The 71,767-nt window shown below is 41.3% G+C and overlaps 4 protein-coding genes and 3 long non-coding RNA genes across 8 annotated transcripts; 3 read left to right on the top strand and 4 right to left on the bottom strand.

Moving 5' to 3' along the window:
• Positions 1-13,486: 13,486 nt before the first annotated feature.
• LOC124460926 (transcription initiation factor TFIID subunit 15-like) lies at positions 13,487-14,727 on the bottom strand. The gene is made up of 2 exons (XM_047012519.1): positions 14,705-14,727; positions 13,487-14,624 (listed from the first exon to the last, which is right to left on the bottom strand). The coding sequence occupies exons 1-2, from the start codon at positions 14,725-14,727 to the stop codon at positions 13,487-13,489; spliced, it is 1,161 nt and encodes a 386-aa protein (XP_046868475.1).
• Positions 14,728-29,522: 14,795 nt separating this feature from the next.
• Positions 29,523-48,775, top strand: LOC124460925. Its single transcript, XM_047012518.1, has 2 exons — positions 29,523-29,574; positions 47,875-48,775. The coding sequence occupies exon 2, from the start codon at positions 47,909-47,911 to the stop codon at positions 48,773-48,775; it is 867 nt and encodes a 288-aa protein (XP_046868474.1). The 5' UTR covers positions 29,523-29,574; positions 47,875-47,908.
• Positions 48,776-57,731: 8,956 nt separating this feature from the next.
• On the bottom strand, positions 57,732-58,342 carry LOC124460929. The gene is made up of 3 exons (XR_006954856.1): positions 58,321-58,342; positions 57,984-58,174; positions 57,732-57,914 (listed from the first exon to the last, which is right to left on the bottom strand). It is a non-coding gene; the product is annotated as an uncharacterized LOC124460929 (long non-coding RNA).
• Positions 58,343-59,782: 1,440 nt separating this feature from the next.
• Positions 59,783-61,482, bottom strand: LOC124460924 (transcription initiation factor TFIID subunit 15-like). The gene is made up of 2 exons (XM_047012517.1): positions 61,306-61,482; positions 59,783-61,224 (listed from the first exon to the last, which is right to left on the bottom strand). The coding sequence occupies exons 1-2, from the start codon at positions 61,326-61,328 to the stop codon at positions 60,039-60,041; spliced, it is 1,209 nt and encodes a 402-aa protein (XP_046868473.1). The 5' UTR covers positions 61,329-61,482; the 3' UTR covers positions 59,783-60,038.
• A 3,202-nt stretch (positions 61,483-64,684) lies between these two features.
• LOC124460930 lies at positions 64,685-65,909 on the bottom strand. Its single transcript, XR_006954857.1, has 4 exons — positions 65,891-65,909; positions 65,699-65,709; positions 64,806-64,848; positions 64,685-64,741 (listed from the first exon to the last, which is right to left on the bottom strand). It is a non-coding gene; the product is annotated as an uncharacterized LOC124460930 (long non-coding RNA).
• Positions 65,910-67,597: 1,688 nt separating this feature from the next.
• On the top strand, positions 67,598-68,662 carry LOC111518617. Of its 2 annotated transcripts, none has more exons than XM_047012520.1 (2): positions 67,598-68,416; positions 68,499-68,662. In XM_047012520.1, the coding sequence occupies exons 1-2, from the start codon at positions 67,685-67,687 to the stop codon at positions 68,505-68,507; spliced, it is 741 nt and encodes a 246-aa protein (XP_046868476.1). In that variant the 5' UTR covers positions 67,598-67,684; the 3' UTR covers positions 68,508-68,662. The 2 variants fall into 2 exon arrangements, with proteins under 2 accessions (XP_046868476.1, XP_023031724.2); XM_023175956.2 differs by having other exon boundaries at positions 67,599-68,416; positions 68,472-68,662.
• Positions 68,663-70,626: 1,964 nt separating this feature from the next.
• Positions 70,627-70,899, top strand: LOC124460928. The gene is made up of 2 exons (XR_006954855.1): positions 70,627-70,675; positions 70,735-70,899. It is a non-coding gene; the product is annotated as an uncharacterized LOC124460928 (long non-coding RNA).
• Positions 70,900-71,767: the final 868 nt, after the last annotated feature.

The raw sequence follows: 71,767 nt of genomic DNA, 5'->3' as shown, positions 1-71,767 counted from the left end.
TCTAGGATTCAAAAAAAAAATTATTTTTCTTTTATAATTTTTTTTATTTTTTATCCTACTATTGTACACCCGAGCGGCCCATATTACCGCTGATCGCCTGAATCTTCTAAAGGAAGCCGAGCCGGAGCGGTATAACTCCCAACGCCCACCAGTGGGAAATAGCTTGTCGTCAGGCCGAGGGAAACGGACGGCGAGGAACTAATGGTGTTTGGGCGTAGTAGATTGCTGCTACATTCGCCTCCAATCCATGGCGAATTGCCACTGCGAGCGGCTGCTAGCCAGCAAGAGGACTCTCCGAAGAGATCTCGGGACGCCATGAGCCCAGACGGAGAAGCAGTTAATGCCAACGACTGTGCCCACCGAAAAGGTCAAAATTGCAGACTGTCTGCAAAGAACTCACGGAAATGGGCGTACTGTTGGAGGAGATCTCTGAGAGGATCAAGCCCGAGAAGGAAGGAGGCAAGCGGGGAATCACCAACGCCATTCGTGAAAAGGTGGAGAGGCTGAAAGAGCTGCAGGTGGAAGTCAGCTACCGGCTCAGCGGGCACCCGACCGAGTCCATTTCATTGAAGGCATGTTCCAATTGCTCGAAGGCACCTGAGCGTGTCAGTCGTGGGCAGCAGACCGACGAAATGTCCCCCATGACCATGCTTTCCCGGCCCACGCAGACTTCACCATTGGCAAAGCGAGAAGGCAAGACACCAGGCCCGTCTGAACCAGCTGGTAATCAACTCCGGCACCCGAGTGCTCACGCATCTAGGCTACGTTTTAAAAAACGGCACCTGGTGGAACCCCAGCAGCAGCAGCAGCAGGAGTACTCCTCAAGGAGTAAACCGCACTTCACAACAGCGGATCATGGGACATCCGAGGACAACCAAGGCTGGAAAACAGTCAGCCCACCAAAGCCTCGACGTGGTGGCTCCTCGATGCAGGCTAAACCCAGAATCAGGCATAAACCGGATTCAATTCTGATCGAGGCCAGCGGCAGTCTTAGCTACAGCCAAGTTCTCACGATGGTGACCAGGAGCACGGACGACAAACTGCTTCAAGTCCGCGAGCTAGTCTCCAGAGTTCGACGCACTGCAAACGACGCGCTGCTTCTGGAGCTTCGGAAAGACCCAACAACGGACATTAAGTCACTCGGAGAGAATATTACCAAGGTACTAGGCGACAAGGTAGGAGTAAGGGCTCTCCAACAGCAAAGGGCCATAGCGATCTATAACTTAGATGCAGCGGCGGCGCGGGAGGAGTTACTTACTGCGATAGCCTCAAAGGCTAAGGTCGACGAAAATGCGGTCTCAGTTAAGAGTCTACGGCCTGGCCTGCGCAACTACCAGACGGCAATAGTAAGGGCTCCCGAGGCGGTAATTAAGAGGCTCACAGATCTGGGTTTTGTGACGATAGTCTGGGGAAAATGCCCCATTAAAGAACTCGAAGAACGAATCCTTCAAAGGATGCCAACTGCTTCCTATGTGCTGGACAACGCCTGAGTCCAAGAAACCACCTAACGGGCAGCAGCCTATGCAGAGCGAGGGGCGACTCGAGGACTCCAGAGCTGCCCCAATGACCTCGTCAGTACTGAAGATCCTGCAGCTTAACCTAAACCACTGCATCGCGGCCCAGGACCTACTGCACCAGACGATCAGAGAGCAGTCAATCGACATAGCTCTTCTAAGCGAGCCCTACTCTACAGGAGAGTCATCTAAGTGGGTGACTGACGCCGACAGGAGATCCGCAATATGGTCTTGTGGGACTTCATGCTGGACACAAGGTCCTTTCATCACTTCAGCAAAGCCAAGGTTAACGATCTGGTAGTGTATAGCTGCTACTTGGAATTGGAACAGGAATACCTTCAACAGAGCGGGAACTGGCTTCATAATAGACCTGACATTCGCAAGCGAGACTATCGCCAGGTCGTCATCATGGGGCATCGGCGATTTCTACACGGCGAGCGATCACGAGGCTATACTGCTTACCTTGGCAGGCTGTCCTAGAGTGTCACAACGAGTTTACCCTCAGCGAATATCCTTCCGCTCTGACACTCTAATTGTATCAACTTTTCAAACGAAGCTGGCGGGGCTGCAAGTTTGCTCGAATGCTGAAGACTCCGCAATCCACGTCCACGTCATGTCCACTTTGAGAGCAGCCTGCGAATGTAGCATGACGCAGCGTACGTCGTACGGCAGACACCACAAGCCAGTGTGCTGGTGGAACGACAAAATAGATGAGGCCAGGCAGAACTGCCTTAGAGCGAGAAGGCTATATCAGCGGTCCAGAGAAACCGCATAGTTCGAGCCATTAAAAAGCCAGTACCAACTCCGAAGGAGACTTCTAAAGAAGGAAGTCCGCTCAAGTAAGAGAGAAGCATTCCTAGCGCTAAGTGACACGGCCGAGCAGGACCCTTGGGGCAAGGCGTATTAAACCATTGTCAAAAGACTGCGCTCGGACCCATTGGATACCCCCCGCGACCCACTGATCCTAGAGCGGATTGTAACGACTCTTTTCCCCAACTGCGACGACGCTTTGGTCGACCATCCACTTCGCCACAGCGTGGACAGAATAAAGGAGTGTACACGTGAGGAAGTAATCTCCATAGTCCGCAGGATAAAACCGAACAAAGCCAGATGCTATCCCGAACAGGGCTCTCGGTTTGGCGGTCTCACTTGTCCCTGAAGTGTTTACGGAGATGTACAATCAGTGCCTGCGTGAACGCAAATTTCCGAGCATCTGGAAACGGCAAAATTTACTGCTTCTACCTAAGCCGGGCAAACCACGAGGCGAGGCTTCCTCGTATCGGCCCATCTGCCTGATAGACACAGCTGGAAAGGTCCTTGAATATATCATAGAGGCTCGGTTACAGCAAGAAATCGAACGACAGGAGACCTATCCCAAATGCAGTTCGGATTCAGGAGAGCACTGTCCACGACTGACGCGATCGGCAGTGTAGTCAATATCGCGGCGGATGCCATTGCTGGATCCCGGTGGAAAGGCGGATCCAAGAAATACTGCCTAGTGGCTACACTAGATGTGCGAAATACCTTCATCACGGCGAGATGGGGCAGGATCCTGGAGGGACTAGAGTCTTTCGGCGTAGCGGGCTTGGTGCAGCTAGTAAGGAGCTACTTTGAAGGACGTACCCTACAGTACGCCACTTCTGAAGGTACTAAAGAGCAGGAGGTTTCATCGGGAGTCCCGCAAGGTTCCGTCCTGGGCCCGCTTTTGTGGAACGTCATGTATGACGGTATCCTGAGGCTGCAGCTACCGTCGCACTCTCAAATAGTTGGGTTTGCGGACGACTTACCACTGGTGGTGGTAGCGAAGGAGCTGAAGGATGCGGAGACGTGATGCTCAGAAGCAGTCGCCAGTGTGGACCGATGACTAAGCTCTGCTGGACTAAGCCTGGCGGCCCACAAGTCCGAGGCAGTCCTAATCAGTAGCAGGAAGCTAGTAGAACGGGCTGAGATAATGGTCGGTGACACACGGATTCTGTCGCAGAGGGCCATCAAGAACCTGGGAGTTATGTTGGAAACCCGTCTCTGCTTTCGGGAACACCTGGAATACGTGAATCAAAGGGCCCTAGTATCTGTAAGGTCCCTTTCAAGGATAATGATGAACACGCGAGGCCCCAAGGAGGGACGCAGAAGACTGCTGACGAGTGTTACAATGTCGATAGCCCTTTATCTGGGCCGACGCAATGGGCACAAGGAGCTACCGCCGCGACCTTGAGGCGACCTATAGACTCAGCGCAATCAGGGTGTGCAGCGCCTTTAGGACGGTGTTGGACGAGGCGGCGCTGGTCCTAGCAGGCATGGTTCTAATCGACGAGCTAGCCAGAGAGTCCAAGGCCATGTATTACGGCAAAATGACGAATGCCCCAGCGGCGCGTTAACTAAGATGGGCAACCGGCAACATCAGCGGCTTCAAAGTATAGGCCGGTGGCAGAGGCGCTGGGACCGATCGCCTAAAGGTAGATGGACGCATCGGCATAAGCCGATAACCTGAAGCTCGACTCCTGGCTGAACAGAAAGCACGGCGCACAGTGGGCGATTTGGCTGATCTAGCGTAACGAAATACCAATTTTCAACATTTAAAATTATGCGAAATTTGATTTCCCTCCTATAGTAATATGTTCATTTAGCAAATCGATAGCATTTATATAGATAATATGTATATCGTTAATCAGACCTGAGCTCACAAAGACAAAATATCGAAACACAGCTTTTCGTTGCACTTTACCCACGTGTTTACACAGATCTTAGATTGTTGAAAAAAACGTTGTTTCATTCATTTTTAATCCAGTTTTTTTGTATTTCACAAATTGAAGGTATGTATTTTAAGAATCTAAATGTTTTGTGACCTGTGAATATATGTTGTGTTGTTTAATTGTACTTTTAACCATCTGTCTTTTCAATACCCTGGTTGTTAACCAATTTCATCTTCTGTAGAATAAAAAATTATGAGGCCGGTATTGGCCGGTAAAAATTTTATTTTTGTGATATTATATTGTTCGTCCACTATGTGAATTGTCCAACATTAGCTGCCCTGAGCTGCCCATTCTAACAATGTAGCTTTTTTTAGAAACCATGTCGGTCTGCAAGCGGCAACTTTTTATAGTATGGCATGAGGAAAAATGCGCTTTAAATAAGTATTCCGCACTTGTCGACTACATTTTTTCAGGACTACCATTCAATTATGGATAAACTTAAAATTTTCCACAAAAAATTGTCTGAAAAGTGGAAGAAAAGCAACAGAGATAAGAATCGATTGGAGAATAACAACGCAGCCTGGCTCAACGATGATTTGGTTCTTCTAAATCCTGAAGAAAAATTGGCTCCAGGGCGAAGACCAAAAGATATTGAAAATTGCCACCCAAACCGTCAGTGCACAAAATTATCACATCTTGTGGAAAACAATTCTTGCAATGACCTGAGAGCAACACGTATAAGCCTATATAAATGTGGTAAACGGAGTGCATCGGACATTGTTTCAATGGTAGAAGCAGATCCCGACGCATCTAAAAAATAAAAAAAAGTTTGGGTGCAGAACAACAATTACCCATTAAATATTCTCCAGAAGAAGCATTGGCGCTTTATATTGATGGCGATTACACCAAAAACTCATACAGGCTATTGCAAGCAGGCACAAAAGCGCGAAAAGCTAATATTTTTCCAACATATTGTAACGTAGACAGCCTGGGTGGCAACTCGTGTAGTAGGAAAACGCAAACTGTCCCCCTTAAGAAGCGGTCCCATTCTCTACGGCTGGGCACACTAATAACGGCGCCACCGGGAGGGCTAGTTTTTTTTGAGCTAGCGCGGCCAACTTAACGAAGAGAAGAAGATAGGGAGAAAGAGGGGGGAAGGGCTTGAAAGTTTTCGCTGCCGCCAAGACAAGGAAAATAAAGAGATTGAATAAACGAAAGAAACTATCTCTGTTTTCTTTGCGATTCTGCTGAGTTATCTTAGGCCTGACGATCGAACGCCCAACCGTAAACCAACCGCTCGGCCACGGGTGGCGTTATTTTGTTCCACAAAGGCAAGACACGTTACAATATGATGTTTTGCGATCGGCGAAAAAAATGTGCTATCCGGATTGCATCAGAACGGAAGAAAGTTGGGCTGAAGTTCCTTTACAAGAAATGCTGGACCACACCATTGCGAGAATTGTTGGTGCGCATCCCGAAGTTTTTAGCCAACTCTCGGATAATGGCGATAAATATAAGTCTTTGAGCCTCATTTCTAAATGGGGTTGCGATGGGAGTTCGGGACACGCGACATATCGGCAGAGCTTCAGTAACTTGGAGCTTAAGATGGCAGATGAGCACATATTTTTCATATGCATAGTGCCGCTACAATTACAATTGGAAACCAGCGTACTTTGGCAAAATCCTCGCCCGGCATCGACTCGGTATTGTAGACCATTAAAAATAATGTTTGCTAAAGAGTCTACAGAATTGGTTAGAGCGGAAATTGAAAAAATGAATTCACAGATATTGAAAATTGTGCCTACGCGCTTAAGTAGCTTTCAAGTTTACCACAAATTGCAACTTACCATGATCGATGGCAAAGTTTTTAGCGTGATTGCCGAAACATCATCGCAAACATGTGGTATTTGTAAAGCAACGCCCAAGGCTATGAACGATTTAAATGCAATTAACAACTTCGCAAGAAATGAGGACTTGCTGAAGTTTTGATTATCGACTTTGCATTGTTGGATTCGCTGCTTTGAATGTATGCTACATATCGGCTATCGTCTACCAATTAAAAAGTAGCAAGTTCATGTTCGGACAAGAGCATAGTCGATAAACGAAATGTCTTTATTGGTAGATATTCCAATGCAAGGGTCTGGCAACACGAATATTGGAAATACAGCTCGAAGGTTTTTTGAAAAGTCAGAACTATCCGCTCAAATTACTGGAGTAAACCATGACCTGATAAAAAGACTTGGTGTTATTTTGCGTTCCATGTCTTCAGGTTGTGCAATAAATGCCGATAGCTTTAGAAAATATACGGTGGAAACTGCGAAGATATTTGTGCAAGAATATTCTTGGTTTTACATGCCCAGCTCATTGCACAAAATATTAATTCACGGAGCCGAAATTATCGAATGTGTACCACTTCCGATTGGCATGATGTCGGAAGAAGCTTTGGAAGCAAATAACAATAACATGGAAGCAAATACGAATTTTTCGGCTCAAGCATACACGAAAAAACTCCCGTGTAAATACAATGGAGGATTTAATGAATTAATTATTAGTTGCTTCAGACCCACTTATAACAAGTTTGTGCAAAAACAAACGAAATAAATCTAGTAAGGAAATAGTGTTTGATAAGGAAGTTCGAAGTCTGCTATTAAATTACGATTCAGATTCAGAAAATTCCGATTCGGAATCGGATAACTAATATTATTAATAATAATAATAGTTAAAATAATAGTTAATAATAGTTAATAATACATTATAATAGTTAAAAGAATAGTTAATAATAGTTAAAAATGCAGACAATAAAAATGTTAAAAACATGTAAATAAAAAAAAAAAAAAGCATAACAAAAATTTTTAAGTTGCAAAAAGTTTTTAAATATTGTGCCTTGAAGGGTCCAAATAATATAAACATTACTCTTATTGCAAAATTGTTTTTATTTTTGAGTAATTAATTTCGTTACGCTAGATCAGCCAAATCGTCCACTGTGCGGCGAGGTGAATTTCTACCTGACTCAGCTCTTGAGTGGCCATGGCTGCTTTAGAAGCTACTTGAAGCGGTTTGGGCACGATTCTGGGGACGAATGTACATGGTGTGGTAGCGGGATAGTTGAAGACATGTCGCATTTCTCTGCCCGCGCTACGATGCAGCAAGACAGAGCTTGTGTGAGGAAGTCGGACAGAGAGTCACTGCGGACAATTTGGTCCTGCTCATGCTGGATGACCATAAAAACTGGGAGGCGGCCAGCAAGTTCGCAGCCATCATAATGAAGGAGCTCAGGAGACTAGAGAGAGAGAGAGGACCTGGCTAAGCAGCATGCGATGCAATGCCTAATAGGCGGTACCGCATCTGCTGATCCTGGTCACTCGTCATCTGTCCTCCGACCATCTGCAGTCTATAGCGTGAAAAGCTTTATGTATATATGTACTTTCTTATTTTTTGTAGTAAAAAATAAATGAATTAAAAACCAGAGGGCCGGGGCTAACTTCGACCGCGTCAAAGTTTGTATACCCTTGCAACTTTTTTGGTAACTTTTTCCTTACCTATAGTCATCAAAGGGGAAAAACGTTTAAGCTAAAAGGGCTAATGTTTCCGAAAGAACGTCCAAGATATTGATCAAAGTCACTGTTTTCCACCGATCGTTATTATGGAAGCTATATGATACAGTTACCCGATCCTTATCAAATTTGGCACAGCCATTAACAGATATATTAAACTGACAAATGTTTAATTTGAAAGCAATCGCGTCAAAAGTAACGAAGTTATTGACAAAAGTCAAAAGTTTCGAGATATCGTTCCTATTGGAGCTATATGATATAGTTACCCGATCTTGATCAAATTGGGCATAGTCGTTTATATGTGTAATTAACTCAACAATATTAAATTTCATGATCATAGCTCAGAAAATAACTAAGTTATTAAGAAAAGTCACTGTTCGTGACTTAGCCATTTGTATGGGAGCTATATGATATAGTGATCCGATCCGGGTGAATCCGAGATATACAACGCCTGCAGTATATACAAGCCTACATGCAAAATTTCAGCTCTTTAGCTCTTACGGTCTAGGAGGACCGGACGGACGGACGGACGGACGGACATGGCGATTTGAACTCGTCTCGTCGTGCTGATCAAGAATTTATATACTTTAAAGATGCTTCCTTCAATGCGTTGCACACTTTTGACCAAAATTAATATACCCTTTTTGCAAGGGTATAAAAAAAAAAAAACACACACACATGAAGTTGTATTTCTTTCTTCACCTCGCCCTTATTTCTCCCTCTCTCTATTTGCATCTTTGCATATGAAAATCATTTGGTAAATGTTTTGATAATGACTACAAAGCAAAAATATGTTGCCTTGTTAAGCCTGCGAGTGAGTTTCGAGTTCGAGTTCATTTATTTGGTTCACTTAACTAATCCTTTTTTGCAATAGTATTCAGTTTTTAATCAGCTTTACGCTTATCGTCAGTTTCTCTTCTCTGCCTTCCCCTCATTACTTGCCCTCAAAAATCAGCAAAAATCATGTCAGTTTAATAAGAATTGTAGAAACTGTAAAAGGATATTAAGGACCTTATAAGCGGAATCGTTATAACCGGATTCTACTGTATACATATATGTATGTCTATATCTGAAGTCTGATAGGCTTACAGCTAGTTAACTTTTGTCTTAGACACAGTATTTACTTAATACCAAAATCATTATTTTCACTTATATTCATTCAATGCTTTTCAAGTGGTCTCTCTGTTTGGACTCTTTTTAACCACCCAACATAAGATAGAGTAAGTCTCTATCACTTGAATGGGAGGCTTCTATCTCCTACAGATAATCTTAAGGCATATTTCTTTAAATTTCAATTTTAATGAAGATTGCAGCAAATGCAAAAGTTATTTTTGGCAAATTTAAAATTTAACCTACCTTCCATTGGTTTGTTACGATCCATCATGATCGTGTGGCGTTCCTTTCGTTATTGCACTCACATGACCCACATTGGACTATGTGTGTGTGTGATGGTGGTGAGGGGTGACCCAGGCTAGTCAGCGGCTTCTCCTCGTGCTTTTGCTTACGATTGATATCATTGCATTTGGATCATAAATCACCCATTATCATCATCAAACAGAAATCACGGCCCGAAATACCCTTCAATTGATATTGTGACTAGAGTTTTATCGGCCCTGATTAATATTAGCAAAGAAGTCTCTTCCTCCCTCTCACTCCCTCTCTGGCTCTTTCTCGCTCTCTAATCACATGATAAGCATTTTCCATAATTCTCAATTGTTACGTGTGTGTGTGTGTGTGGGTGAAGACCTAGTGTCCATCTAGGTAGAGGTAGCCATAGAACATTACAAATAGGCGATAGGAAAATCAATTTAATAATACCCCCGAACCCCAAAGACGGCATAAGACAACGCGTCAACCCATTTTATTTACAATTAGCTGTCTGTCCCATACCACCCCATCCCACACCTCACCCTTCTTCCATACCACCCTTTCTGTGTGTGTGTGAGTGTGTTTCGAGGAGCTTAAGTGATTTGGGGCGCCTCCTTAGCTGATAGCAAATACCAACCAACCGACCAGCCAACTCATAGAGACATTATCTATTCTATGTCCATGAGCAGAAGCTCACGTATTTGGGTGACGAGCAGAGAAAAGCTAGCAGGAGCAGGCGGAGGAGAGTGACAGAGAGAGAGAGTATTGGTGGACTAGTGTAGAATAGAGCAGAAAGCCATATCTTTTTTTGATCATTTAATTCATCGGTAGCCGTAATATTGGGGCCCCGAGTGAATTGGAAATATCTATCTGTATCTGTATATACCACGAACCCAAATTCTATTTCTATAGTCTGTTTCACTATTTGTTAAATTCAATTTTAATCGCATAAGCTGCTATGTCGTTGCCTATCGGAGAGAGACTATCTACCTATCTATCTATCTCTCTATAGATAGATGAGGAGCACGATGACGATGAGGCCACAGAACCCACAAGAGCTAAGAGTGAAATTAGCGATGTGATCAATGGCAATGTGCATGAGGACGAACGCCAACAGCAACAGCAGCAGGAGAAATCCAATGATGAGCACAAGGATGACATTTCCAAGGAGCATACGGAAGGTGGACATAACGAGCAGGATCATGAGCAATTACCCGATGATTCGGCTCTCAATCACAACAATAATGAGAATGAGTTGACCACCCCGAAATACCGCAGCACACGCAAAGAGGAGGAAGATGATCTGGATATGGATGACGATGACTTGGAGGACAATGACAATGAGAACGACGGCAGTCATTTGGATGAATTTCGTTCCCCCTCGACGGCCATGGATGGCAATTTGGTGGCCGCCTCGCACAAGGATCAACAAGGATGCCCTTTCCCATGGTACCCAATACGATGTTCTCGCAATCCTTCATGTACATGAGCCATTACATGCCAGCATTTGGCCAGGCGGCAGCAGCAGCAGGACACACAGCAGCCCATCATCATGCCGCTGCGGCGGCGGCAGCTGCAGCAGCTGCGGCTGGTATGCAACCGAATGCTCTTACCGGGGCCGGGCTCAATCTCTCGAGCATCTCGAATGAGGAGCGACGCAAAAGGAATCGCACCTTCATCGATCCGGTCACCGAAGTGCCCAAATTGGAGCAATGGTTTGCCATGAACACGCATCCGTCGCACAATTTGATACTCAAATACACCGAGGACTTGAACACCATGCCCTACAGTTAAGACTAAGCTAACATATTTCGTGTTCTTTCGTTTTTGTTTGGCATCATTTTAGGCAAAAATTCCCCCGCCTGGAGAGCAAGAATGTGCAGTTCTAGTTCAAGAATCGCCGTGCTAAATGCAAACGTCTCAAGATGTCACTCTATGACAGCAGTCAGTGTGCCCAAATGGGCGGCTTGGGTTCCTTTGTGCCCAAATACGAGGAGAGGGACTAAAAACTGAGATTCAATCAGTTCGTCCCCCGGTTCTCCCAATACTAATCAAAACTAGAAGCATTTCTTATGTACATAGAAAGATGCGAAGCAAACAAAATGGAAAAAAAACTCCTTTTTATTAAAACTTTAAGTATTATTAGCAACCACAAATACACACACACACACAGTCCCAGTAAGTGGAATAATTAGCAAAAAAAAAACTAATAAAAAAAAGGAATAATTAGAGAAAACTAGATAAACTACTTATACTTCTAGCCACATACTAATTTAGTATGTGTTAGATTTAGCATATTGTAACGTGTTTTGCCTTTGTGGAACAAAATAACGCCTCCCGTGGCCGAGCGGTTGGTTTACGGTTGGGCGTTCGATCGTCAGACCTAAGATAACTCAGCAGAATCGCAAAGAAAACAGGGATAGTTTCTTTTGTTTATTCAATCTCTTTATTTTGTTTTTTTCGTTAAGTTGGCCTCGCTAGCTCAAGAAAACTAGCCCTCCCTGTGGCGCCGTTATTAGCTCAATAATTGTCATGGCACTTGTCAATGAAAAAATAACGATAGATATATTAATTTAAGCCTTTAAATTTATAAAATAATCAACAAAACGGAATTTCTAAAAGGTTCCATTAAAATATACCTCAACTTTGGTATCAGAAACAAGTTATTTAGTCCAAGTCTTCAGACCCCAGTTCCTTTGCTACACCCATGAATGCATCGCATTCCCATCTCCCCCCCGCTTTGGTTTGTTCTCATTGTTGGACAGGAAGATATTGAACTGAACCGCATTCAGAGTTTATGGCACCCGCAGTTTAAAACCTTTTTCATTCAATTCAGTTAAGTTGATTTTCGCTTTACTTTCGCATTTTGTTGCTGCTTTTTGTTGTCTTGCCGGTGCCTGTGCCTCCCTTTTTACCTGGATTGTTGACCTGGATTTCTTCTGTTACACTTTGGTATAGACGAAAGACCTTCGTCCTGGTTTTGGACTCGGTCATGGAGCGCAGTCGTTCTGGCTAATGGTGTTTATTGCATTTTACTCTCCTGCTGGCACTTAAAGCGGCATCCCCAGCAGATGGCACCGATGAAGGGAGTGGTGGGTTGAAGGCATTGAAGTGTGACACTGTTGCACACACACACACACACACAAAAAGCTGAGATGCGGACAGGAGGGCTGCGGCTAACTGCAGGTACAGCTAAGCAAATATCCTGCAGGCGAGAACAAGAGCCGACTTTCAAGACCAAGTCCATCCAGCAGCAGCTGCCAACTTCGGCCGTGTGGAAGAAACTGCAAAGTAACTTCACAACAGCTACAAACTCTCATTCCCTTTCCCTTTTCCCTTTTCAGCCACAACTGCAAGTCCGGGTGCGGGTGTGCCAGGCAAATGCACAACTCGCTAGCTAGGGCAAGATTTGGCTCCTACTGCAAACTTTGATTAAATCACACAACAAACTGAGCAAGTTTACCAAGAAGCGAAAAGGAGTGTGGGGTATAAGAAGGGTTCGTGCTGCCATCGGTTTGTGTGGGACAGATTCAAGTGGTTGGCCACAGGGCCACTGACTGCAGTTAACTTCAATGCGAAAAAGGTGAGGGAGAAAGGTAAAGGCAAGTAAATAAATTCATTAAACGATTAGAATTCAGAGTCGTTTCTTTTTCTGTGCTGGAGCTTAAATATTCAGTTATCTGAATTACGGATTAAGTAGATTAATGTGGCAGTGGCCCGTGCCAGGTGCCAGTCAACATTGTTTTAACCACAACTAACTTAGTTTCTGCAAACTAATGAAGTCGAAGAAAAAAATAATTAGCAACAGCAACAACTAGTATTAACTGCCATTTAAATACATACCAGAGTGATATTGATTCTTAGAATTAATAAGTGCAGAAGAACTTAGAACACTTATGAATCTCTACTAAATGTTTGGCATCCTTCATTTAAACCAAAATCTCTGCTGTGCGAGGCATTGACCACATTATAAAGCACTTTCACTTCACTAATTAATGCACAACCTGCAACTATCCTTGAAACTTGGCCATGTCGGCCACATTAGTCTGCAATTTATGAAATGTTTCTATGATTTGGAAGTTTAACTAATTACACAAGGTACAAGTTACTCGACTTGAGAGGTAATACTCTATACATTTATTCTGTTTGGAAAGTTATTAATGTGTGAATATATGAAATCATTTATTGTAAATGGATTCACTTCACAAAGAATTTGGATATTCTTTCCATTCATGATGCATACGGATTTGTCTTGCCTGTGAGAACGCCAAACCGTTGCCAATCTGCATTGATACTTGATAACTATGACTTGCATATAACACTTGTAAATTTTGAATACACTCAGTGTATTGGACCCTCCCTAATCACTGCCAAGCTTCAATTCCCATTTGTCCGATCGGGGTGGGGTGACGGGTTTTGGCGTATCAACAGCCTTGGGAGCATGACAACGATTACATCTCTGACGATACCAGAAATTCTTATTGAAACAGTAGCAGCATTCCCAGTCGGTCTTATGAATGCGCCAACGGCGAGCCACCCTCATGAAAGATGGTGAACCACTGAAAAGGGGTTCGGCTGCATACTCCGATTTGCTGGCCTTGCAACGATTGCAATTGGAGCGCCAAACAAAATTGCTGTTGCGGCACGTCATGCAATACCAATTGTCACGAGCCGGTCTCCATTTACGGGGTCGACGTTGACGATTCTGCTGCTGCCGATCCTGTTGGTGTTCCCGATTGTTAGATGGAGCGAACTCTCGAGGATATCTATATCGGATGCCACGACCCTTGCGCGTTGATAGATATGCCGGTAAAACCGTTATAGTTTTTTCCATAAATTTGCTGGCATTCAGGCATCTAACGGCCATTTCCGCCATGAACGGACGTATATATGTAATGGTCGCCTCACCCTTTGATCGTCCATTTTGCTTATTTTTGTACACAAAAATCCTTGGTTTACTCGCATGGTCGACAGCGATCATTCCCACGGAACTAAAGAACATGAGAATATCATTTTTCGTCACACTCAGACGCATGCCCAGCACAAAGATCGTCTCTTGTTCCAGTTCGAATCGCTTTGGATTCATACGTGTCGGTTCCTCTGTCAAACTGCTGGCCAATAACATACTGAAGCTCATGGATATGCCAGTCTGTTGTCGATGATATTGTTGTCGCTGTTCACCAATATCCATCGATGGCTGAACCACATTTCTGTTCATTTCGGCTAACCCGAAACGACTTGACCTCGAGCTCAATATCATGGTTGAAGATGCCGCCATGGTTGTGGCCGTAGCCATTGTGGTCACACTGCGACTTCTACCCACGTCAAGATGTCCACCAACGCCGCCTTCTTCAGTTTCGTTCTGGTCTAGCCCTTGACCTTGAACTCTGCCGAATCCACAGTAGCTGCTTCTGCCCAATAACAATGGACCAAGCGCATCTCCGCTGCCATCCTCAAACCTATATATGTCGCCAAAAGAACCGAAAGCACTAGCCGAACTGTTTAAATAATTTGGATGTAGATAAATTTGGTTTTGATGAATTCCGAAAAAATTTTGCGTGTAAATGGGTTAGCATACATTATATTAACCGGGAAGTCCATGATGTGTAAAAGCCGTAGAACATAAAAAAAAAAAAATTGTATGCCTTTTTTGAATCTGTGTTTTTTTGTACAACTAGTGAAACCTGCACGAACTGAATCCTATTGAATACTAAAAACGAATTGACTAACTACCCTGAACGCAGGTACTACATTGAAAAATCTGAGTGACATTTAAAATCTTTGATATTGTGATACACTAGAAAAATATGAAATTTAAAAATAAAGTAAAAGGGTATTTGCCTTTAAATATTTACAACAAAATGTATTATTATATCAATTTGAAAAGTTCTTTTGGTAAGCAATATATATTGTTCACTTTCATCCATTTTGCATGAGTTATGTAAACTTTCCATTAGATAAATTGACTATATTTTCTCTGTACTTAAAAACTAAAAAACAACAAAAACAAAAATCCTCTCTTATTTGCCATTTTGCGCTTTAGTGCCTACTTATGCAAGTTCGCTTTAGCGCAAATTGGAAAAGTTGAGTGCAAAATTGATTCATAATTTTTGTGCATTTTCCCTGTAATCAGCAAAGTTTTCAGTATAAAATGAGCTGAATATAAATAATCGATAAGGTTAATAATTTCATAAGTAGAGATAAGACTGCTTGCAAAAAGCATCAGAAAATTTAACAAAAGGAATCACTTTTCACAACAAAACAGAAATTGTATGGAGTAATCACAAGAGTTGGTTATATATATCGAATTTAAGTCATATCTAAATAATTTACAATAAAAGTGAATGTATGGAAGTAATTTTAACTCAGCTTCTTTCTTTAGTCCCTAAAATAATGAAATTTTTGAAAAAGAACTGTCAGCATATTTCTCTTTTTATTTATCAGTTGTGGCAGACAGAACCGCAATCCGTTGCCATTTTCAATAGAGGGAAATTGTGGCAGGTTGTTTACTATACAACAAAAAAAAGGAAAAAAAAGGAGTGCATATGTAGTAACTGCCACGAAATCGATACGATATCACATGGTAGCCAATTGCAAGGTATACTGTCTCTCTCATCACCTACTTCAACTTGATTCCTTTATTCGATGGATGTGCTCTACTGGAGGATGTGCTCAAATACATATTGTAGTTGTGGAAAGGGGCGGAGGGATTGCTCTGTGTGTGTGTGCCACAATGCGATACAATTTAGATTTAGATGCTTTGTCTGATTTATTTGTATTGAACGTGTGGGCGTGTTGCCGACGTCTAAGTCGTGATTGTCAACGTGTCTGAATCTGAGTCCTAATGCTGTCTGCCAAAAGGTGCTTCAAAATTCGATAATCTCTTTGGCAGCAGCAGCGTCTTTAAGTTGTCGTTGCCTTTAATAGGCATTAGTTTCCATCAAATAAACTCAAATTATATATACATATATGCAGTTAAACCAAATGATATACAAAGGAAAAAATTGCACTCACTTTTGCAATTATCAAGTGGACCATCATCTAAATTTCCAATATAAAAATTAATTAGAAGCTGTGGTGCATATTTTTTCATATCAGGTTGGGTCACAACTTCCTCGATTTCCCCAAATTGAACAAGAAATACCAATTGTCGATTACGTGGAAAACCACATATAATCCTATCCGCCTTAAGATTGCGAGTAAATCCATTTTTTTCGACTATTGGACCAAATACGTCAAAATTCTTTTCTACAAAACATAATTATATTGGATTATTTTGTGTACAACAAATTTATTTCAAGATTAAGAAACATTTACCCCAAGCACTGCGAGCCGTTGAAGAAATCTGAAAAAACAATTTAAAGAATTTGAAGTCTTTTAATTGGACAATTTAGTTACATACATTTTTTTCTTGTGGTGTAGAGTTTGGAGTTGATTCAGACGTTTATGGTGGTTGGGGAACTAAATCTGCTAAAATAAATAAAGGAATAAATACATTTATTTAAGACACCTCAAGGTAAGCTTTACTTACCGGCAGCTTTTCTATTCTGAAGTGTCCCAGCTGGACGTCTTTGCTGTAAGAAGTTAATGTATGAATTTTAAATGGGGCTAAATACTTACATACATATTAACACCCTTGCAAAAAGGTTATATTAATTTTGGTCAGAAGTGTGCAACGCATAGAAGGAAGCATCTCCGACCATATAAAGTATATATATTCTTGATCAGCTCGACGAGACGAGTTCATATAGCCATGTCCGTCCGTCCGTCTGTCCGTCTGTCCGTCCGTCTGGATCAACGTAAACTCCTCTTAGACCGTTAGAGCTACAGAGTTGAAATTTTGCATGTAGGCTTGTATATACAGGGGTTGTATATCTCGGATTCAGCCGGATCGGACCACTATATCATATAGCTCCCATACAAACCGCAAAGTCACGAACAGAGCTATTGTCGTGTCAAATTTAATATTAGTGAGTTTATAATACATATAAACGACTATGCCAAATTTGATCAAGATCGGGAGACTATATCATATAGCTCCATAGGAACGATCTTTCGAAAACAGTGACTTTTTTCAAAAACTTCGTTACTTTTGACGCGATTGCTTTCAAATTAAATATTTGTTAGTTTAGTATATCTATTAATGACTTTGCCAAATTTGATAAATATCGGGTTACTATATCATATAGCTCCCATAGGAACGATCGGTGGAAAACAGTGACTTTGATCAATATCTTCGTTATTTCCAATGCTAATATTGTTGGCCGTTCTTTCGCAAGCATTAGCCTTTTAGATAAAACGTTTTTTCACTTTGATGGCTATTGGTAAGGAAAAAGATACCAAAAAAGTTGCAAGGGTATACAAACTTTGACGCGGTCGAAGTTAGCCCCGGCCTCTGGTTTAGATTACCTTGGGTTGAGCTGTAATAAAAACAAAAGAAGAAATCGCAAAACATGTGTTAAATTGCTGAGCGACGCCACGCTGTCTGCCACGCCAGACAAATACATTCACATACATACATACATATGTATACATACATATACTGTATACACATATGTATTCACTTAAATGTTAAAAAAGTTTATTAAATAAAGGACATACCACCTGTTTTATCCATTTCAATTAGGAAATATATACAAATTAGTTATTAGATACTGTAAATTTATAAAAACAAAAATTAAACTTGTAAAAAAAAAAACTTGTTTAATTCCTTAAAATGTGCAAAGTGCAAGTCTAAAGTGTAAGTGCTGCCCATCAGTGGCAGCTTATTAATTATGGGCAACGCTGAAAATTTGTGGTACGGCAACCTCCGGTAAATAAAAAAGCGTCATTAGCGCTATTAGAGCGGAGAAGAAGATTATAAAATTGTTCTTATAGTTTGCTTAAATATCAGATTTTGGGTTTAGGTCACATATATACATTTATTTGTTTTTTCTTTAATATTAAGCGATAATTCGGGAATAACAACTTTAATGAGCTGAAACGATCCAACATAAAAATAATACGATTCTTGGGGTTATTCTTCAAGTCTCCAAGTAAATAGTGAAAGGTGAGTGGAAATTGCCAACTACTAAAAAGGTAAGCACATACATACATACATATATTCAAAATGAATGAATGAATGAATTGAATTATAGAAGGAATTTTTTAAGGTTGGGGAAAAAAGTGTTTGGAAAATGACAATATTAGCAATATGACTAAAAACATTTGAAAAGTTACTAACTATATTTCAAGAAGCAAATATCTGAATTACAGCCAATAAAAATGAGAGAAAGGAGATATTTTTACTCCCCTTAAACAAATTATAAAAATGATCCTGATCAGGAATATATATAATATCCAAAACATCTGAGCAATTTTATAATATTCTTTACGAAAGTGAAACTCAACAAATAAATAAATGGCTGATAAAGCAAACTCATTCATTAGTTTGTATATAAATCAGTAATACTCAGAATATATGCCGATTAATTATATTTTCTATTAAAATACACATACATGTGTATCCCTTCAGTACCGGTCACTCCCATTAAAAATGCGGCGACATTTAACAGTGCATGTCCTAGCTTTCAAGACCGGAACGACAACCTAGCGACAGTTGTCGCTCCAGTCGCCAAGACAAATGTCCAAATGTCTTGCCGAACGCCGGGACAAACAAGCATTGTGTCGCCGCTTTGTCGCTTTTGTCCCGGCGACTAGAGGGACAATTGTCGCTCAATGGAACTTGCCGCAACGAGTGCTTGCAACTTGAGGACAAAGATTTTATAGGGCTCGTTAAAAGCCGCAAAGTTCATGCTGAGTGCAAAATTGGGAAAAAAAGAAACCCTCAGCTCAATTCACAGCGGGAGCTTGCAGGACTTTCTCGATAAAGATATGAGACAGAATATGTAAATTTTTTGGAAAGTTGGTTAACTTATCAAATTAATTAAGTTGACAAATATTTGGCTAACACACGAGTCTGTCCTGTCTCTAGGTCCTATCTCTGTCACATCATGGACTAATTAACCACAAGCATTTTTAAGTGTTCAAAACGTTTAAGCCACTTGGCGTACGTGTCGTATGCTTAATAAGGTAATGCGTTAAATTATTATGCAAACGACATTCCTTCTCATATCTTGGTATGCAAATATCTGTGCTGCAAACAAAAACAACACAACACACATACACACACGCACTCGAAATCCGGGACGGGGACAGAGGAACCCAAAGAGTTGCAAAAATGATCTGTGCAAGAGAGAGGTTTCCTTCCTTCACTCACTTCAAAGTGACAGAAATGCATTTTAAAGACCATAATTTGCATCATTTGATGTGTTCAAATTGCAAACAATAATTGGCTAGTTGCCCCAAATGCAAGTACATTTGGTTAGTTTGGTTCATTGACTCTCAATTATAATAGATACACATAAATAGAGAAAGAATTGAAAATGTTATTTAAAAGTTACTATTGGCAAAGAAATACATATAGTTTTTATATGAAAAGTGCCCCTTTTAGGTTCTTAGACTAGAAACCCTTATAATATTGAGTTCACCTATTCATTAAAGTCATAAGCTTAAAACGAACTTCATAATATATAGACAAATTTCAAGCTTCGATTAAATATTTCGTAACAAAATTTTTACCTTATTAACATTGGCTTGAAGATGAAGCTTATTTCTACAGAAATTCAAGTACTTATAGCTAGCAGCATTCAATATTAAATACAATAACATTTTGTGTCCAAAACAAATAAGTGAAATCAATTTTCAAAGTACAAACAATTCGACCCAAAAATTTCAATCTAATTATGCATGGTCACTATGCGGGTCACTTTTGCCGAAAATTCAAACAAACAAAAGCCTTATATGCAAAAATGAAAACATAAAGAATACAGAGTAAACAACAAAAAGGTTCAGTTGAAACACACGTGCCTATCCGGAGTGTGTGTGTGCGTGTGTGTGGAAGGGAATTGACAATTGTGAGCCAAAGAGACAAAGAGTGAAAGTGGATTGAGGTGGCAATCAAATAATGTTAGGCCTTTCGACCTTTTCCACCAAACAAAACCGAAAAGCAACTGCCGGCAGTATTAAAATATTTAAAATACACCAATGAATCCTCCATTGAGAAGAGTGTGTGTGTGTGCTTGTTTGTGTGTAGATGTATGCGTACATAAAGAACAGCTGTGTCCAAGAGAACGGAAAGGATACTAGGGCAATGAAAGGTACCCTTAACTTGGCTTTACCGTGTTTAATTGAGTTTGAAATAGCTGCCAGATTTTTAGTTCTCCCCTCCCGCCATTCTCCCGCCTAGTTTGTGTGAGGCCAAACAAAATTGGCTTAGTTTTAAGTGTATGCCACCCCGCTGAGGGTGTGTGTCGCAAGCCTCGCTTCGGGTGGTTGAGCAAATGAATTTCTTTCTGATTCTCAGTTAACATTTTATGGCATCATAAATGTTGAAGAAATCGCTTCAATGCGCAAGAATATATAAAAGCCTTTATCATTGAATTTTATGCCACAATTCTTTAAATAACTTTTTTTTTTTGCTTTAGTAAATTCATTTATTTCAATTGTTGAAGCATCCGCCCCCATGAGCTGCCACAGATGCCGCCGTTGCCGTTGCCGTTGCCGCCAACAAAGACCGTAATCTCTACTCACTATACGACGTAATAAGCAGTTTTTTATGCAGGGCCACTGTGTGTGTGTGTGTTTGTATGTGACTGTGTGTGTGTGTGAGACGGAGTTTTTTATTGTTTCCGGCTGCATTCCAGCGGCGCTTTCGACAGCAACGGTGGGACCAATGTCAAAAATATTGAACCTTATTTTCCATTATACAAATTATTTCTATGTTTTTTAAATTTTCATTAAACCCTAAGTATTAGCCAGTCAAAAATTACGACTGTAGTTACAAAATGAAAACAAAATAGTTGTAAGCTTTGCCAATCTGTTTTTGGCTTCATTTAGTTGTAATTTGCAACTAGTTTTATCGTTGAAGATATGATATGGAACTAAAAATAAACATGAACCGGCTTATACCCAAGATTTCACTATGCAAAGTGGCTAAACTGTTATGCCTAATTATATTAGACATTCACCACTGTACATATTGTAGTGATGAATACATGTGCACGTGTATTTGTTAGCTGCCTAATTTTTCTACGTTGCTAACGATAACACAAGTGTATGCTAAAGATCGGGGTCGTGCACTTCTAGCGTTGCTCTTGCTTAGCTCGTCGGATGCCTACTCTAGGCATACGCACGGATCATACAGAAAAAATATAAGTGCACTATCAGAAACTAAAAGGATGTAAAAAGCAAAATATTTGACCAGATCGGGATACTATTAATTGTGCGGACGACTTCTCTGCAGATTAGCTAAAGGTGTTGTTCGCTAACCCTTTCTGTACCCACCCTACCTTGGCAAACTATTGGGTTTAATTGATTGCCCCTTAACAGACTCCTAAATGATCTTAGACGATTTGTAACGGCAGCATAGTCATGGATTCAGGCGACGGACTCCTCAATGAATTAGTTTACACAAACATGACGAAATTTCAAGATATGGGTTTATTCCAAAGAAAAGGGTTTTCATGACATAATATTCTAAAAAATTACAAAATAAAGATATGTAAAAAGATATAGCAAAATAAATTTAAATACGATAATTAGAGCAAATATAGATTCAAAAATTCATAGTAATTCAAAAGAGATTTGGGTTATGTGGCCGCGTGTGCCAGTTGGCAATGAAACAAATATTTATATATGTATATACATGTGTGTGTTAACTCACGATTTATCCAACGGTGCGATCTCTGGGCCCATCGATGCTGCAGGGATTTGCTGTATAATTTAGTTATTAGAAAAATGAAATGCCACAAAGCGAATCTCAACGCATTACATACCCATTAGGTTTCCTACTAAGGAAAACGTATTTTACTTAACCAAATAGGGACTTAATCTTAATAATATTTAAAGTTTCGTTAAGTTACTTAAACTAATAATTCATTTAAATTTTCTTTTAGATAAGCAAAATTTAATAAAAGAGGAAAAAAAAAGTATGAAAAGGTGTTGCCGTGGTGCAACAAAAAAAAGTAGTATCCAAACCAAAGGGCTGCTACGCCATACATTGCGTACAGATGAAACAAGAAAAGGTAGCAGAACTACTACTAAGTATGCATATGCACCAAAAAAAGAAATCGAAAAGTAGTAGAATTGCGTCATTTCATCACCAGACTATTTAAGCCTGGCCCATGGCGATGATTATTGATGAAATGGAAGGGTTCACAAAATAAATCCGAGGCTCGCTGGTGTCTTGGTTATTGAGAGATGTCTCTTTTTTTCTGATCCAACGAAGAAAATATTGGACTGCGGTACACTTAACCAAATTGTCCCAAAGAAAATGGAAATCCAAGGCTGCTTGAAAGCCAAAAGTGTTTCACAAATATATATGTATATATATATATTTATGTGAATATTAATATCCACGTCTTTTCGCAATCAAAGTATCAAATTAAATGAAAAAGCCTGTACCAAAAATTCTGTTTCTAAGCAAACGCAATGCATGCGAACAAATTCTAACGGATCTTTTCCATGCTCTCTTCTTTGCTTACGCTTTGCGTTCGCTGTGCGAAATGAGAGTAAGAACCGTACCAAGTGAAGACATGTGCGTAGTACGCAAGGGGGTTATTCATTTATTCTTGCAAACAAACAAAAAAAATATTCTTCTTTTCGAAATGGAATTAAAATTATTATTATTAAAGAGGGCTACTACAATATTTAACTCTACATTCGTCTACATTCGTTTCATTTTATAACCCAAAACAACTGCAACAACAACAACAGCAACCAAATACGTTTAATAATAAAACAAAACAAAAGTTTTTGAACTTTTTGCCGCCTTTTTTGTCTATTTATTTATTTATTTATTTATTTACGTCAACTAACACAGCAGTCGACGAAAAAGCTTAAGCTAAAGACAGGAGGTGTTTTATTTGCATAAGGTGCCAGCTATGCCCCGATTCACAGCCAATGTGGTCAGGGATGAGTTGCAACCAATCCAAGTCCAGAATATTTTCATTGGTTTCGCTGTAGATGATTAAAAAGTATAGCGCGAAGAGAAGTGACAGAAAGATGAGGAGAAATTAGGTAAGACAGGTTGTTAAAAGATTGGCAAAGAACACGAAAAGGTTCATGAAGAGAGTAGTTAGTCAGACATCTACTAAGGTGAAAAGGAAAAAAGTTTCTGGTCCGACGTGAGGGAACACAAAAATATAGCGTATCTAGTAAATTAGTAGAAATGACTTCGCCGTTGACTAGTTTATGGAGAAAGAGAATGCCAAAAACGAGTCTACGGTTGTAAAGTGAAGGAAGATTAATAAGAAGAAGTCTGCTAGAATAAGAAGGTAGGCGAAGACTCGGGTCCCAATTAACACCGCGAAACGCAAACTTAAGGAATTGCTTCTGTACCGATTCAATACTACGCTGGTGAACATCATGTTGCGGATTCCATACTGGCGAGCAATATTCTAGAGTAGGGCGAACTAACGAAGTGTATAAAACCTTTGTTACATGGGGATTATCAAATTCTTTGGCCCAACGTTTAATGAAGCCAAGAAGGCTGCATGCTCTATTGACAATAGAAGAAATATGAACATTAAATGAAAGTTTTGGGTCAAACATCACGCCTAAGTCTTTGAACGATGGTACACAATCTAACAGAACAGACTTAACAGAGTAATGAGCTAGGAACGGAGACAAACGACTGGAAGTCATAAAAGAACACTTAGAGGCATTAAGGTGTAATTTATTAACGTGGCACCAATCACAGAACGCATCGAGATCTGATTGCAAGTACTGTTGGAAAGAAGGATCATTATAGGAATAACAAATCTTGACGTCATCCGCAAACATGAGCACGCGTGAATGAGCCAAGGCCAAAGGCAAATCATTTATAAACAGTGTAAATAACAGGGGGCCCAGATGACTGCCTTGGGGTACACCTGACGTAACTCGAACAGTTTTAGATATCGAGGAACGAAAAGACACCTTTTGGGTTCTACCAATAAGATACGACTTTAACCAAGCCAACAGTTTTGGGGAAAAACCCATTATGTTAAGTTTCGCGAGAAGCATAGAATGATCAACCGTATCGAAAGCCTTACTAAAGTCAGTATAAATAACATCAGTTTGACACTTTTTACGGAAGCCATGGTGTACAAGGGTAGTCAATTCTAAAAGGTTAGTAAGCGACGAACGACCTTTCATGAATCCATGCTGCCAAGGAGAAATAGTGGATCTGGATAGGTGTTGAAGGGAAGACGTAATAATTTTCTCAAACAGCTTTGGTATTGCCGAAAGTTTGGCAATGCCACGGTAGTTAGAAACATCCGATTTGCTACTCTTTTTAAAAAGCGGAATAATAAAAGACTCCTTCCAAATATCGGGAAAGATACAATTTAAATGTGGGATTGAAAAGGGATAGGGCGTGGGTTCCGAAACAGTAGTAGAATAAGTCGACTGAAAGAATTTAGCAAACAGATCTGCAATATCTGAATCATTATTAGCAGTCTGGTCATTAAGTCTGAAGGTGGAGGGTAGTATATTAGGGCGTCTTTTGGAATTAACAAAGTTATAAAATCTTTTGGGGTTCTTATAAAATTCAACCTTACAGCGAACGATATAATTATTGTAGCATTGAGTGTTTAAAAGACAAAATTGAGATTTGGCTATACAGTAATTTGCATAGTCAAGTCGCGAACCAGTTTTTTTAAATCTTTTAAAATATATCGATTTAATGTTACGGAGATTAGAGAGCCTACGTGTGAACCAGACTGGCGCGATGGAGACGGTAGAGACATTCACATAAGGAACGCATTTATCAATTAGAGAATTAAGAGCAGAGTAGAAAAACTTCACTGCACGATCTATATCGCAGCACTCAAATAGAAATGACCAATCAAAAGAGAAAATTAGGCTATTAAGAAGATTAAAATTTGTTTTACGAAAACATCTACGACGAGAATTTGCGATGTTATTAAATGAATTAGTAACGGAATTGTAAGAAATAGTAAGTTCAATGGTATGGTGATAGGGATCTTCAGGTTTCACTAGGGGCTGTGTTCGGGATACAGCACTAACAGTGGGATCAGAGACAAAAACAAGATCAAGGATTCTTTTAGAAGAGTTAAGGAAAGAATTCAACTGATATAGCTGACATTCAAGTAGGCTATCAAGAAAAACATGTTGAGATGAAGGAATTAAGAAAGATAGATTATCATCAACAAGCCAAGAAATATTAGGCAAGTTGAAATCACCTAAAACTATATGGAAATCGCGATCTTTAAGACGATTGAAAATAGTTTGCAAAGCATCAGCATGATGCATATAGGTCGTTATATCAGAAGCTGGAGGAATATATGAACAAGAAATATATAAGCTAAAGTTGGAACATGTAATTTCGACACAAATAAACTCAACACCTAAGGGCAGATCAATCGGCACAACACTTCAACACAGATTCGAGTTGACAGCAATAAGTACTCCACCGCCACGACGACCAACACGATCAAGCCTATAAGAAATAAAGTTATTAGAAAGAATTTCATTATCCAAAACAGAGGAGTTAAGCCAAGTTTCAGAGAAAGCTAATATGTCAGCCGAAAAGGTTTGGCTATCACAGAACAGGTTCGAGAGCTTGGTAAGAAGTCCTCTTACATTTTGATAATGAATGCAAAGACTAGACGTTATTAGTTTTTTGAAGCAGAAGATAAATTAGGAAGGTGGACAGGCAACGGACGGGAGCGCTTATTGGGCGCAAAATCGTGTACAACTAGGCCCTCCGGCGAGAAATTAGTGTCAACCATAGCTGAGAAATACTCATTAGGTACTGTAATTTTAAAAGAGGAGATTTCGCGAGGCCTAGAAAACTTAAACTTTTGAATTTGAACTTTAGCAGGGCATATATTACTAATGTAAGACGACTCAGAAGTATCAGGAGCAAGCCTAGAGATAAATAATTGTTTACGATGAGGCACTACAGTTAGTGGAGGCGGAGGAGCATTGGGATCCGCAAGTTATTAAGAGCTAGCATGATCCTGTGATTGATCAGAGTTCCCGTGAGGGATAGAATGAGGTACACCAGGGCTTGTAATGGGTACTTCAAGCTGAAAAGAAGAGCATAAAGAGGGACAAGAAGATGGTGTAGGCGAAAGTAAAATGGGAGACGATGTAATAGAGAGTGCTTTAGCTTTTGAATGGCATCGTTATCACAGAGACAGAATGAGAGAAAGAATATTGAGTAAAAGAGACCAAATTCGCTAGTCTCTTGACTTATTTTTACGAGTGTCTGCCAAATGGGCGGCAAGTCAGTTACGCCCACCATATCCGCACCCAACAGGCTGGCGCCTCCCTTAAACCAAAAAAAAAAAAAAGAATTTACTTACAAAGTACTTATTTGCCTATTTTAAAAGCCATTTCGTATAAATAGCAACAACAATCCAAAAGTGAAAGAGGGCCCGAAAAAGAACTGACATTGCCGTTGGCTTAAAGCAAAGGCAAAATGTAATAAAATTAGTCCTCAAATAAAAATGAATGCAGCTGTATAAACAAATACCTGATAAAGATTGTGAAAGAACTCTTTTTTGATATGCCAAACTAATTTCTTGTTGCCTAACCCAAAACAATTGCTGCAGACCCTAGACCCAAATCGCTACAAGACTCTCACTCTCTCTCTCCCTTTTAACTCGAAATTAGCATAAAATGTTTTCACATTGAGACAATCAAGGAAATTCTCTTCCCCCTACCCTCAAGTTGGACATTTTGTATGAAATTTTATTATTATGTTTTGCATAATTTGCTATTTGAAGTTCCTCTAGCCAAAACTGTGCTTTAAGGACTTTTGTGAAAACTGCCAACACATTCAATATTAAGATAGCACCCCAGAGACTGAAGGGATTGGCACTTTTTATTGTGCTCTCTATTAAAATGAATACACACACACAAACAGATTCAACTCGAATGCGACAATTAATTCTGGTGAATTATGACCACACAAAAGCTGAAAATGGCGCTAGTGTGATGACCAAAAAACACGAGCAGCTGTCAGTGCAGCAGCAGCGGAAACGAAAGGACAGGACATATCTAGGACCTACCATCTTTTGGTGGTTTGTGGCGAAACATTGTTCGGTTCTAATGCAGCGAAATAGTGAAATGGAGGGACAGCTCCCTGGCGTATCATTTGCAATATGACAGTTTCATGCAGAATAACAACACACATATATACACACACATTTACAGCCTCGCCGGCTAGTCATCATGTGATGGAAATCTAAGCCTCATATCCTAACTCTCCACTAACACCATTGCTGGGCCATATAGTCATATAATTTATGGCCAAACACTTCAACAATTCACAGGGCTCCCTCAAAACTATTGTTTCAATGTGTGTGGAAAAGTGCATACAACAAAATGCAAAAGTCGCGAGTTTCCTTAACTAGAAATGGTAAAATTAAAGGGCACCGACGAAACTATATTCTAACTATTTTCACAATACATATATTGTTTTTTTTATGATTCGTTTAAATAACAAAATAAGTTGCCATCAGGCCATTTTATAGTTATTCTAAACTTTTTATTGCTTTACCAAAAGGTTTAGGCCTAAAAAGTTGGTTAAAAGCATGACTCATTTTCTCGCCTGAAGTGTTGACTATCGTCCAAGAGATAAAGCGCCAAATGATCATGGTGGTTTTCCATTCTGGAACAATACCGATTTAAATTTCTGCAGAATGTCAATAATAAATGTAAGCTAGAAGATTGTCTACAAGGCTTAGCTCAGATCAGTTGTAGGTATATCACTGGGCTTGGTTTAAAGTTGAACTGGGTTATGCTAAAAATTAGGGACATATTAATGCATTAGTGAATAAATTATAAAAAGTTAAGAGTATAAGTAACCACACGATTTAATTTCCATCTGATGACTAAAATTAAAGCAAACTTCTTGAAGTCATTACAATAAATTATAAAGGTCTTGAGAATCAAGTTAGGCGTTTTAGTGTTGCTTATGATATTTACCTAAAACTATTTTCAAACGAAATTCAATATTACTTAAAGCAAAAGAACAGGACATCAGATTTTGGCAGTGACCAATAAATTTGTAAATTATTACCTGCTTATTTGATTAAAATTAGAAACTTATATCGTTCCTTTATTTTTGTAACACTAGAACTAAATGCACAGATATGTAGCTTAAATATATAACAAACAAAGCGGCATTCATTAAATCCGCCACCTCTCTATGGGCTATATATAATAAAGTCATTAAAACTGTATAGACCAGAAGAGAGTTATGAAAAATAAGAAAACTATATAAAGATGAAGATTCTTCCACCCCCAAAATTAATAAACTCTCTTTTGCAAGAGTATAAAAACAGAAGAGTACAATGAACTGTCGCAGAATACTTCGTCTATGTGTGTATATGTTTGTATGCGTAAATATATGCTTGGGTGTGTGTGTGTATGTGAGTGAAGTTGAGTAGATATTAGAAAAAGAAATGTCTGCGAATTGTCCTGGCTGAAAAAAGCACAAAAAGGCGGAAAAACGAAAAGGCGTTGATGTTGATGTTATTGTTTTTTTTCCTTACATATTTCGACCACAGATGTTATACAAACAAAAGGAGGGGGTAAAGGGATATGGAATAAGCAGGGACCGAAAATAATTATTATTTCCCAAAAAATTTTCCAAAAAATCATCTATGTAATAATTGTTACAAAAACCCTCAATCTTAATTCTTATTTTTGATTTTTAAAATAAAACTCAAGAATAACTTTTATTTTTGATTTTTATTTTTTCCCTCAACGTATAACTGTTATTTTTGAAAAAAGAAAAATAAAAATCATTTGTGATTTATATAAAAAAAAAATTATAAAAATCAAAAATAAAAATCATTCTCAAAAATAAAAATCATTGCTGGCTCAATTTGAATTATTAATAGGATTATTATTGTTTATGCCCAACCGGGCAACACAAGGGTTAAAGGAGGCGGAAGCTTTCACCTCGCGCCGCTCTCCCGACGATGGCCATCGCTCTCCCCACAAATGAACTCCCCACACTTCGCTCCAAGCGGGGCTTGGTGCCCTGCTCTAAAGTAAGCTAGTTTTAGTTGAATTATATACCTGAATATACATACAAGTGAAGTGAAATTTCCCCACACTTCGCTCCAAGCGGGGCTTTGTGCCCTGCTCTTAAGTAAGCTAGTTTTAGTTGAATTATATACCTGAATATACATACAAGTGAAGTGAAATTTCTCTGCGTGTCAACACTTTACTGGGAGAAAAGAGGAAAAAGGGAAAATTCATCTAGCTGCCCCAAACCAGAAGAAAGTTCGACCCCCCTACATAAACAATTGGTCCTTCGAGCCGGATACTAAGATCCTCTCGAACCATTAGCATCGGTGGAATTTCATCCATATTTCAAGCTAAGTAATTTTTTCCAAATTATAGGTATATGAGTACATGTACATGCCTCGAGCATCCGTACCCATACTAACATACATATAATTGTTGCCCTTGATCCAAGTAAAATTACTTTCGCGCAAATTTTTCCTCCTCAAAGGAGAGAAAATTTTGGTCCCCAAATTTTCATACATATATACAAATGTGTCCAGTACATAAGGCGCCATATTGGTTCGCCCACTTCAAGTTTTTTTTCCTCGCACTTTGGCATATATAGGCCAAGTATATAAGGCGCCATATTTTATTTGCCTATTTTTAATATATATTTTTTCGCAATTTCAAAAAAATATTAACACATATGTGTGTATGTATGCAGTGAATCAAACCTACGAAATTAAAAGTGATCTCCTACATATAAAATATATATATGCAAGCAGAGTGTGTGAATGTGACAAAAAATTACAAATTTATCAAGTGCTACATTAAATCCAAAAATAAAGGTTTTGTGCAAATACAGTCCGCTCCTGGGAAAAGTGTGCGCGCAGTGAAAGGTGGTTCCAACGAAGAGAAGAAAATTTTCAATACAACTAATAAAGATTTAAAAAAAAAAAACGAAAGTGAACCACCCTCTCACGTATAAAAGCCACACTTAGACATTTCTGGTGTCCCGCGACACCCTATAAAGTTGGGGGATATCGGTTAGACACAGCAAAAGAATGTATAAAAAAAAAAAATTAATTTATATAAAGAAATCCGATCCATTCACACCTCTGCATATCTCCATTCCATATTTTCATATTTAAAAAAAAAAAAAAAAAAAAAAATTTAAATACATATATATATACTCCAACATTTTACATATCCATACACATACATATATATACATATTTTTCCATACATAAAATTTTACATATATATATTCATATCCATATACATATACATATTTTTTTCCATACATAAAATTTTACATATTGATACTCATATACATATCCATACTGTAAGATTCCAATTATTTAAAGTCTGTTAAATACTCATGCATATATCGATTGTTAGTAATAAGTATCGATTGTTAGTAATAAGTATCGATTGTTAGAAATAAGTATCGATTGTTAGTAATAAGTATCGATTGTTAGCGATAAGTCCTCGATAGGTTGAGAGACGGCGTCTCTCTTCTCTTCCGGCGATGCAACGAACAAGTTGCATCTGCGCAAAACCCAAAGATTAAATCCGACCAATACAAACTAATCTTTATCATTTTTACTTAATAAATAGGTGTTTACAACTCAGAAGTGGGATGACCACCCGAAAGAATACATATTTCGGGACACGGCACGCCACACGTTCCACATCTAGGACGGCCGCCTCCACGCCCACCGCTGTTAGTGCACCCACTGCTGTGACTACCGCTGCAGTACCGAGAACCGCTGCGCCAACTGCTGATATACTCGCCCCTGCCGGGCCCGCCGCTGCTGGGCCAACTGCTGATATACTCGCCTCTGCCGGGCCCGCTGCTGCTGGGCCAACTGCCGCCATACGAGCCCCTGCCGGGCTAACTGATGCCACATTCGCCCCTGCCGGGCCAACTGCCGCCACACTCGCCCCTGCCGGGCCAACTGCTGATATACTCGCCCCTGCCGGGCCCGCCGCTGCTGGGCCAACTGCTGATATACTCGCCTCTGCCGGGCCCGCCGATGCTGGGCCAACTGCCGCCATACGAGCCCCTGCCGGGCTAACTGATGCCACATTCGCCCCTGCCGGGCCCGCCGCTGCTGGGCCAACTGCTGATATACTCGCCCCTGCCGGGCCCGCCGCTGCTGGGCCAACTGCTGATATACTCGCCTCTGCCGGGCCCGCCGCTGCTGGGCCAACTGCCGCCATACGAGCCCCTGCCGGGCTAACTGCTGATATACTCGCCCCTGCCGGGCCCGCCGCTGCTGGGCCAACTGCTGATATACTCGCCTCTGCCGGGCCCGCTGCTGCTGGGCCAACTGCCGCCATACGAGCCCCTGCCGGGCTAACTGATGCCACATTCGCCCCTGCCGGGCCAACTGCCGCCACACTCGCCCCTGCTGGGCCAACTGCTGATATACTCGCCCCTGCCGGGCCCGCCGCTGCTGGGCCAACTGCTGATATACTCGCCTCTGCCGGGCCCGCTGCTGCTGGGCCAACTGCCGCCACACTCGCTCCTGCTGTGCCAACTGCCGCCATACTCGCCCCTGCCGGCCCCGCTGCGGCTATATTCGCCCCTGCTGTAACCGCTGCCGCCGCACCCGCCCCTGCTGTACCCTCCGCTGCGGTGTCCTCCGCTTACAGGCCACCTCTGCAGACTGCCGCCTCTGCACCCGCTGCCACTGCTGTACCCGCTGCCACTGCTGTACCTGCCGCCGCTGTCACTTCTGCACCCGCTGCCACTGCTGTAACCACCGCCGCTGCACCCGCTGCCACTGCTGTACCCACCGCCGCTGCAGCCGCTGCCACTGCTGTACCCGCCGCCGCTGCCACTGCTGTACCCGCCGCCGCTGCTGTCGCATCCATTACGGTACCTGCCGCCGCTGCCACTGCTGCACCCGCTGCCACTGCTGTACCCACCGCCGCTTCACCCGCTGCCACTGCTGTACCCACCGCCGCTGCACCCGCTGCCACTGCTGTACCCACCGACGCTGCCACCGCTGTACCCGCCGCCGCTGCTGTCGCATCCATTACGGTACCTGCCGCCGCTGCCACTGCTGCACCCGCTGCCACTGCTGTACCCACCGCCGCTGCACCCGGTGCCACTGCTGTACCCACCGCCGCTGCACCCGCTGCCACTGCTGTACCCACCGCCGCTGCCACCGCTGTACCCGCCGCCGCTGCTGTCGCATCCATTACGGTACCTGCCGCCGCTGCCACTGCTGCACCCGCTGCCACTGCTGTACCCACCGCCGCTGCACCCGGTGCCACTGCTGTAACCACCGCCGCTGCACCCGCTGCCACTGCTGTACCCACCGCCGCTGCCACTGCTGTACCCACCGCCGCTGCCACTTCTGTACCCGCTGCCACCACCGCTGCCACTGCTGTACCCGCCGACTATATGTCTGCCATGCGGGCTGCGGCCTCTCTCGCCGCCCCCGCCACTGGTCCCGACGCGGACCCATGGGAAGAGATGCCCGCTTTAGTGCCCTCCGTATCGACTGCCGCGGCCGCCATCACATCGGCCACTTCCGCCTCCCCCAGCCTGGATGAGCAACTGGTGACGCTACAGAAACAACATGAGTTGCTACAGCTACAGCATCAAATCCGCAAACTGCAGCAGGGGATTGACGAATCCCAAGCACCGAGGCAGCAAGTCTGTGGCTCGATTTTCAGCGGATACCGCATACGATGTGAAGAAATGGCTGAACGATCTGGAAGACGCATTTGAAATTCTGCAGTTGAACGACCGCCTACGGTTGGTCGCATGCTGTCGTATGCTGGAAGGTACGGCGGCGGTGCTGCTGCGCACGGTATCGGTGCACAGCTACGAAGAATTGAAGGCAATCCTCTTGCGAGAATTTGGACGCTCGTGTAGCATCGAGGAAGTGTACCACGCTTTGCGTGGCCGGCACATCAAGGCAGGCGAGGGATGTTTAAGATTCGCAATCGAGATGCAGGAGATTGCCATGAAGGCTTCGATTCCGGAGAACGAGCTGGTCGACCTGATCATTGATGGACTGCGGGACAACTCTACTCGAGTCGGCATGCTGTACTCAGCTCGGACAATGGCTGAACTGAAGCCCCTACTGGAACGCTACGAGCGCCTCCGTATGCTGGCCGCTGCCTCCAGACAAAGCAATAGTGTGAAGGCGCAGCCAACAACAACTGCCGTGGCGCCTGGAAACAAATCGTCAGGCACCGTCACGAGTGAGACCAGATGTTTCAACTGCTCAGGATGGGGGCATTACAAGAGTCAATGCCCCAAACCAATGAGACCTCCGAATTCATGTTTCAAGTGTGGCATAGTGGGCCACAGCTACAAAAACTGCCCGTCTCGAATTGGGAATGCCACCAATATCACTGCCGCCGCCGCTGAGGAAGCGGGAGATCGACTAGACCATTTACAACTGGTGAGTGTTGCTTTTGTTTGTGATGAAGTGCAAGATAGGAAATTTATAGATATGTTTTCCCTCCTGGATTCGGGCAGTCCAAAGAGTTTTATCCGTCAATCTGAAGTCCCTTCCAACTGCCGTCTTAGCCCCCGTACATTGAACTGCCGTGGTTTAGGAAATAGCTAACTTCTGTCCTTAGGCCAAGTCCAGTGTAGTGTTCGCCTCCGCAACACACAGACAATACATACGTTTGAAGTCCTGACGAACCAAGCAACCGAACTGCCGATGATTATAGGTAGAGATCTTCTGTATAAAATTAATATTAGACTCTGTAAACTGAAGGAACGAGAATATGAAAAAGAATCGTTGATACTCATGAATAAACCGACTGAATGTATAAATCCAAAACTTACTGCTGTTCTGAAGTCCTTTGACATATTTATGGAAAAGAGAGTGATACTGCCGTGTGATAGGAAGGAGATTGTACCTGCCGAATTGTTGTCTGATTCTCCCCTTCCGAAAACTTCTGCTGTACCTTCGGAAACATTGAACGATGCACTTATGGCGATAAATTCCATTGAGCTCCCTGCTGTCAGTGAATTAGACTTTGATATCTATAGCTCTAGCCCGCGTTACGGGAAGAGCAAACCGCAGCCCTTAAGTCTATTATTTCCACTTCGTATGTACAAGTTGATCCAGATTTAATCAAGTCCATGAACTATGAGATGAAAATAGAATTGACTAGCCAAACTCCGATTTTCTGCCGCCCCCGCCGTCTGTCGCACCACGAACGCATCGAGGTGCGTGAGATTTGTGACGATCTCTTGAAAGCTGGCATTATTCGCCACAGTAGTTCCCCTTACGCTGCCGCGATTGTCCCTGTACGCAAAAAGGACAACACCCTAAGAAAGTGTGTAGATTACCGCCCGTTGAACAAAATTACAGTTCGAGATCATTTTCCGATTCCTCTGTTAGATGATTGCATTGAACATCTGGGTGGCAAATCATTCTTCACTATCTTGGACTTGAAGAACGGTTTCCACCATGTGAAAATGCACCCAGACTCAATCAAATATACTGCCTTTGTAACCCCTGATGGCCAGTTTGAATATGTACGCATGCCCTTCGGACTTTGTAATGGCCCTTCCGTGTTCGCTAGATTCGTTTATTTTGTCCTTAAGGAATTTATAAACCGAGGTCAACTGGTGATATATATGGACGACATTCTAGTCGCGTCGCATGACTTTGAAACCCACCTTGAGATTCTGAAGGAAATATTGTATGTGTTAAGAGTGAACGGGCTATGCCTGAAGCTGACGAAATGCCGTTTTGGGCCGTATAGGGAACTAGAGTACTTGGGCTACTTAGCCAATTCCGCCGGTATCACGCCTAAACCAGCTCATATTCAGGCGATACGGGATTTGCCCATTCCAAGGGATAGCAAGGAATTAGAGCGTTGCCTAGGCCTATTCTCATACTTCCGCCGATTTGTATCAGGTTTCGCTAAGATTGCGTGTCCGCTGTCCCGATTGTTAAGAAAAGATACCCCTTATGTCTTCTCCGATGAATGCCTTGAAGCCTTCCGAACACTGAAGTTGAAATTGATCGAATCCCCCGTGATATCTATTTACAACCCGAAGTCTGAAACAGAGTTACACTGCGATGCTAGTTCAATTGGTTTCGGAGCTGTGCTCCTCCAGAAACAAACAGACGGTAAATTACACCCAGTGTCCTACTTCTCTAAGATGGCCTCCGCCGCTGAATCGAAACTGCACAGTTATGAGCTAGAGACGTTAGCTATAGTGTATTCCTTAAAACGTTTTGAGACGTACCTTAAGTTCATCCCGTTCAAAATCGTGACCGATTGTAATTCCCTTGCGCTGACACTGAGAAATGGTGGACATTCCGCCAAGATTGCTCGCTGGGCCCTGCTGTTGGAAAACTATAACTACACGATTGTATACCGCTCGGGGGTTGGTATGCCCCATGCTGATGCTCTAAGTAGAATAGAAACTGCCGCATACGTTGACGATATAAACCTTGACTTCCAACTGCAGTTAACCCAGAACCGGGACCCTGAGATTGTCAAACTCCGAGATGAGTTAGAGAAATATGAGATAGCGGATTTCGAACTGCGAGATGGAGTAGTGTACCGCCTGTCCTCGACGAGTGTACCCCAACTTTATGTCCCTTCCGAAATGATAAATCATGTCATACGAGTAGTGCACGAGAAGCTTGGCCATATGGCCACGGAGAAATGTTGTGCACAGATCAAGAAGCATTACTGGTTCCCGTGTATGAAGTCTTATGTTAACAATTACATTAAAAATTGCCTCAAGTGTATCTACTACTCCGCGTCCGCTTCGGACCACCGTGTCACGCTACATAGCATTCCGAAAGTGCCCCTTCCGTTTGATACCGTCCACATTGACCATTTGGGCCCCCTTCCGTCCATACGTTCTAAGAAAAAGTATCTTCTGGTTGTCATTGACGCTTTCACCAAATTTGTGAAGCTGTACCCTGCCGCCACGACTAATTCACGTGAAGTATGCCAGACATTAGAATCTCAGTATTTCGCAAATTACAGTAGACCCCGCCGAATCATCAGTGATCGAGGTACCTGCTTTACTTCCTCCGAGTTTGAAGAATTTCTGAAGGCCAATAATATAATTCATGTGCTGAATGCCACTGCCTCACCCCGGGCCAACGGCCAAGTCGAGCGGGTTAACCGTGTGTTGGGCCCCATGTTGGGTAAACTGACGGAACCTGTGGACCACGCAGATTGGGTCCAACAACTGCCGAACATAGAGTTTGCATTGAATAACTCCGTCCACTCCACAACCAAATTTGCCGCTTCCGTACTTCTATTCGGTGTTGAACAACGAGGTGTGGTAGTAGATGAACTAACCGAACGGTTGGGTGAGAGAACGGAGGAGGTCGATGCCTCAGAGGTAGACGTCCGGAGATTAGCCTTCCGTAACATTGTTAAGTCCCAAGAATATAATTCGGAATATTATTCGAAGCATCACCTCCATGCCGTTAGTTTTGAGGAGGGGGATTTCGTAGTTATTAAGAATATGGATACTTCGGCAGGCACGAACAAAAAGCTTATCAGGCGGTATCGTGGTCCGTATGTGGTTCATAAAAAACTTCCGAATGACCGATATGTTATCCGGGATGTAGAGGGCTCCCAAATCACCCAACTACCATTTGATGGTGTCCTAGAAGCCTCCAAATTAAAGCTATGGGTTGCCCCTGATCAAGATTGCACTTCTGATAGCCAAACAAAGGCGACACCAGCCACTTAAGATTCCTATTTACCCCCTCCGTTGTTACCAATTGGAATCGAGGTCGATTCCTCGTCCGGACGGCCGAGTTGTAAGATTCCAATTATTTAAAGTCTGTTAAATACTCATGCATATATCGATTGTTAGTAATAAGTATCGATTGTTAGTAATAAGTATCGATTGTTAGAAATAAGTATCGATTATTAGTAATAAGTATCGATTGTTAGCGATAAGTCCTCGATAGGTTGAGAAACGGCGTCTCTCTTCTCTTCCGGCGATGCAACGAGCAAGTTGCATCTGCCCAAAACCCAAAGATTAAATCCGACCAATACAAACTAATCTTTATCATTTTTACTTAATAAATAGGTGTTTACAATACATATATTCCACAAAAATTTCTAATTTTTTCGCACTCAAATATATTTTTTCCATCACCGCGAACAAAATCCCGCTACCCCTTGCAGCCTATATACATACATACATACGTGCATACATAAGTACCGCTTAACTGCAGTATACCAGCACAGCTGCAAGCTCATGTGCCAAAGACCGGCACAAAGCAAACGACCAAAAGTAGCTGTGCTGTATACCCTAGGTTGGCAGGCACTTTGTGGGGTATATATGTTGAAGGGTCACGTTGAGGAAAAATCGAATAATATTTAATTATTAAAAATATGTGTTCCGCGCTTTTGTTTATTCTGATTCCAAAGCGTTTCAAGTCGTATCTTTTGTTCTATTTCAATTTCAAAGTATTCCCACGCGTTCCAAGTCGTATCTTTGGAGTTAGATTCCAATTCCAAAGTGTTTCCACGCGTTCCAAGTCGTATATTTTGAGTTAGATTCCAATTCCAAAGTGTTTCCACGCGTTTTCAAGTCATATCTTTGGTTCTATTTCAATTCCAAAGTGTTTCAACCCGTTCCTAGTCGCATCTTTGGAGTTATATTGCAATTCAAAAGTATTCCCACGCGTTCCAAGGCGTATCTTTGGAGTTAGATTCCAATTCCAAAGTGTTTCCACGCGTTTCAAGTCGTATCTTTGGTTCTATTTCAATTCCAAAGTGCTTCCACGCGTTTCAAGTCGTATCTTTGGTTCTATTTCAATTCCAATGTATTTACAGCGGTTCAAGTCGTATCTTTGGAGTTAGATTCCAATTCCAAAGTGTTTCCACTCGTTTCAAGTCGTATCTTTGGTTCTTTTTCAATTCCAAAGTGTTTCCACCCGTTCCAAGTCGCATATTTGTAGTTATATTTGAATTCCAAGGTGTTCCAAGCCGCTCCTATGGTTTTTTTTGGCAGTGTTCCAAGTCATTCCAAACGTACCAGCTCGTTTTCTGGATTATCAATTTATTTCAAGGCGTTTCAAAGCCGTTCTTTAAAGGGTAGTCTTTAAATAGGTAGTGATCCAGTTTTTCCCAAACGTTCCAGTTGGTCTTTTTGGCTAATTTTCAAGCCGTGCCAAACCAGCTCACCACTTTATAACCGCCACTCGCTGGGGTTATGAGCACGAGCCCGTCAAAGGACGGGAAAGCAGCTTAGAACACTGCAGCCCCGAGCAAATCCTCAATTGCTGCTCCAGGTCAGCGCCAGAGGAGTACCAGCCCTACTACTCCTCCTTCTTGAGCATTTCAGACCCTCTCTAGTCCATTAACTCTCACGTCCGCACCATCGAGCACGACTTTTCAGCAAGCCACGTCAGAGCCACGACGAGCAAGCCAAAAAGAGGTCAAATCATTGGTACCACTTCCACAGATTTTGGTAACCGCCCCAAGAGTCACTCGGTCCGAAACCAAAAGGGTTTTAGCTGTTTCCACCATGGCTTTGAAGAAGTTTGTTTCCATTTGCGATAAACTAATTCAGTTTGAAGTCGACACCCACGTCACTTCACTGTCCGAGGTCAGCGTATTTACGCTTCAAGTCCGTCGTGATCGAGTTCAAGCGTTGTGGGAGAAGGTCGAGCAGGAATATGAGAAATGCGAGGCACTCACAGATGGTAAAGACGATAACTCTGAAGATTTAGCCATCCAAGCTAAATATGACAAATGCTATCAAGTTTACGAGCGATGCACGGCTCGATTAAACGAGCTTATCCATGAAGGGTCTGCTCCTTCTCCTCCGAACCGTCATGCGCCTACCTCTGCACCAGCAGAACGAGGCTGTCGATTGCCACCCATTGACACAGAAGTCTTTACGCGAGATAACTTAAAATGGCCGACGTTCCGTGACTTGTTAACAGCCATCTACATAAGCGATTCGCGAATTTCCCCCGTTGAAAAGCTGTACCATCTCCTAGCGAAAACGAGGGGTGAAGCCAACCTCATTGTAGCAAAATTCCCGCTTACAAATGATGGTTTTGAAACGGCATGGAATGCACTCAAACAGCGTTTCGAAAATAAGCGACTTATCGTGAACAGCCAATTCCGAGCACTTCTTGACCTGCCTCAAATTTCCCATGAGTCCGGAAAAGCATTACAGGATCATCAGAATGCTCTGCAGGCATCCATTCGCGCTTTTGAGCACTGTGGCCACTGTAACCACTTGGGGAGGCATGTTCGTATTTTTCTGTTCCATCAAATTGCCAAAGAATACCCTTTCATTATGGGAACAATCTCTGGGAGACAAGACTGCCATTCCAGAGTGGCAAATGATGGACGATTTCCTCACTGAGAGGTTCCGTACGCTCGAAGCAGTGGAAAATACAACTGCAATGGCTATTTCGGTTCCCACACCGAAACCTCCACGAAATCCGCTTCCAGCCACCCAAAGGCTAATACATTTGAAGCCAAGGTGACCACCAAACCAAAATCCTGTGATCTCTGTATGAAGGAGAATCACCCGGTGCGTCGATGTCCCCGCTTCCTTCAGATGACGGTGCCAGAGAGGGTGGCATACATAAAGAAAAAGTCCCTTTGTCTGAACTGTTTCGCAAGAGAACATCAAGTAAAAGATTGTCCGAGTCAGCACAATTGCTTCGCGTGCAAGGGGCGTCACAATACGCTCTTGCACAAGGACGCCCGACCGGAGAATAATCCAACGCCGGTCCCAGCTCAGCCCAGTTCGCACAATATCGTCCGGACTTACTTTACCTCTGAGGCAAGGTCCTCACGAGATAAGTTGCTAGGTACAGCCATTGTGGACTTTTGGCACAAGGGCACTACTTATGCTTCACGGGCGCTATTAGATCCGGCTTCGGAAGCCAATTTCATATCCGAAAGAATGTTCCGACTCATGAAGTTACCATTCCAAACTGTCAGGGCCGAAGTGACAGGCATTAACGGACTACTCCGCGTCCGCTTCGGACCACCGTGTCACGCTACATAGCATTCCGAAAGTGCCCCTTCCGTTTGATACCGTCCACATTGACCATTTGGGCCCCCTTCCGTCCATACGTTCTAAGAAAAAGTATCTTCTGGTTGTCATTGACGCTTTCACCAAATTTGTGAAGCTGTACCCTGCCGCCACGACTAATTCACGTGAAGTATGCCAGACATTAGAATCTCAGTATTTCGCAAATTACAGTAGACCCCGCCGAATCATCAGTGATCGAGGTACCTGCTTTACTTCCTCCGAGTTTGAAGAATTTCTGAAGGCCAATAATATAATTCATGTGCTGAATGCCACTGCCTCACCCCGGGCCAACGGCCAAGTCGAGCGGGTTAACCGTGTGTTGGGCCCCATGTTGGGTAAACTGACGGAACCTGTGGACCACGCAGATTGGGTCCAACAACTGCCGAACATAGAGTTTGCATTGAATAACTCCGTCCACTCCACAACCAAATTTGCCGCTTCCGTACTTCTATTCGGTGTTGAACAACGAGGTGTGGTAGTAGATGAACTAACCGAACGGTTGGGTGAGAGAACGGAGGAGGTCGATGCCTCAGAGGTAGACGTCCGGAGATTAGCCTTCCGTAACATTGTTAAGTCCCAAGAATATAATTCGGAATATTATTCGAAGCATCACCTCCATGCCGTTAGTTTTGAGGAGGGGGATTTCGTAGTTATTAAGAATATGGATACTTCGGCAGGCACGAACAAAAAGCTTATCAGGCGGTATCGTGGTCCGTATGTGGTTCATAAAAAACTTCCGAATGACCGATATGTTATCCGGGATGTAGAGGGCTCCCAAATCACCCAACTACCATATGATGGTGTCCTAGAAGCCTCCAAATTAAAGCTATGGGTTGCCCCTGATCAAGATTGCACTTCTGATAGCCAAACAAAGGCGACACCAGCCACTTAAGATTCCTATTTACCCCCCTCCGTTGTTACCAATTGGAATCGAGGTCGATTCCTCGTCCGGACGGCCGAGTTGTAAGATTCCAATTATTTAAAGTCTGTTAAATACTCATGCATATATCGATTGTTAGTAATAAGTATCGATTGTTAGTAATAAGTATCGATTGTTAGAAATAAGTATCGATTATTAGTAATAAGTATCGATTGTTAGCGATAAGTCCTCGATAGGTTGAGAAACGGCGTCTCTCTTCTCTTCCGGCGATGCAACGAGCAAGTTGCATCTGCCCAAAACCCAAAGATTAAATCCGACCAATACAAACTAATCTTTATCATTTTTACTTAATAAATAGGTGTTTACAATACATATATTCCACAAAAATTTCTAATTTTTTCGCACTCAAATATATTTTTTCCATCACCGCGAACAAAATCCCGCTACCCCTTGCAGCCTATATACATACATACATACGTGCATACATAAGTACCGCTTAACTGCAGTATACCAGCACAGCTGCAAGCTCATGTGCCAAAGACCGGCACAAAGCAAACGACCAAAAGTAGCTGTGCTGTATACCCTAGGTTGGCAGGCACTTTGTGGGGTATATATGTTGAAGGGTCACGTTGAGGAAAAATCGAATAATATTTAATTATTAAAAATATGTGTTCCGCGCTTTTGTTTATTCTGATTCCAAAGCGTTTCAAGTCGTATCTTTTGTTCTATTTCAATTCCAAAGTATTCCCACGCGTTCCAAGTCGTATCTTTGGAGTTAGATTCCAATTCCAAAGTATTCCCACGCGTTCCAAGTCGTATATTTTGAGTTAGATTCCAATTCCAAAGTGTTTCCACGCGTTTTCAAGTCATATCTTTGGTTCTATTTCAATTCCAAAGTGTTTCAACCCGTTCCTAGTCGCATCTTTGGAGTTATATTGCAATTCAAAAGTATTCCCACGCGTTCCAAGGCGTATCTTTGGAGTTAGATTCCAATTCCAAAGTGTTTCCACGCGTTTCAAGTCGTATCTTTGGTTCTATTTCAATTCCAAAGTGCTTCCACGCGTTTCAAGTCGTATCTTTGGTTCTATTTCAATTCCAATGTATTTACAGCGGTTCAAGTCGTATCTTTGGAGTTAGATTCCAATTCCAAAGTGTTTCCACTCGTTTCAAGTCGTATCTTTGGTTCTTTTTCAATTCCAAAGTGTTTCCACCCGTTCCAAGTCGCATATTTGTAGTTATATTTGAATTCCAAGGTGTTCCAAGCCGCTCCTATGGTTTTTTTTGGCAGTGTTCCAAGTCATTCCAAACGTACCAGCTCGTTTTCTGGATTATCAATTTATTTCAAGGCGTTTCAAAGCCGTTCTTTAAAGGGTAGTCTTTAAATAGGTAGTGATCCAGTTTTTCCCAAACGTTCCAGTTGGTCTTTTTGGCTAATTTTCAAGCCGTGCCAAACCAGCTCACCACTTTATAACCGCCACTCGCTGGGGTTATGAGCACGAGCCCGTCAAAGGACGGGAAAGCAGCTTAGAACACTGCAGCCCCGAGCAAATCCTCAATTGCTGCTCCAGGTCAGCGCCAGAGGAGTACCAGCCCTACTACTCCTCCTTCTTGAGCATTTCAGACCCTCTCTAGTCCATTAACTCTCACGTCCGCACCATCGAGCACGACTTTTCAGCAAGCCACGTCAGAGCCACGACGAGCAAGCCAAAAAGAGGTCAAATCATTGGTACCACTTCCACAGATTTTGGTAACCGCCCCAAGAGTCACTCGGTCCGAAACCAAAAGGGTTTTAGCTGTTTCCACCATGGCTTTGAAGAAGTTTGTTTCCATTTGCGATAAACTAATTCAGTTTGAAGTCGACACCCACGTCACTTCACTGTCCGAGGTCAGCGTATTTACGCTTCAAGTCCGTCGTGATCGAGTTCAAGCGTTGTGGGAGAAGGTCGAGCAGGAATATGAGAAATGCGAGGCACTCACAGATGGTAAAGACGATAACTCTGAAGATTTAGCCATCCAAGCTAAATATGACAAATGCTATCAAGTTTACGAGCGATGCACGGCTCGATTAAACGAGCTTATCCATGAAGGGTCTGCTCCTTCTCCTCCGAACCGTCATGCGCCTACCTCTGCACCAGCAGAACGAGGCTGTCGATTGCCACCCATTGACACAGAAGTCTTTACGGGAGATTACTTAAAATGGCCCACGTTCCGTGACTTGTTTACAGCCATCTACATAAGCGATTCGCGAATTTCCCCCGTTGAAAAGCTGTACCATCTCCTAGCGAAAACGAGGGGTGAAGCCAACTTCATTGTAGCAAAATTCCCGCTTACAAATGATGGTTTTGAAACGGCATGGAATGCACTCAAACAGCGTTTCGAAAATAAGCGACTTATCGTGAACAGCCAATTCCGAGCACTTCTTGACCTGCCTCAAATTTCCCATGAGTCCGGAAAAGCATTACAGGATCATCAGAATGCTCTGCAGGCATCCATTCGCGCTTTTGAGCACTGTGGCCACTGTAACCACTTGGGGAGGCATGTTCGTATTTTTCTGTTCCATCAAATTGCCAAAGAATACCCTTTCATTATGGGAACAATCTCTGGGAGACAAGACTGCCATTCCAGAGTGGCAAATGATGGACGATTTCCTCACTGAGAGGTTCCGTACGCTCGAAGCAGTGGAAAATACAACTGCAATGGCTATTTCGGTTCCCACACCGAAACCTCCACGAAATCCGCTTCCAGCCACCCAAAGGCTAATACATTTGAAGCCAAGGTGACCACCAAACCAAAATCCTGTGATCTCTGTATGAAGGAGAATCACCCCGTGCGTCGATGTCCCCGCTTCCTTCAGATGACGGTGCCAGAGAGGGTGGCATACATAAAGAAAAAGTCCCTTTGTCTGAACTGTTTCGCAAGAGAACATCAAGTAAAAGATTGTCCGAGTCAGCACAATTGCTTCGCGTGCAAGGGGCGTCACAATACGCTCTTGCACAAGGACGCCCGACCGGAGAATAATCCAACGCCGGTCCCAGCTCAGCCCAGTTCGCACAATATCGTCCGGACTTACTTTACCTCTGAGGCAAGGTCCTCACGAGATAAGTTGCTAGGTACAGCCATTGTGGACTTTTGGCACAAGGGCACTACTTATGCTTCACGGGCGCTATTAGATCCGGCTTCGGAAGCCAATTTCATATCCGAAAGAATGTTCCGACTCATGAAGTTACCATTCCAAACTGTCAGGGCCGAAGTGACAGGCATTAACGGAAAGGTCAATAGAACCTTGAAGGTCTGTCACATATGCAATCGGTCATCGCATGGACCTCCAGTCCAGATAGAGATAGAAGCTTTTGTCTTGTCCCAAGTTGCTGATGATTTGCCGTCATGTACGATAGCCCAAGCCACACTGGAAGGAACGCCCAATATTCCTCTAGCCGACCCCTCCTTCAGATTAAAGGCAAAGATCGATCTACTTCTTGGCATTGAGCGGTGACTCTTTCCGGCATCCAGACCGAAGTGTGCGGATCTTTAATGGCTCAAGAGACGAGATTCGGTTGGGTCATTTCAGGCCCGTTGCAAGGGGTCCCCGTTAGTTCATGTGCCGCGTTCACCACGGGGGTCGCTGTTAGGAGAGAGGAGGGACTTGAAACTCTTCTCACAAGGTTTTGGGAGGTGGAGGATCTACCTGGCAAACCGGTAGAAGATTCTGACTCTGTTTGCGACGTCAATTTCCAGAAGACCACAAGAAGAGATGTTTCGGGAAGATATACGGTCTCACTTCCGTTTCGAGATCCAACCAACATCAACCTTGGTCATTCCAGACCAGGGGCATTGGCTCAGTTCCTAAAAAACGAAAGCCGGCTCCTTAAAAATATTCCGGCAAAAACTGAGTATGACGCCGTCATCCAAGAATATTTGGACTTGGGCCACATGCGTCAGGTTCCATTTGACGGCACTAATAACAATTTTTATTTGCCACACCATGCGGTTTTCAAGCCCGACAGCACCACAACAAAGGTACTGGTAGTCTTTAACGCTTCTAGCAAGTCCACCAACGGAGTAAGTCTCAACGACATACTTTACCCTGGTCCGGTACTTCAGTCCGATCTCACTACTCAGATTCTCAAGTGGCGTTTTTTCCGAGTAGTTTTCAATGCCGACATCACAAAAATGTACCGCCAAATTATGGTCGATCCAATCCATACGCCATTTCAAAGGATCCTGTTCCGAAATAAAGAGGGGCAACTTGGTGATTACGAGATGAATACCGTCACGTTTGGCATTAACTGTGCTCCGTTCTTAGCCATCCGAGTACTTCAGCAACTCGCAAGTGATGTACAATCCAAATTTCCTTTGGCTAGCGATATTATCAAGTCCTATATGTATGTCGATGATGTCCTGGCAGGGGCTCATAATGAAGCAACGGCAATCGCAATGGTCAATGAACTTCAAGACGCTCTTGGTTCAGCTGGCTTTCCTTTGCGCAAGTGGACATCGAATGTGAAGAGCGTGCTCAGTTGCATTCCAAAAAGTCATTTACTGTATGCTGATTTTCTCGATATCGAAGAGGCTAGCACAGCGAAAACACTGGGAATCCGATGGAAAGCGACTACGGATGAGTTTTATTTTGTCATCTCACCCCAAGATGTCAAGTCAGCTTATACTAAGTGAGAAGTCCTCGGGCAGATCGCCAAGTTATTCGATCCCGCTGGCTGGCTGGCTGGCTCCCTTTGTGATTCAAGCCAAGGTGTTTATGCAAGAGCTTTGGCTACAAGAGCTAGGGTGGGATGATCAATTGCCCAGTGAACTCCATCACAGGTGGCAGGATTTTACAAAGAGCTACTCCTCCCTTAACCAGATCTGAATTCCACGATGGGTTCTTCATGACCCAAATTCCGACATCCAATTCCATTATTTTTGCGATGCGTCACAGCGGGCTTATGGTGCCGCAATTTACGTGCGCGTTAGCAATGACCAAGGCATATCATGCTGCCTTCTTGCAGCGAAATCTAGAGTAGCTCCGGTTAAAACGGTTTCATTGTCCCGCCTTGAATTATGCGGAGCCACACTTTTAGCTGAACTGGCAGCTGCAGTTCTTCCGCAACTTCCAGTTGATAATGCTGAGGCTTTTTATTGGTCAGATTCCACCGTCGCAAATCGGGTAGCAAAAATTGTGACGGCAACAAATGACGCCCCAAGGAATCACGTTCGTTCAGAGGACAATCCAGCAGATCTCCCTAGCCGCGGCCTGAGTGCGCAGGAACTTGTACACAAGTCCTGGCGGCGAGCGACACCACTCCCACTAGACACTACCTTGGAGAATCGGGTAGTGAAGGTCCACGTCGCGATCGCTAAGCCAGCCAACGAGATACTATCTCGTTTTTCCAATCTGGCACGTGCCTTACGAGTGATAGCATATGTGATCCGTTTCGGCAGAAGGTGTCGTAAACTTCCAAACGATTACTCCGGGAGGTGACCTCTAGCGAGATCAATCAAGTACTCCAGGCGTTGATCCGAGTCACTCAGCATGATTACTTTCCGACGGAACATCGGTGTCTACAGCAGAAGAAATCTCTGCCCACGTCTAGCACCATTCTCAATTTGAATCCTTTCATTGACTCATCAGGTGTGATCCGAACATGTGGGCGCGTGCAACAAGCAGCGGCCCTTAGTTACGATGAGCGTAACCCCATTCTGTTGCCAGTAGTAAGTCCATTGTCCCGGCTGTTGGTGCTTTTCACGCATCAGATCTCTCTCCATGGGGCAGCCAACTGGTAGTCCGTCTCATCCGACAGAGATACTGGATTCCAAGACTGCGGAATCTAGCAAAATTGGTGGTCAATTCATGCAAAGTCTGTGTGATTTACAAAAGAAGGCTGCAATCACAGCTAATGGGCCCCCTTCCGGCCCAGCGAACTACTTTCGCACGTCCTTTCACGACCACCGGGATAGATTTCGCAGGTCCTTTCGACATCAAGAGTTTCACCGGCCGCGCTTGCCGCATATCAAAGGGATATGTGTGTGTCTTTGTTTGCTTTTCCACCAAAGCCATTCACCTTGAAGCAACGTTGGATTTGAGTACCGAAGCATTTCTGGCAGCATTCGCTCGCTTTGTATCGAGGCGAGGGTGTCCCCAGCCAGTTCTACCCAGCAGAAAATATTATCCCACTACAGCCATCAGAATCTGTCCTGGCATTTCATCCCTCCCGGGGCACCACACATGGGAGGGTTGTGGGAGGCTGGAGTTAAGAGTTTTAAAACTCTGTTCTACAAGTCCATTGCTATCCGTGACGGAACCTGAAATCAAGGATCAGGTACCGTCTATCATTAACCGGTGGCAGCGTCTGAAGGCCGTGAGTCAGCATTTCTGCACCCGATGGAAAGACGAGTATCTGAAGGAGCTACATAAGCGCAATAAGTGGCGATTCCCTTCTAAAAATCTTGAAGTGGGCGATCTGGTGGTACTCAAAGACGACAATCTTCCATTTAATGAATGGCGTCTCGGGCGAATCCACCAAACACACCCTGGCAGTGACGGCAATGTCTTACCGCTCGCGGTATTGTGAAGCGTCCCGTTGCAAAGTTGATCTTTCTACCTCCAGAAGAAAGAATTCAAACCCATTACGTAAAACTACAGTAGCGTCCAGCACTTGGTCCTTCCTCCCAATTAAGAAGGGCCGAGCTGCCAGTAGTAATATGTGTATTCTATCGTCTTACATTAATCCGCTTTCTTCATTATTTGTCCCGGCAGCTTCCTGATATTCGTCAACCTAGATCCCGTTTCCATGGCTCCGAGACCGCGTTCAGTACAGGCATCGAAAGAGGAGCGCAGATGTTCGCGAGGAACTGAGTCCTTCCGTTGCCGAGTCTGTCGCGGAATCCATCCTCTGAAGCGATGCCGTCGCTTCCTGCGGCTGAACGTGGAGAAGAGGATGAGGGCAGTGCTTGCGAATAAGTACTGCGCCAATTGCCTGGCCCACCAACATTCCGGAGGAAGCTGCTTAAGCGGTGATAAGTGCCGAATATGTGAGGAGGATCACCACACGCTGCTCCACTTCCATGAACAGCCACGTCGACGCACTCCCAGCTCCGTCGTACGCCGAGTCACCCCCGAGTCCTCCAGACGAAGGGTCGCACCAACGCCAGCCTCCGATCCAAAACTGACCTTGACCACACTGCTGCAGCACCGCAATCCGCATCTGATGCCCACGGCGATGGTGCGTCTTGAGACGGGGGGAAAAACCTTCGACGTGAAGGCCCTGGTGGACCCTTGTTCTGCGGTATCGTCGATGGCGACGTCACTGGCCACGGCCTTTAAGTTGACAGCCGTCAATATAGGGGCAGAGAAAGCGGTGGCAGCAGTGATCCGGTCCCCAATCAGTGAAGGATGGCGATTGGAGGCGATCCTGAAGGTGGTCGATGGCTTGTGCTGCCGCACTCCAAGCGCTCCGGTGGACCCGCAGATCGCCAAAAAGTTCGAGTGCATCGTAATGGCGGAGGATACGTTCTACCGACCGTCGTCAGTGTCTTTGGTCCTGGGCGCGGATGTGATCACGGAGGTCATGTTGGAGGGGAGTCTACCCGGGGTTGGCGGGCGGCCAATTGCGATGCGCACAGTCTTTGGCTGGACCCTGTCCGGAGCGTGCCGTTAGACTGCCTGGGTTTGCACTCCTGCAAGGGGGGAGCATGTTTATGCCCAACCGGGCAACACAAGGGTTAAAGGAGGCGGAAGCTTTCACCTCGCGCCGCTCTCCCGATGATGACCATCGCTCTCCCCACAAAAGAACTCCCACACTTCGCTCCAAGCGGGGCTTGGTGCCCTGCTCTTAAGTAAGCTAGTTTTAGTTGAATTATATAGCTGAATATACATACAAGTGAAGTGAAATTACTCTGCGTGTCAACACTTTACTGGGAGAAAAGAGGAAAAAGGGAAAATTCATCTAGCTGCCCCAAACCAGAAGAAAGTTCGACCCCCCTACATAAACAATTATCAAACGATTAAAGTTGGAATTCGAAATTTAAAAATTTTTTCAGATTGGATGTGTATTTTTGAAAAAAAAAACTATTAATAATTCAAATTGAGTCAGCAATGATTTTTATTTTTGAGAAAAAAAAAATAAAAATCATTAAATGATTTTTATAATTTTTTTTTTTTTATATATAAATTACAAATGATTTTTATTTTTCTTTTTTCAAAAATAACAGTTATGGGTTGAGGGAAAAAATAAAAATCCAAAAATAAAAGTTATTTTCGAGTTTTATTTTAAAAATCAAAAATAAGAGTTATTTTTAAGTTAAATGGAAAAAGTTTCAAAATAATTATTAATATTGATTTTTTTAGATTTATCTTATAACAGTTACGGTACCTGGGAAAAGGTACATTTTGACACAGAAATTCTAGAAAAAAAGTCCATCTCATACTTGGGACACACATGCAAAGTCTATGGAATAAAGAAGTCATGCTCAATCATCAATTTTTAAAGCAATATTTTATTTTGTTTTCTTTTTTATACCATTGCAGAGGGTATTATAAAATTGGTCAGATGTTTGTAACGCACAGAAGGAGACTGTTTGATCTGCCCAGTTGCAGATGGTACAAAACTCCAATGCTCAATAGCATGTGGAGTGGAGTGAGGAAAATTAAGTCTTCTCCTCTTCGAATTCCAGAAAGAAGTCTTTTTTATATTTCGTTTTCATGAGTTAGAAGCTCTTCATGAGCCATGTAACAGAAGCTTTTAGAACATGTTAATGTAAATACAGTGGTAGAAATTCCGATAATCTTAAACAAATAATATAAGAAATTTTAATATATACAAATCTAACTTAACAATGACGTCTCCTCCAACATACTCCCCCATTGAAGGATGAAGTATGACTCCTTCAATTTACATCAACGTCATCTCTTAAAGGCAATGGAGCAAGTTTGCAGATTGGGCGACGAATAATTCCTTTCTTGGTGCGAACATCGGCTACTCTGACCCTTCCATCTGCACCAAGTATGGCTTCGACCACACGACCAGTAATCCAGCATTGCGGTGGAAGATTGTCTTCATGGATGAGAACTAATTGATCCTTTGCTATGTTGTTCTCGGGATGCAACCACTTAGAGCGTTCTTGTAATTGATGTACATAGTCGCGCTTCCAGAGTTCCCAGAAGCGTTGCTTGAGATAGGTCACCCTTTGCCAACGAGATAGATAAGATAGTTTTGAGTCATTTATTACCGGTTCAGGGATCGCTTGCAGTGAACATCCGATCAATAAGTGTGCTGGCGTCAGAGCCTCCCCGTCATTGGGATCATCGCTGTGAATGGATATTGGACGGGAATTCAATATCGCCTCCACTTCAATTGCAATCGATTGAAGCTCTTCATACGTCAAATGAGAAGAGGTCAAATTTTTGATGAGCAGAGTCTTCATTGACTTTACTGCGGCTTCCCATAAGCCTCCAAAATGGGGAGCACGCGGTGGAATGAAATTGAATTCAAAGCCGGCATTTCGGCTAAATTCCTCCAGATTTTTTGCATTGAGTTCTGAACAGAATTGCCGTTTGAAGCCTTCAAGTTGCGAACTTGCTCCGACAAAGTTGGTGGCATTGTCACAATAAATCCTTTTGGGTATGCCACGTCGTCCGATGAATCGCTTCAAACAGAGAATAAAATTATTAGCAGATAGGTCAGAGATTAGTTCTGTATGAATAGCTTTTGAAGAAAAGCAAACAAATATGGCCAAATATGTTTTGTAAGGAACTTTGCTTCGAATGCGGTACGACGTAAGAAATGGTCCACATAGATCTACTCCGCATATCAGAAACGGGCGTTCGGCCAGGAGACGGTCAGCTGGGAGGTTACCCATGATTTGTCGCATTAATACAGGTTTGTAATGATAGCAATGTGTGCAACTTCTAACAACCTTTCGGACCAGTTCGCGAGCATTTACAATCCATACTGTTAGGCGCAGAATCGCTATCAAAACCTTACCTCCCGCGTGAAGGTTTCGCAAGTGAAGATCTTCAATATATTTATAAGTGAAATTATGAGTCTTTGGAAGCAATAACGGCATTTTAGCGTCCAATGGTATGTCAGCCATTGCAAGACGGCCTCCAACACGGATAAGTCGAATATTTTGAGAACCTATCTGTTCATTTGAGATGAATGGATTTAACTTTTGAAGCTCCGGCTTCAGACTTCGTCCTGCTTGTAAGTCCTTTAGTTCTTTCGCAAACACATCACTCTGAATGAAAGAGATTATATGATTAAAAGCCAATTTAAATTCTTCTACTGAAATGCTTCTTGTAGCATTTATCGTATTATTGCGGTTAATAGGAACTCGGTTGAAAACTCGTAAAACGTATGCTAAGACTCTCACAATCATACGAAACGATGATAGTCTACTAATGATCTGCTCAACTATGCTCTTTGCTTTATAACTAGTGCTACATTTCAATACAAGGGTGTTTCGCAATTCTAATTCTTTGGGCTCGAAATCTGTCTTTCTTTCAGATTTCGGCCAATGTAATGCATTAAGTGTTAAGAACCTTGGTCCATGAAACCAAATTGTCTGCATCAAATCGCGCGCTGCACAGCCACGTGAAACAATGTCGGCTGGATTATCCTTTCCAGGCACGTGACTCCAAATGATATCCTGCGATTGAGTTTGTATGGTTGATACGCGATTGGCAATAAAGCATTTTAGAGTTGATGGGTGCATTTTAATCCAATGGAGAACGACAGTTGAATCTGTCCAAAAATATGTTTTGCTGACAAGACAGTTTAATTTGTGTTTGATTTTAGTCCATGTTTGGCAGAGTAAAACGGAAGCACAAAGCTCTAAACGAGGTATGCTTTGCGATTGAGTGGGCGCAACTCTCGATCTCGAAATGATCAATGAAGTTACATATTTTCCGTTGTCCAAAACCCTTGCGTATATGCAACATCCATACGCTCGATTTGAGGCATCCGAAAATCCATGGATTTCACACTTATTTTTTGGTGATGTATTAACAAATCGATTTACTCGAACCATGTCAAGATTAGATAAATCAGCTTCAAGTTGTTGCCATCTAGTCCGTAAGATCTCTGGCAACGGGTCGTCCCAGTCCAAGCGCTCGATCCACAAGTCTTGGATCAAGATTTTGTAGCGTACTACGACTGGCGCTAATAATCCTAGCAGATCATAGAGCCTGGCCATGATCGATACTATTTTTCGTTTTGTTGGTATTGCAGTTAATGGAAGATCAAATCGAAATAATATAAGATCTTCAGTTGGCAGCCACGACATGCCAAGAGCCTTGGTGACATCACTATTGTCAATATTGAGATTATATTCATAATCTGTTGGTGCCCCACTAAAATTCCACTTTGTCAATTCTAAGCCTGCCTTTGAGAGCAATTTGGTAACTTCATTCGTCTTAGCATTGAGTTCTTCGATTGAGTCAGCTCCATAAATTAGATCGTCGACGTACATATCCTCAGCTAATACAGCAGCTCCAATTGGAAACAACTCCTTATACGTCTCTGATAAAAACTTTAAGGACCTGATTGCGAGAAATGGAGCGCACGACATCCCATAGGTGACAGTATTCAATTGAAATAATTGAATAGGTTCTTGCGGTGACTTTCTCCACAAGATTTGTTGGAAACTTCTATCCTCAGGTGCGACGAGAAATTGTCTGTACATTTTTGTTATGTCAGCTGTAATAGCATGGCGATACAAACGAAACGAGAGTAATGTTAGGATTAGATCTTGTTGAATAGTAGGACCAACCATGAGAATATCATTTAATGATATATTTGATGATGATTTAGACGAAGCGTCAAATACTACGCGAAGTTTAGTTGATGAGCTCTGCGGTCTAAGGACACAATGGTGAGGAATAATGTAATGATTTCCCGATTGCAAATTATCTAACGAAGCTACCTCCATGTGATTCAACTTAAGATATTCATCTAAAAAATCGATGTACATTTCCTTTAATTGGTGTTGAGATGCAAGCCGTCTTTCGAGTTGAAGAAAACGTCTTTTTGCACAGGACAACGAGTCTCCAAGTTGTTCAGGAGATTCCTTGAAAGGCAACCGAACCTGTATGCGCCCTGAATCCAGGAATTGTGTGTGCACCTGAAAGTGAGTTTCACATGCTTGTTCTTCTGAGGTTAACGAAATATCTTTATTTTGAATTCCATGTATTTCATCCATTTTCCAAAACCTTTCTAATAATATGTTAAGGTCCTGCCGTTGCGTTAAATTACAAGTGTATTGTTGAGTTGATTGAGGTTCAGCAATCTTACCCCCGACGATCCATCCTAATGCAGTTTCCACTAGATGAGGAAGACCAATTCCTAAACTAATTTTACCAGTTTTAAGTAGATCAAAAAACTCCTTTACGCTAAGCAATAGATCTACTTTTCCGGGCGTATAAAAGAATGGGTCGGCTAACTCAATTTCTTTGGGAATGGCCCAATTTGACACATCTAGTCTCTTTTCAGGCTGAGGTAGAGATATAGATTTAGTCACGATAAACTCCATATTCCATTCATCTGGAGATATTCTTGAACGAATTTTGGTAGATACGGAATGTTTCATATGTGTACGTAATTCACCGATTTCAGCAATCTCATAAAGATCGTAACGAAACGGAAGCTGAAGCCTTTTCGCTAATTCTTCAGTTATAAAGGTAAGCTCAGAGCACGAATCAAGTAATGCTCTTGCGAGCTGAAACTCACCAAGTTTGTCTTGAATAAGAACTATTGCTGTTGGAAGTAATCCCCGCCGAGCGTGGCGAGTCAACATTGATGTTGCAAATGTTTTACTTTCGTCATGTGTATTATGAATGATTTGTTGCGATTGATGATGAATAGAAGGTCCATCTAGTTGATAATTTCCCTGGACGTTTGAATCCTTATGCATGTTTGTGTGATGTAAACCTCCACAATGACGACATCTATTCAATGAAGGACACTTTGAGGCTGGATGACCCTTATTGAGGCAATTTAAACAAAGTGACGCTGTTTTAACAATCTTAAATCGCTCAATAAAAGGTAGCGAATTAAAAACTGGACAGAATGCTAACCTATGCTCAGTTGACTGACATTGAATGCATCTACTTTGGGCAGCAACAAATACTTTTGAAGTACTATGAAGTTTGTCTCTGACGGGTCTTTCCTCTTGTCGGTTTCGCAGATACCCTTCCAAATATTGACAGTGTCGACTGAGAATTTGATAACAGTCGGCCCAGTCTGGCAATTTATCATATTCTTGAACCCGATCGTATGCTTGTTTGGATTCAAGATCAATTTTTGCCATAACAATGTGAATAAGTACTGCGTTTAATACATCAGCTTCAGACCCAAGAGACAACAATGATCCGCGTAGAGCTGAAACCGTATCCAAAATTGTACGTAGGGTAACAGCGTCTGCCTTTTTCATGCTAGCAATGTTAAATAAACTTGAAATATGTTCTACGAAAATAAGAACTTTCTTGTCATATCGCTCGTTGAGACGCTCTAGGGCCTTGGGATAATTTTCGTCTGATATTTGAAATGGCGAGACTACGCTTAGAGCTTGGCCAGATAGACAACTTATTAGATAGTTAAATTTGTCAACATTGGACAATGAGTTGTCTTCATGTACCATATTTGTAAATGAAGTAATAAATTTTTGGATTTCCCCATATTTGCCGTCGAATTTAGGTAATTTGAGGGATGGAAGCCGATTATGATGTCCCCCATGATAAGTCGATGAATTAAGTTCTTCTAAGTTCTTCTGGTTTTTCCTTTTTACTTGCGCCAATGCGCCGTAATATGATTGCCTTTGTTTCGATAAAAAGATTTTCTATCTCTGCCCGATTCGCGTCTGCTGGATCTAGCTTCTCAATATTGGTTAGAACTTGTAATGCTTGTTTAAAATACGACTCAATAATTTGAGACTGACAATCTAATATAATAGGGTCATTTTCAAGATCGATTCTAGCTCTTAAACTTTGAATATTAGATTGCAGTTGATTCCGTTGTTGTCTGAGAGGTAGAAGCTGCGTTTCATTTGGTGGAGACATTTTGGGCCCTTAACGAAAGAAATGTAGCAAGTTAGAAATGAATTAAACGTGAGCTAAACGAGTTCTAGTTTTAATAAAAACACTCAAATGCATTAAGTTTCACTCAAGAGCTTAATAAGTGAGCTTTAATATGTAGATCGTTTCTCTATATGACAGTTTGAGTACTTACTCCGCTGTGCTTAATACTTAGCACGTGTTAAAGCTTACGAGTGTTTTACATGTGAGTTTAAAGCATGTGAAAGCTTTGCGATCGCTAATGAATGGTAATTGAGTCAAAATTTGAGTGGAAATAGATACTGTAAATTTACACACTCAAGTTGACTTAGGTTATGATAGGGCTCCACGTAAATGTCCACGATGATGTCTTGCAAATGCCAATGATGAAGAAGTCCGATGACGACTATCCAAGATGATTATGTAACGATGAAGAAGTCCAATGATGAATGTGATGATGATGTACGCTGAAAAGTCCAATGATGACTGTCCAAGATGATGTAACGATGAATGCAATATAATGAACGAATAAACGACTTTATATAGTTTTTAAGTTTTTATGTTGGGACTTGCGAAGTGCAAGGTCCTGTCACGGTCGCCAATGTTTGATCTGCCCAGTTGCAGATGGTACAAAACTCCAATGCTCAATAGCATGTGGAGTGGAGTGAGGAAAATTAAGTCTTCTCCTCTTCGAATTCCAGAAAGAAGTCTTTTTTATATTTCGTTTTCATGAGTTAGAAGCTCTTCATGAGCCATGTAACAGAAGCTTTTAGAACATGTTAATGTAAATACAGTGGTAGAAATTCCGATAATCTTAAACAAATAATATAAGAAATTTTAATATATACAAATCTAAGTTAACAATGACGTCTCCTCCAACAGAGACGTTTCCGACCCCATAAAATATATATATTCTTGATCAGCATGAGAAGCTGAGTCGATATAGCCATGTCCGTCTGTCCATGTCCGGATGTCATATCATCAAGGGGATCGGTACATCTTGAATATGGAGTTCCGGTATGGCTGGTTTTCATAAATCCATAGGTTCGAAATGCTGTCTATCGGTTTCTAATCGCAACACTGCTCCGCAAGAAACACGTACGTTTTGGAAACATTTGCTTAACCTTCCTCTGCTTATTATTGGTTGTACTAACAGTTAGAATAGACATTGTTTTTTTTAATCGATTCCATATATATATATATACATAGTTATTTTTTTTTATATTTTATTTTATTTTATAAAAATTGTATATTTTGTTGTCGTGTTGTTGTTGTATTCAGTTTTTTTTTGTGTAAACTATAAATTTAAAGTACAAATTTCTGCTTGAGTACAATACACTAGGCGGCATAAATATTTTGACGAAGAAAAAGTTGCGCATTTTGTTGTTTAACTTTTAAATTTCTTTATAGAAAATTATTATTTAATTTTCCGTATTGTGTATGCTTAATACAAAATTTAAAAATAGGAAAACAAAATTTTTTTGAAACAAACTTAACAAAATTATAATTCATTTAATATTTTAGAGTATGGCATAAGTATTTTGACAAGCTCTGTCATACTTAAAAAACATATTTTAGGCTTAACAAAATTAATTTAACTAGCTTATATTTAGTAAAATGTATAGCTTCAATTACTTTTTGGAGGCGTCGCGGCACAGAATCCACTAAATTTTGAAGGATTTCTGGAGATATCTCTTCCTATAAGGAAGAGAGCTCAGAAATCGTTTCTTCTCTAGTTTTGTTTAACGCTTCTGTTCTCTTGCGCTTCAAAAGAGACCAGACGTTTTCTATAATATTTAGATCTGGACTTTGGGGGGGCCAGTTTAGCGTTGGAACATCCAGATCCTTCAAAAAGTTGGTTATCATCTGGGCTTTATGGCATGGGGCGTTGTCCTGCTGGAGAATAAACGACAGCCCGATGAGCCGATCTCCGGAAGGAAAGGCATTTTCATTGAGGGTGGTCAGGTATTGGCCTTGGTTCATCGAACCTGAGATGGGAATGAAATCCCCCAGTCCATTATATGCCACACATCCCAGAACATCACAGAGCCTCCACCATGGCTCACTTTTTGACAAACGGGCCGTCTCTTTTGTCTTTGCTCGATGGGCAGCTTTACAAATACTTTTTTTTTTTGAAGAATTATACTCAAAGGAGCTTTCATCTGTCCACAAAACACTTCTGCAGAACTCCTTTGGTTTGTTTATATGCTCCTTTGCAAATGCTAACCTTTTTAACTTGTTAACCTTTGAAATGAAAGGCACATCCTTGGCTACATATGTTCCGAACTCTCCTTCTTTCAAGCGCCGTCTGACTGTCCTCTCGCTGATTGACTGACTCATATGCTGTCAAATTCTTTCAAATTTGAGGCTTCAGCAATACGTTTTTTTTTAAATTCCCGTAGTAGGACTCTGTCATCAGTCAGGGTAGTTTTCCGTTTTGCGACTGTTTTTTTAAATTTTTCAACGAGTTATACTTTTTGTCCTTATTTATTTGGTAGTGCACCGTTTGTCGAGACACCTGGTACTCTTTGGCAATGTCCACTATTTTTTTTCCGACGTGAAACTTAGCCACCATTGCCGATCTAACCTCAAATGGCCCCAACTGATTTCTGACCTGCATCTTATATGCTCGGCCATTTTTAGCCACGGGCGTTGTCGGAGATTTGAAACGCATCCTATTTTATGGGTCCTTCCTGAGCCATGGAAAGTTTTCTAACCTTTGTACGACGGTTTGAAAACCAGGCCTTGAGCTGCAACAAATGAAACATTCAATTCCTACCTTATATATGCATTGTTTTGATGCTTATAGTTAAACTTACCTGACGATCAGTTAGCTGCAATTTCTCAGCCAACTGTTGACACTTTTCTGGGGTCAAATACATATTTGATTTGAACTCAAGTTCCATCTCTGAGACTTGATATTCTGAATGGTTTTTACGACCTACAGGCTTTCTAGGAGTAACACTGCTAGGAGTGCTAGGACAGCTAACCAATGGACCTTCAGTAATAGCTAAAGAGATGAAAAAGAGAATTAGTTCAATAATTGTTATGGCACTTGTTAATGAAAAAATAACGATAGATATATTAATTTAAGCCTTTAAATTTATAAAAATAATCAACAAAACGAAATTTCTAAAAGGTTCCATTAAAATATACCTCAACTTTGGTATCAGAAAACAAATTATTTAGTCCAAGTTTTCAGACCCCAGTTCCTTTGCTACACCCATTAATGCATCGCATTCCCATCTCCCCCCGCTTTGGTTTGTTCTCATTGTTGGACAGGAAGATATTGAACTGAACCGCATTCAGAGTTTATGGCACCCGCAGTTTCAAACTTTTTCATTCAATTCAGTTAAGTTGATTTTCGCTTTACTTTCGCATTTTGTTGCTGCTTTTTGTTGTCTTGCCGGTGCCTGTGCCTCCCTTTCTACCTGGATTGTTGACCTGGCTTACTTCTGTTACACTTTGGTATAGACGAAAGACCTTCGTCCTGGTCCTGGACTCGGTCATGGAGCGCAGTCGTTCTGGCTAATGGTGTATATTGCATTTTACTCTCCTGCTGGCACTTAAAGCGGCATCCCCAGCAGATGGCACCGATGAAGGGAGTGGTGGGTTGAAGGCATTGAAGTGTGACACTGTTGCACACACACACACACACACACAAAGCTGAGATGCGGACAGGAGGGCTGCGGCTAACTGCAGGTACAGCTAAGCAAATATCCTGCAGGCAAGAACAAGAGCCGACTTTCAAGACCAAGTCCATCCAGCAGCAGCTGCCAACTTTGGCCGTGTGGAAGAAAGTGCAAAGTAACTTCACAACAGCTACAAACTCTCATTCCCTTTCACTTTTCCCTTTTCAGCCACAACTGCAAGTCCGGGTGCGGGTGTGCCAGGCAAATGCACAACTCGCTAGTTAGGGCAAGATTTGGCTCCTACTGCAATCTTTGATTAAATCACACAACAAACTGAGCAAGTTTACCAAGAAGCGAAAAGGAGGGTATAAGAAGGGTTCATGCTGCCAGCGGTTTGTGTGGGACAGATTCAAGTGGTTGGCCACAGGGCCACTGACTGCAATTAACTTCAATGCGAAAAAGGTGAGGGAGAAAAGTAAAGGCAAGTAAATAAATTCATTAAACGATTAGAATTCAGAGTCGTTTCTTTTTCTGTGCTGGAGCTTAAATATTCAGTTATCTGAATTACGGATTAAGTAGATTAATGTGGCAGTGGCCCGTGCCAGGTGCCAGTCAACATTGTTTTAACCACAACTAACTTAGTTTCTGCAAACTAATGAAGTCGAATAAAAATAATTAGCAACAGCAACAACTAGTATTAACTGCCATTTAAATACATACCAAAGTGTTATTGATTCTTAGAAATTAATAAGTGTAGAAGAACTTAGAACACTTATGAATCTCTACTAAATATTTGGCATCCTTCATTTAAACCAAAATCTCTGCTGTGCGAGGCATTGACCACATTATAAAGCACTTTCACTTCACTAATTAATGCACAACCTGCAACTATCCTTGAAACTTGGCCATGTCGGCCACATTAGTCTTCAATTTATGAAATGTTTCTATGATTTGGAAGTTTAACTAATTACACAAGGTACAAGTTATTTGACTTGAGAGGTAATACTCTCTTTATACATTTATTCTGTTTGGAAAGTTATTAATGTGTGAATATATGAAATCATTTATTGTAAATGGATTCACTTCACAAAGAATTTGGATATTCTTTCCATTCATGATGCATACGGATTTGTCTTGCCTGTGAGAACGCCAAACCGTTGCCAATCTGCATTGATACTTGATAACTATGACTTGCATATAACACTTGTAAATTTTGAATACACTCAGTGTATTGGACCCTCCCTAATCACTGCCAAGCTTCAATTCCCATTTGTCCGATCGGGGTGGGGTGACGGGTTTTGGAGTATCAACAGCCTTGGGAGCATGACAACGATTACATCTCTGACGATACCAGAAATTCTTATTGAAACAGTAGCAGCATTCCCAGTCGGTCTTATGAATGCGCCAACGGCGAGCCACTCTCATGAAAGATGGTGAACCACTGAAAAGGGGTTCGGCTGCATACTCCGATTTGCTGGCTTTGCAACGATTGCAATTGAAGCGCCAAACAAAATTGCTGTTGCGGCAGGACATGCAATACCAATTGTCACGAGCCGGTCTCCATCTACGGGGTCGACGTTGACGATTCTGCTGCTGCCGATCCTGTTGGTGTTCCCGATTGTTCGATGGAGCGAACTCTCGAGGATATCTATATCGGATGCCACGACCCTTGCGCGTTGATAGATATGCCGGTAAAACCGTTATAGTTTTTTCCATAAATTTGCTGGCATTCAGGCATCTAACGGCCATTTCCGCCATGAACGTACGTATATATGTAATGGTCGCCTCACCCTTTGATCGTCCATTTTGCTTATTTTTGTACACAAAAATCCTTGGTTTACTCGCATGGTCGACAGCGATCATTCCTACGGAACTAAAGAACATGAGAATATAATTTTTCGTCACACTCAGACGCATGCCCAGCACAAAGATCGTCTCTGGTTCCAGTTCGAATCGCTCTTGCCCGAGCATAATGAACGGGACACCAACAACGGACGGTAATATATTTGGATTCATACGTGTCGGTTCCTCTGTCAAACTGCTGGCCAATAACATACTGAAGCTCATGGATATGCCAGTCTGTTGTCGATGATATTGTTGTCGCTGTTCACCAATATCCATCGATGGCTGAACCACATTTCTGTTCATTTCGGCTAACCCGAAACGACTTGACCTCGAGCTCAATATCATGGTTGAAGATACCGCCATAGTTGCGGCCGTTGCCATTGTGGTCACACTGTGACGTCTACCCACGTCACGATGTCCACCAACGCCGCCATCTTCAGTTTCGTTCTGGTCTAGCCCTTGACCTTGAACTCTGCCGAATCCACAGTAGCTGCTTCTGCCCAATAACAATGGACCACGCGCATCTCCGCTGCCATCCTCAAACCTATATATGTCGCCAAAAGAACCGAAAGCACTAGCCGAACTGTTTAAATAATTTGGATGTAGATAGATTTGGGTTTGATGAATTCCGAAAAAATTTTGCGTGTACAAGGGGTTAGCATACATTATATTAACCGGGAAGTCCATAATGTGTAAAAGCCGTAGAAAAAAAAAAAAAAAAAAAATGCATGCCTTTTTTGAATCTGTGTTTTTTTGTACAACTAGTGAAACCTGCACGAACTGAATCCTATTGAATACTAAAAACGAATTGACTAACTACCCTGAACGCAGGTACTACATTGAAAAATCTGAGTGACATTTAAAATCTTTGATATTGTGATACACTAGAAAAATATGAAATTTAAAAATAAAGTAAAAGGGTGTTTGCCTTTAAAAATTTACAACAAAATGTATTAATATATCAATTTGAAAAGTTCTTTTGGTAAGCAATATATATATTTGTTCATTTTGCATGAGTTATGTAAACTTTCCTTTAGATAAATTGACTATATTTTCTCTGTACTTAAAAACTAAAAAACAACAAAATCAAAAATCCTCTCTTATTTGTCATTTTGCGCTTTAGTGCCTACTTATGCAAGTTCGCTTTAGCGCAAATTGGAAAAGTTGAGTGGAAAATTGATTCATAATTTTTGTGCATTTTCCCTGTAATCAGCAAAGTTTTCAGTATAAAATGAGCTGAATATAAATAATCGATAAGGATAATAATTTCATAAGTAGAGATAAGACTGCTTGCAAAACGCATCAGAAAATTTAACAAAGGAATCACTTTTCACAACAAAACAGAAATTGTACGGAGTAATCACGAGAGGAGGTTATATATATCCAATTTAAGTCATATCTATATAATTTACAATAAAAGTGAATGTATGGAAGTAATTTTAACTCAGCTTCTTTCTTTAGTCCCTAAAATAATGAAATTTTTGAAAAAGAGCTGTCAGCATATTTCTCTTTTTATTTATCAGTTGTGGCAGACAGAACCGCAATCCGTTGCCATTTTCAATAGAGGGAAATTGTGGCAGGTTGTTTACTATACAACAAAAAATAGGAAAAAAAAGGAGTGCATATGTAGTAACTGCCACGAAATCGATACGATATCAACATGGTAGCCAATTGCAAGGTATACTGTCTCTCTCATCACCTACTTCAACTTGATTCCTTTATTCGATGGATGTGCTCTACTGGAGGATGTGCTCAAATACATATTGTAGTTGTGGAAAGGGGCGGAGGGATTGCTCTGTGTGTGTGTGCCACAATGCGATACAATTTAGATTTAGATGCTTTGTCTGTGAATAGGGATTCCGGGAGAAGGAAAATAACCCAATCTTCATTCGTTGAATTCAAAATATGAACTGATTTTATTTACTAAAGTACGGAGTTTATATAGGAAATCTTAGGCTCTAGGAGGTAACAATTGTTCTTAAGGAGATCTTATTCTAGTACGACTCACCCCACGCATTCGGGGGTTGAAAAATTATTATTATTTTGGGCACGGCGTCGGCCACTTGACATCCTGCCGTTGTGATCGTTTGGGTTAGTTTACAATTACAAGTGTTTGTTCCCACAACATGTGTGGCTGATTGTATTTCTAGTCATATGCTAGGTTAGTTGTTTGTGACAAAGTACAGTTGTATTATATTTTCTTTAGTGCATCTGATTTGGTGAAGCCGCTTCAGATGAACACGATGTTTATTCTTAAACATTCTGCGAAGGGCAGCCAAATGGGACGTTTTGGAATTTATTTGTGTAGTATGTTATTAGTTTTTATTTAAGCGACCTTTAAATTGTTAGAAAACCATGCTTTGCCTCCGCTCGCCTCTCCTTAAACTCGATTGAACTCCGCTCGCCTCTCCGATCTGCTCCTGCGGCCACCTGGCACCATCCTTTTCGTCTCTGAAACTATGTTGTTGCTCTTCTGCTAACGTGTTGCCTCTTTGCAAATATTTCATTGCTCTTCTGCTGTCCTTTGTTGGCTAATTGCAACTGTTTCATTGCTCTGCTGCTGATCTTTGTTGCCTACTCGCAACTACATACAGCGTTTGCAACGATATTAGTGTACATACACACTGCCGAAATTACTACAGTTGCTCCACTAGCCAAACTGCCTTTAAAATCGGTTAAAAACTCTCCCGCCGCTGAAGATACTACAGTTGCTCCACTAGCCAAACTGCCTTTAAATTCAGACGCACGCATTTTTTATTTATAAAGCAATAATATTTTGCTTTAATTTTATACTCTGTCTCTTACCACTGGTGGGGGAAAACAAGAGTTTTTTATTTTGCTACCTTTATCTGATCTTATCGTAAGAATTCAGACCTTAAGGAGCTGATTGAACCTCTGAGTCTCTTACCACTGGTGGGGGAAAACTACAGAGTTCTTTTTTATCGAAGGACCAAACATGATCCATCCGGCTCGAAGGACCAAAATGAATAGGGATTCCGGGAGAAGGAAAATAACCCAATCTTCATTCGTTGAATTCAAATATGAACTGATTTTATTTACTAAAGTACGGAGTTTATATAGGAAATCTTAGGCTCTAGGAGGTAACAATTGTTCTTAAGGAGATCTTATTCTAGTACGACTCACCCCACGCATTCGGGGGTTGAAAAATTATTATTATTTTGGGCACGGCGTCGGCCACTTGACATCCTGCCGTTGTGATCGTTTGGGTTAGTTTACAATTACAAGTGTTTGTTCCCACAACATGTGTGGCTGATTGTATTTCTAGTCATATGCTAGGTTAGTTGTTTGTGACAAAGTACAGTTGTATTATATTTTCTTTAGTGCATCTGATTTGGTGAAGCCGCTTCAGATGAACACGATGTTTATTCTTAAACAGTCTGATTTATTTGTATTGAACGTGTGGGCGTGTTGCCGACGTCTAAGTCGTGATTGTCAACGTGTCTGAATCAGAGTCCTAATGCTGTCTGCCAAAAGGTGCTTCAAAATTCGATAATCTCTTTGGCAGCAGCAGCGTCTTTAAGTTGTCGTTGCCTTTAATAGGCATTAGTTTCCATCAAATAAACTCAAATTATATATACATATATGCAGTTAAACCAAAAGATATACAAAGGAAAAAATTGCACTCACTTTTGCAGTTATCAAGTGGACCATCATCTAAATTTCCAATATAAAAATTAATTAGAAGCTGTGGTGCATATTTTTTCATATCAGGTTGGGTCACAACTTCCTCGATTTCCCCAAATTGAACAAGAAATACCAATTGTCGATTACGTGGAAAACCACATATAATCCTATCCGCCTTAAGGTTGCGAGTAAATCCATTTTTTTCGACTATTGGACCAAATACGTCAAAATTCATTTCTACAAAACATAATTATATCGGATTATTTTGTGTACAACAAATTTATTTCAAGATTAAGAACATTTACCCCAAGCACTGCGAGCCGTTGAAGAAATCTGAAAAAACAATTTAAAGAATTTGAAGTCTTTTAATTGGACAATTTAGTTACATACATTTTTTCCTTGTGGTGTCAAGTTTGGAGTTGATTCAGACGTTTGTGGTGGTTGGGGAACTAAATCTGCTAAAATAAATAAAGGAATAAATACATTTATTTAAGACACCTCAAGGTAAGCTTTACTTACCGGCAGCTTTTCCATTCTGAAGTGTCCCAGTTGGACGTCTTTGCTGTAAGAAGTTAATGTATGAATTTTAAATGTGGCTAAATACTTACATACATATTTATACCCTTGCAAAAAGGGTATATTAATTTTGGTCAGAAGTGTGCAAAGCATAGAAGGAAGCATCTCCGACCATATAAAGTATATATATTCTTGATCAGCTCGACGAGACGAGTTCATATAGCCATGTCCGTCCGTCCGTCTGGATCAACGTAAACTCCTCTTAGACCGTTAGAGCTACCGAGTTGAAATTTTGCATGTAGGCTTGTATATACTCCAGGGGTTGTATATCTCGGATTCAGCCGGATCGGACCACTATATCATATAGCTCCCATACAAACCGCAAAGTCACGAACAGTGACTTTTCTCAATAACTTCGTTATTTTCTGAGCTATTGTCGTGAAATTTAATATTGGTGAGTTTATAATACATATAAACGACTATGCCAAATTTGATCAAGATCGGGAGACTATATCATATAGCTCCCATAGGAACGATCTTTCGAAAACAGTGACTTTTTTCAATAACTTCGTTACTTTTGACGCGATTGCTTTCAAATTAAATATTTGTTAGTTTAGTATATCTATTAATGACTTTGCCAAATTTGATAAATATCGGGTTACTATATCATATAGCTCCCATAGGAACGATCGGTGGAAAACAGTGACTTTGATCAATATCTTCGTTATTTCCAATGCTAATATTGTTGGCCGTTCTTTCGCAAGCATTAGCCTTTTTAGATAAAACGTTTTTTCACTTTGATGGCTATAGGTAAGGAAAAAGATACCAAAAAAGTTGCAAGGGTATACAAACTTTGACGCGGTTGAAGTTAGCCCCGGCCCTCTGGTTTAGATTACCTTGGGTTGAGCTGTAATAAAAACAAAAGAATAAATCGCAAAACATGTGTTAAATTGCTGAGCGACGCCACGCTGTCTGCCACGCCAGACAAATACATTCACATACATACATACATATGTATACATACATATACTGTATACACATATGTATTCACTTAAATGTTAAAAAAGTTTATTAAATAAAGGACATACCACCTGTTTTATTCATTTCAATTAGGAAATATATACAAATTAGTTATTAGATACTGTAAATTTATAAAAACAAAATTAAACTTGTAAAAAAAAAAAACTTGTTTAATTCCTTAAAATGTGCAAAGTGCAAGTCTAAAGTGTAAGTGCTGCCCATCAGTGGCAGCTTACGAGAAATTATGGGCAACGCTGTGGTACGGCAACCTCCGGTAAATAAAGAAGCGTCATTAGCGCTATTAGAGCGGAGAAGAAGATTATAAAATTGTTCTAATAGTTTGCTTAAATATCAGATTTTGGGTTTAGGTCACATATATACATTTATTTGTTTTTTCTTTAATATTAAGCGATAATTCGGGAATATCAACTTTAATGAGCTGAAACGATCCAACATAAAAATAATACGATTCTTGAGGTTATTCTTCAAGTCTCCAAGTAAATAGTGAATGGTGGGTGGAAATTGCCAACTACTAAAAAGGTAAGCACATACATACATATATTCAAAATGAAAATTATAGAAGGAATTTTTTAAGGTTGGGGAAAAAAGTGTTTGGAAAATGACAATATTAGCAATATGACTAAAAACATTTGAAAAGTTACTAACTATATTTCAAGAAGCAAATATCTGAATTACAGCCAATAAAAATGAGAGAAAGGAGATATTTTTACTCCCTTTAAACAAATTATAAAAACCAAAAAAATAAAAAACCAAAATAACATATTTCATTTTAGTAGTTGGCTGTCATAATTTTGTCGTCTCAGCTTCTAACGCTGATCAGGAATATATATAATATCCAAAACAAAAAAATGTATGCCTTTTTTGAATCTGTGTTTTGTTGTACAACTAGTCAAACCTGCACGAACTGAATCCTATTGAATACTAAAAACGAATTAACTAACTACCCTGAACGCAGGTACTACATTGAAAAATCTGAGTGACATTTAAAATCTTTGATATTGTGATACACTAGAAAAATATGAAATTTAAAAATAAAGTAAAAGGGTGTTTGCCTTTAAAACTTTACAACACAATGTATTAATATATCAATTTGAAAAGTTGTTTTGGTAATGTAGCAGGCTTGCTCACTTAAGACGGTAGTACCTCTCTCTCATGTCTCAGAGAGAGAACATGATCGTCTCTAAATGAAAGCGAAGTACGAGAGAGCGTCGATTCAGTCTGGGTTGAACGAGCTTGCGAATCGGTCGTGCTAACGAGGATAAAAATCATAGATCGCACTTACTTATAATAAATATATATATATAAACAATTCAACCGAAACAACTATCCGATTTAACCCTCGACCAACTAAAACAATGGCTAGCAACTTTAAACATGCCAACAAACGGCTCAAGAAATGAATTAGTGCTTCGTCTGTATAGTGTGCCAGTCGAAACACGTGGTCATGCCCCACCTGGTTGGAACAAACATGATAATTCAGAGCATAATTTAGACGACATCCAATTGATGCGGCCTAACCCAGACCAATTAAATGAAGCGTCAATTGGCGACGCAATTCCGAGAAGCGTACAACGAGAAGCGGTGAACTCCAATTTCAACAACAACAACGATGTCGCGTTGGTTCAACAATTGCTACAACAACTTCAACTGCTGATTCCTAGAATCGAGCATGGTCACGATTTGGGCAGATCTTTCCAGAATTTGGAAAACAATGGCAATGGCGCCACTGGCAATGTTATCGATAACAATGTAGTTAATGAGAATATCGATGACAGCAGCATTCCCATCAATGGCAACGCCACAGTCGAAACCAATACTCTGGCAACTCAAACGGCGAATCGATGGGTATAGCTTTTTCACTGGCGAAGGAAGTATTGATGGACTTCAACGGCGAGTCGTGCTCCAAAAAGTGGGTGGCTCAGCTTAAAAATATCGGTGAAGTGTATAACATGGGCAACACTCACTTACGGATGCTCTTCGTTTGCAAGATGAAAGGCAAGGCTTATTCATGGCTTCATTCGGAGGTTACACGTATTCGCGAGCCAGTAGCAGTATTATGCGAACAGTTAATGGCAGCTTTTGGAGAGAAGATGTCCAAGTCACAAATGCGTCGTCATTTCGAAAAGTGTAATTGGAAGTTTGGCGAAAAGTTTGCAGTTTATCTGGACGACAAACTAATGTTAGCCAACAATATTAACATCGGTGAAGAGGAGCTCCTTGATAAAGTTATCGAGGGTATACCTGACAAGGGATTACGCACTCAAGCACGGATCCAATGTTTCGCCAACCCTAAGCAGATGTTAGCTGCTTTCGCTGAGATACATCTAGAGGACATTCGACGCGCAACTAAAGATGAAAACGAAACTGGCAGAGCAAACAAGCTCCAAGAGATGCGCTGTCGTAGATGTAACATTAGAGGACACCTGGTGAAGGACTGCAACAGGCCGGACCGTGTACCAGGCTCTTGTTTCATCTGTGGATCCATGGAGCATTGGGCGGCCAAATGTCCAGATAGGAAGGGCAGCCGTGAAACTAATAGACTCAACCGTACGAACCAGAGCAGCAACAATTTCGTAAGAGAATTCATTATACATTTTGTAGATTTGCCAAGTAATTTCTTTATTGCAGCGTGCCTCATAGATTCGGGGAGTCCAGTTTCCTTAATCAAGAAGAAACATTTACCTAATCATTCATATCTTTATTCTGTCGAGCAATCTTATCAAGGGCTAAATGGAAGTCCGCTCATTACATTTGGAAAATTACTATGTTACGTTGTGAAAAATTCAATAAAGATTTACTTTTATTTACTCGTTATCCCAGACGAATCTATGAGTCGCGATGTAATTTTTGGAAGGGATTTTTTGACATCATGTAATCTTAAATTAGATTTAGATTCTTTTGAAAAAAGTGCGCTAGTAACTTCTCAAAGCCACGACAACGTAAGAAAAGTTAATTTAAAGAAATTGGAATGTGGATGTCTGAACATATGGAAAATGAAATTGGTTATATAAGTGTAACGGGTAATACAGAAAACGAAAATATTAATGCAAATGATAAAATTAATACAGAAAATATTAATGCAGATAAGGAAATTATTGAATACAATGTTATTGACAAAAGGATATGCATAGATAAAGAAATGACTTTAGAGTTTGAAAAGAATATAATTAAAGGTACAATGAGAAAAAGTATAGGATTGAAGAAATTAAATTAAAGGAACCCCGTATTGAGTCTGAAACAAATATGGAAGATAACTTTGAGAGAAGAATGTTAGAAATTTTTTACATCGACAATGAAAACCCAGAACCAGAATACGTGATCGGTGAAAACATAGATTATAAAACGGCTAAGAGTTTTGATAAGCTAGTCAGGGATAGGTATGTGAATGCGCAAAGACCGGATAAACCGAATATCAGATGTGAATTGAAATTAAGCCTAGAAAATTACAAACCATTTAGTTACGCACCAAGACGGTTATCACATTCTACAAAAATTGTTAGATGAATATATAAGAGAAGAAATTATCAGACCAAGCGATTCGGAGTATCGTTTACTGCATGTAGGCTTGTATATACTGCAGGGGTTGTATATCTCGGATTCAGCCTGATCGGACCACTATATCATATAGCTCCCATACAAACCGCAAAGTCACGAACAGTGACTTTTCTCAATAACTTCGTTATTTTCTGAGCCATTGTCGTGAAATTAAATATTGGTGAGTTTATAATACATATAAACGACTATGCCAAATTTGATCAAGATCGGGAGACTATATCATATAGCTCCCATAGGAACGATCTTTCGAAAACAGTGACTTTTTTCAATAACTTCGTTACTTTTGACGCGATTGCTTTCAAATTAAATATTTGTTAGTTTAGTATATCTATTAATGACTTTGCCAAATTTGATAAATATCGGGTTACTATATATATAGCTCCCATAGGAACGATCGGTGGAAAACAGTGACTTTGATCTATATCTTCGTTATTTCCAATGCTAATATTGTTGGCCGTTCTTTCGCAAGCATTAGCCTTTTTAGATAAAACGTTTTTTCACTTTGATGGCTATAGGTAAGGAAAAAGATACCAAAAAAGTTGCAAGGGTATACAAACTTTGACGCGGTTGAAGTTAGCCCCGGCCCTCTGGTTTAGATTACCTTGGGTTGAGCTGTAATAAAAACAAAAGAATAAATCGCAAAACATGTGTTAAATTGCTGAGCGACGCCACGCTGTCTGCCACGCCAGACAAATACATTCACATACATACATACATACATATGTATACATACATATACTGTATACACATATGTATTCACTTAAATGTTAAAAAAGTTTATTAAATAAAGGACATACCACCTGTTTTATTCATTTCAATTAGGAAATATATACAAATTAGTTATTAGATACTGTAAATTTATAAAAACAAAAATTAAACTTGTAAAAAAAAAAACTTGTTTAATTCCTTAAAATGTGCAAAGTGCAAGTCTAAAGTGTAAGTGCTGCCCATCAGTGGCAGCTTATGAGAAATTATGGGCAACGCTGAAAATTTGTGGTACGGCAATCTCCGGTAAATAAAGAAGCGTCATTAGCGCTATTAGAGCGGAGAAGAAGATTATAAAATTGTTCTAATAGTTTGCTTAAATATCAGATTTTGGGTTTAGGTCACATATATACATTTATTTGTTTTTTCTTTAATATTAAGCGATAATTCGGGTATATCAACTTTAATGAGCTGAAACGATCCAACATAAAAATAATACGATTCTCGAGGTTATTCTTCAAGTCTCCAAGTAAATAGTGAAAGGTGAGTGGAAATTGCCAACTACTAAAAAGGTAAGCACATACATACATACATATATTTAAAATGAAAATTATAGAAGGAATTTTTTAAGGTTGGGGAAAAAAGTGTTTGGAAAATGACAATATTAGCAATATGACTAAAAACATTTGAAAAGTTACTAACTATATTTCAAGAAGCAAATATCTGAATTACAGCCAATAAAAATGAGAGAAAGGAGATATTTTTACTCCCTTTAAACAAATTATAAAAACCAAAATAACATATTTCATTTTAGTAGTTGGCTGTCATAATTTTGTCGTCTCAGCTTCTTACGCTGATCAGGAATATATATAATATCCAAAACAAAAAAATGTATGCCTTTTTTGAATCTGTGTTTTGTTGTACAACTAGTCAAACCTGCACGAACTGAATCCTTTTGAATACTAAAAACAAATTAACTAACTACCCTGAACGAAGGTACTACATTGAAAATCTGAGTGACATTTAAAATCTTTGATATTGTGATACACTAGAAAAATATGAAATTTAAAAATAAAGTAAAAGGGTGTTTGCCTTTAAAAATTTACAACACAATGTATTAATATATCAACTTGAAAAGTTGTTTTGGTAATGTAGCAGGCTTGCTAACGAGGATAAAAATCATAGATCGCACTTACTTATAATAAATATATATATATAAACAATTCAACCGAAACAACTATCCGATTTAACCCTCGACCAACTAAAACAAGGGCTAGCAACTTTAAACATGCCAACAAACGGCTCAAGAAATGAATTAGTGCTTCGTCTGTATAGTGTGCCAGTCGAAACACGTGGTCATGCCCCACCTGGTTGGAACAAACATGATAATTCAGAGCATAATTTAGACGACATCCAATTGATGCGGCCTAACCCAGACCAATTAAATGAAGCGTCAATTGGCGACGCAATTCCGAGAAGCGTACAACGAGAAGCGGTGAACTTCAATTTCAACAACAACAACGATGTCGCGTTGGTTCAACAATTGCTACAACAACTTCAACTGCTGATTCCTAGAATCGAGCATGGTCACGATTTGGGCAGATCTTTCCAGAATTTGGAAAACAATGGCAACGCCACTGGCAATGTTATCGATAACAATGTAG

The sequence above is a fragment of the Drosophila willistoni genome, unplaced genomic scaffold, assembly GCF_018902025.1.
Source record: "Drosophila willistoni isolate 14030-0811.24 unplaced genomic scaffold, UCI_dwil_1.1 Seg164, whole genome shotgun sequence".
Lineage (NCBI taxonomy): Eukaryota > Metazoa > Arthropoda > Insecta > Diptera > Drosophilidae > Drosophila > Drosophila willistoni.
This window is presented reverse-complemented; position numbering and strand designations above follow the sequence as displayed.

What these genes read in the sequence shown, in the direction of transcription:
- LOC111518617 (XM_023175956.2), top strand. Translation starts at nt 67,685, where the DNA reads ATGGGTATAGCTTTTTCACTGGCGAAGGAAGTATTGATGGACTTCAAC.
- LOC124460926 (XM_047012519.1), bottom strand. Translation starts at nt 14,727, where the DNA reads ATGGACTTCCCGGTTAATATAAT. An exon ending in GACTTCCCGGTTAATATAAT is followed by an intron (nt 14,625 to 14,704) that starts GTATGCTAACCC and finishes TTATTTAAACAG; the next exon opens with TTCGGCTAGTGCTTTCGGTT.
- LOC124460925 (XM_047012518.1), top strand. Translation starts at nt 47,909, where the DNA reads ATGGCTCCGAGACCGCGTTCAGTACAGGCATCGAAAGAGGAGCGCAGA.
- LOC124460924 (XM_047012517.1), bottom strand. Translation starts at nt 61,328, where the DNA reads ATGGACTTCCCGGTTAATATAAT. An exon ending in GACTTCCCGGTTAATATAAT is followed by an intron (nt 61,225 to 61,305) that starts GTATGCTAACCC and finishes TTATTTAAACAG; the next exon opens with TTCGGCTAGTGCTTTCGGTT.